This window comes from Aquarana catesbeiana, linkage group LG05, assembly GCF_042186555.1.
Source record: "Aquarana catesbeiana isolate 2022-GZ linkage group LG05, ASM4218655v1, whole genome shotgun sequence".
Taxonomy (NCBI): Eukaryota; Metazoa; Chordata; class Amphibia; order Anura; family Ranidae; genus Aquarana; species Aquarana catesbeiana.
Window position 1 is genome coordinate 48,009,408 of NC_133328.1, and position 72,089 is coordinate 48,081,496.

Consider the following 72,089-nt stretch of genomic DNA (forward strand, 5'->3'; position numbering starts at 1 on the left):
GTTACATTTTATTGCTTTAAATATTTTTCCCATTATGGGCGTGAGCCGCCTCTGTTTGTGAGGATCCCTACACATTTACTTGCTTGAATATTTGCTGGGATTAGGCACATCTGTGTCACACATTTCACAGAGCCTGCCTTCTGCACTACGGAGGTGCTAAAAGGAGGAGTTTCAGAAGGCGGAGTCAATAGAGAAATCACTGCTTGCAGGCAGCAAGGTACCATGGGATATGTAGTCCTTAGAAATGGATAGTAAACAGCAGAGGAGAAGCTGCAGAGCATGCAGGGAATACAGGAAGTTGTGGAAGGAGACACCCAGGAGGCAGAACTCAAAATCTAGAAGGTGATTTTTCAGGTAAGCTTATACTTGATTGCCAGAAAGAACTATTGTTTGTATTATTATTACCAGGCTGATGTTATAAAATGAAAGTGTATGCTGTGACCATAGAACTCCTTTAGGGCAAGAAAGGGGTCCTTTCTTTAGTTAAAATTGGGATTTGGGGGAGACTTGGAGGCCTTGCTCCGTGACGATACCTTAACTAAGGCTCTATCTAATATATACAAAGAATTGTGTACTGACACGGGTAAAATCCTTGCCCATTGTAGAAATCCCTGGGTGGCGTTGTTTCCTCAGCTCAACTGGGATGATCTCTGGGAGGTTACTTTTTCCACACTGGTGTCGACTAGAGCAGCCTTTTTCAAGCAGGGTGCCTTGAGGTTTGTTCAGGGGTGCCCTGGCAAAATGCCTAAAAATTGGGCAAAAATGTATACAAGCCAGAAGGTGGCTCAAGCCTTCCTTTTAGTTACACAAAGCCACATGTTTTTATTGTGCACCATTTCTACTTTCCAGCCAGTGGCGGCCCGTCCATAGGGGGGCGCACGGGCGCCGCCCCCCCATCCATGCGTTCAGTCCCTTGATCTACATACAGGGCACCAGACCATGGATTCCAGTGGGGGGGGAGTGTTTTTTTTAAGCAGGTTATTAGAGCCAGAGGCTCTAATAGGCTTCAAAAGAGGGTGGGTTCCGGGCACAGAGCACCCGAAGCCCACCCAGTTGTGTGAGATAGCAAATTAATATTCGCTATTTTCACACTAAATCTCCTCCCCGTCAATCAGGAAGCGGGTCTGAGACCTGTTTCCCGATTGGCCAAAACGTCAGGCGATCCTATTGGACGCCTAGTGCTTAGGAAGAAGGTGGTGGAGACGCACGGCGGAAGCCGCTGGAGGAGCGGACACCGAAGCCGCTGCTCGCACCTCGCCACCTGCCGTGCTGGAGGGGACACCAGAGCCGCTGCTCCTCCACCTCACCACCCGCCATGCTGGAGGGGACACCAGAGCCGCTGACCACACTTTGCCACCTAGATGGGGCCCGCCCGCCATGCTGGAGGGGACACTGGAGCAGCTACCTGCACCCCGCCACCTAGATGGGGTAAGGACCGACCGGCAGACAGCGGGGGGGGGGTTCGCTAGTGCTGTGCTGCCGGACGCCCCGAGGGGGGTGGTTGTTTGCCACCTCCCCACCAAAAAAAAAACCACCAGCTGCCACTGCTTCCAGGCATCGCCATCCTAACAACCCTTAGGCCCCTTTCACATTGGGGCGGTGGGGGCGTCGACGGTACAACAGCGCTATTTTTAGCGCTGCTGTACCGTCGTACTTGCAGCGGTATTCGGCCGCTAGCGGTTCGGTTTTAACCCCCGCTGGCGGCCGAAAAAGGGTTAAATCCGCTCGTACAGCGCGGCTATACCGCGGTATTACCGCGGTATAGCCGCGCTGTCCTATTGATTTCAATGGGCAGGAGCGGTTTAGGAGCGGTGAATACACCGCTCCTTCCCCACTCCAAAGAAGCGGCTCGCAGGACTTTTTTTACCGTCCTGCGAGCGCACCGCTTCAGTGTGAAAGCCCTCGGGCTTTCACACTGAACAAACAGCGGAGGCTGTTTAGGGGCGGTTTTCAGGCGGTATTTTTAGCGCAATAACGCCTGCAAACCGCCCCAGTGTGAAAGGGGCCTTAATGTCATCAGTGTTGATAAGAAGGGTGTTGATCGTCTACACAGCATCCTTGTTTGATCCTCCCCTGCCCCTCTCTGTCAACACTGGGGGTCACATTAGCTGAGTGATGGAGAGAAACTGAGGGAAAGGAGAAACGCTGGAATACTAATTGGTATCAGTGTGCAAAAGTGTATTTGCTTTGTAAGATTAAATCACCTCTAATGTTGAGTCTCCTACTTGTGTCAATTCTGCTACATTATGTAATACTATTAGAATAGTTTATTACATTTTAGAATGGGGTGTCTTGCGATTGTCCATAATTTTAGAGCCTTAAAGTGGATGTAAACCCAATTCATGAAATTTGAGCTGGGCACATATATCTGCAGTGTTTTCTTATCTCTCTTCAAAGTATTATGTCCCATAGCTGTCTCCTGCTCCTTTCTTCTGTTATCAGCTTGATAACTCCTGACAAGTTCTCCTTCACATATGATAAAAGCATCCTGAGTTTTGTGTTGGAGAGGATGCTATAAATAGATTTGCAGAGCTCTGAACTATTCAACAATCAGTTCTGAAAGTCTCTACCTATGAGGAGAGGGGGTGTGTGCCTTTCCTCCAATCAGCTGTCTTGGCTGTATGCCCAGACTTCACTGCAGTGCTAACCAGGAAGAGAAAATCTAACACAATGTGAACTTTCTAAACAGTATATAAAGCTGAAGAAAGCAGATATACATGTAAAACTTATGTAGGGAGATTTGTTTCATCTCTGTGTCTCATCTGAGGCTGTTCTGGGTATATGTGAGGGTTTACATCCACTTAACTGAAAAAAGGTTGAGAAACACTGGTCTAGAGACATCTCATACAATATAAATTCCTACACAGAATATACCTCACTTTAGCCAGGTTGGCTAGGATCTTTACCACTCAATTACGGAACTTCTGGTGGTGTACCTCCTCTAGAGCAGATTTTACCCATATTTTTTGGGAATGCACAGCCATATAGCAGTTCTGGTTAGGAGTTACACAATGCATTCAAGAGATTACCACAGTGGTGGGGCAGATGAGCAGGGGGTTACAGTGATGGGGCAGATGTGCAGAGGGTTACAGTGGTGGGGCAGATGTGCAGGGGATTACAGTGGTGGGGCAGATGTGCAGGGGATTACAGTGGTGGGGCAGATGTGCAGGGGATTACAGTGGTGGGGCAGATGTGCAGGGGATTACAGTGGTGGGGCAGATGTGCAGGGGATTACAGTGGTGGGGCAGATGAGCAGGGGATTACAGTGGTGGGGCAGATGAGCAGGGGATTACAGTGGTGGGGCAGATGTACAGGGGGGTACAGTGGTGGGGCAGATGTGCCGGGGATTACAGTGGTGGGGCAGATGTGCAGGGGGACAGTGATCTGAGGTGTGAAGGTGCATGAATTGGGGCTGATCTGAGGCATGAGAGAGCAGGATGTTAATTTCTCACTACTAAAAGTAGTTTACAGCATTTACCTAATAAAAAAATCCTTTTCGTGATTCAGAGTCTGAAGTTGACATTTTTTTATTATAAAATTGTCACGCTCAATTTCTTTGAAAACATTTTTCGGCACACTGTGCTCAAAAGGTTGCCTACCCCTGGTCTATGATAATCGGATTAAATGGTCTGGTCCAGACTCAACTGCAATTCACAAATATAAAGGGTGCAGAGCTTTGAACAATGAGTACAGATTGGTCATTACGGTATTTTATATGCGGGTTATATGTATGATTCCCAATTAGTATATGATTTCTCTTACGCATCTTGTGTCAGTCATAGTCAGAGATATAGGAGCCGGCAACTTAAAAATGTAATATTTTTGTTTTTTGACACACATGTATTGGTAGATTACTGTTTAAAGTATTCTGTTCTTACCTGAGAGTCTTACTGGTGACCTGGTGCTGATGTTTTGTATGTTTTATTGTTTGGTGTCACCTGGTTGTCAGGCGGTCACTCTGTGTTATTGGGATGTTCTTAGTGCAAATTCAATAAAAAAATTCTCAAAAAAAAAAAAAAAAGTGATTTGGTATTGCCTAGCTCGTATATGTAAATTTTAAGTACAAGTTCACTTTATTGGTTAATAATAACTCCAAACCCATACAAAATAAAAAGCTCCAACACGCAAGGCTATAAATACTGTATTTGTGGTCCATATTACATATGAGTGAGAACACAGTTCTTGTTCATCGGTTTATTAGTCTCCCAGCCACATCTGATCTTCTGGATCCTCTTGCTGAAACATGGCAGAAGAAAGATGGCTTTACAGAGAAGGACGAGGATGGGGAGGAACACCGCCAACATGAAGGAGGGGGGCGTGTACCAAATAAACTGTCCGCCATCTGCCCATTTATTCCAGGCAAACACCAAGGTGTGCGCCGTGCTCAGGAACAATGCCACGTAGCCCATCTTGCTCTGTGGAGGTCAACAGAAAGAACAATAAGTACATATCAAAGTGAACAGGATGTGTTAAAGGCCTAGTGACCCTACCGAGGGATCTCAAGGTATACTATGCACAGGATGTTTAATCTGTCTTATTAGCAGTATTGTAATTCGGCAAAAAGATGTTGCTACTAGATCTACCTAATTAGTGAAGTAGAACTAAAGGCAAAACTTTTTTCGTTTTGGATAGAACAAGGGAGGGTTATAACCCTTGTCGGCTTTTTTAAGCCATCTGTGTCCCATTGAGGAGATTTCCCTTCACTTCCTGTCCCGTAATCAAAACTAGAAGTGAGAGAAATCCCTGGTTGCCACGAGAATTAGTGTCCCTATAATTTCCCCTGTAATCCTGTTCTGGGGACAAATTTGGGATTTTCTTTTGCTTTCAGTGATAATGGTAAGTAGAGAGAGTGTGAATCTCCCTAACAGGGGCACAGACAGCAATAAAATCCTGAACGGTGTTCTTATCCCTCTCCACCACCAACCGCAGGGCGTGTATTTGCGTATCTGTCTTTGTGCTTGGGGCGTGCTCCCAGAACAGACACCGGGGTCTCACCGAGAACCCCGGGCCCCATACTAACAATCGGGACCCAGAACTCCAGATTCCACGTCACCTAATCACTGTAATAGGCTCTGATTGGCTATAATACTGATCAGTCACTGTAAAGCCCGCCCCCAGGTTCTCTCTCTCTGAATGGAGGAGAGATACATTGTATCTCTCTCTCACCTTGCAGAGAGGGTAAAAAAAAAAATACTACTGTGTAAAAAATAAAAAAAATAAAAAAAAAAAATAAAAAAATACCTAGATCAAGGTTTGATCTAGGTCAGTGCCAGGGGTTAGGGTCTGGGTCAAGGTCAGTGTTTTTTGTTTTGGGCAGGATTTTTTTCTTTTTTTTAATTTAATTAGTATCAATGGGTTTTAGGCAGGATTAAAAAAAAAAGCAAAACGCGCACTATTGTTTCTGGGCTGTATTACGGGTACAAACAACTAACATATACATACATGGTATCGCAGTCAGGAGCGGGAGCATTTAATATGGGTTGTTCTTTGGTGGAAGGTTATGGAAGTAGCAAGAAATATACAGTGAAATTTAAATATATATATATATATATATATATATATATATATATATATATATTTACCATTTTGGGCCAGTTTTGTTTATATATAAAAAAAAAAAAAAAAAAAAATCAGGAGATAACCATTACCATTTACCACCAAATGAAAGCCCAATTTGTTCTGGAAAAAACCAAGGTATTATCCACGTGGATGCACAAAGCAGTTGCGAGGACACCTACAGTTTTACCAACACATGTCAAAGTTGTAAAATTGTGCTTAGGCATTAACATTTGTTTTACCCTTAGGCGCGAAGGGGTTAAATGTGGTGGCTGCATTAGTTTTCCTTTAAGGCATTTTTGTGTCTCTACTCTAGGTGGAGGAGCAACGGAACCACCCTTGAACAGCAGCATTGCCAATCTGTGGAGAGGGTAGTGTTAGACTAGCATATTTAGATGGACAAATTAAAGCAGAAAGTGTTTGTGATCACTTTCTATTTTCTACTTGGACATTTTTTTTTTCCTGCAGTGTAAATATCTTTTATGCATTCTGAATCCTCCGCTTCCGCTGTACCCCACCGTGGTGAGGCACGTCATGTCCACCCGCCCATTGGCTCCTGGGATACGAGTGTAATCAATCCTAGGAGTCAATGCGCATTCGCCGCTTGCATCTTTGTACTTTATGTGCGAGATCAGGAGGTGCATGTTGGGTAGCCAGCAGTGCCGTATACCAGGAGGAGCGATGCCCACACTGAGGATGGCAGCACGCTCGCTGGGGACAGCAAAGTGAATTAAAAAAATAAATAAATAAAAAAGGGGGATTTAGAAAACCTACATTTCCTACTAATACCGTTTGGTAAAGCATTAGGTGCAAACATCATGGAGGGTTTAAAAAAATAAAAAGCTGGAACTGTATAAGCAGTAAACCGCAATATGATTTTTTGTTTTTGTTTTTAATACTGCTTTGTATTGATCACATGCTGGTGGTATACTTTGTACTAAAACGTATTGCCAGTGACACACAAAACCCCGAGGAATACATTGAGCACCAAGTTACCAGGTTCATACTCCTGGGCCTTGTAATTCTCCTCTCACCAGCAGCTTGTCTGGCAGTGCCCATTGCCTGTACAAGGCCAGTATACAGCCCTGTGTATAAATCATTTCTCATTCTGACCGTCCGGCTTTAGTGCGCCCAATTTTTCATATTGTTTTAATTGCAGCAGCTGCTGACTCACTGGATTAGTAGAACAATTCCAACTGCTGTCAGAAGGGATTTCAACAGCTTTACGAAAGTTTTGGCTCTGTCTGTGTTGATTTTCCCGAATTCTGATGATGTCACTAATATTCTGTGAAAAGCTCGGACAATTTCCCCAAATGAACATGAGTCTCCCCAGTTTTCCCGTTATCATGGGCCATGTTCCTTCAGTATTGGTTCTATTATTCATCAAAGACATAGGAGACAAAGTTCATTTTTACATGCCTCTAAAGTTTCCTAATACCAGGCAAACAGCTAAATACACAAATGACGTAACACGTGGGCTCTGTTTTACTTGTCAAAAGATTTGTATTTGTCCATCCAGTACTGGGATTTACGCAGCTCTGGCAAACAGCACAGTCATATTTGGCAGGGAAAGGGGTCTGATTTTTCTCTACTGCAGTTTCACTATTGCTTAAAGCTGAATTCCAGAAATTCAGCTCCTTTGTAAAAAAAGTGAAGGTACACTATAGGGTTGATTTACTAAACCATGGCTACCATACACAGCTGCACCATATTCTGAGTGCTCCAGTTTTAGTAAATCAACCCCTATGAGTTAAATCCAAGGAGGTGCATGCCATCTCTATTATTTACATCTGACAGTTTTATTGCACCCCCTGAGGATGGCTATATCAGTATTTCTGGGGCCTGATGCTCATACTTCAGGTGTAAGCATCTTCAACATTAGTGTTGGTGCAGCTGCTATGCCTGCTGATCCCTTCTTCCTGCCCAATCCAGAAGCCATTGTATTATGTGAACTCATTAAAAAAAAAGGCTTCTCTGAATGGGCAGGGGAGGGGCGGGCATAGCTGCTCTGTGTGCCTCTCTCTATTCTCTCACACCCCTGAGTATCAATCTATGATCCAGCAGAGCCATAAACCTGTCAGATATAAATAATAGAGATAGGGTCAGGAGATGTCATGTGCCTCCTTGGACTTAAAGCGTTTGTAAAGGCTGAAGGTTTTGTATCTTCACGGATTCTATGCATGAAGGTAAAAAACCTTCAGTGTCCAGCCCCCCAAACTTATACATACCTGAGCCCGATCTTCCTCCAGCGATGTGAAGGAGAGCCTCGGCTCTCGGGGGACTCTCCCTCCTCATTGGCTAAGACAGCAGCGGAAAACTATTACACAGAGCAGGTAGGGTTAACATGTTTTGTTTTGTTTTTTACTTTAATATTACTTTAACTCGTAGTGTACCTGCACATTTTACACAGTGGACAAATTGGAATTCATTTTTAAGGCTGGGTTCACACTGTCGTACGGAGCGGCTCGCACCAAGGGGTCCGGTGCGTCCCTGTTTACAGTTTCAGGTCCGATATCAGTCCGAATTTTTTGCTGAATTCGGACCTGAAAACGTACCATAAGTCGCACAGGACTCCTGTGCAATTCGCTCCGCAGCCGTCCCGGAGCTGTGCTCCATAGAGAGCCGGTCACAGTCTCCTGACATGCAGATTGGATGCGGAGAAATCCACATCCATTTTGCAATAGTGTGAACTCAGCCTAAATATCTTATTGACCAGATTTCCAGTTTGCATTTTGTAATTGGCCAGTGAAAGCAACTAAACCCATCCTTCCAGGGGCGTAACTACCACCATAGCGACCCATGCAGGCGAGTGGGGCCCAGTGAGGATGAGAGCACCGCCGGCACAGTCTCCCAGCCAGGGGAAGAGAGAGGAGAGGAAGAGGCAAGCTGTGACCTGTGCCCAATACAGCGTTGCCTGTGCCCAATACAGCCTGGTCTGCCTGTGCCCCATACAGCCTCACCTGTGCAGAGGAAGAGGCAAGCCACCTGGATCAGCAGAGAGCTGAATTGCCTGATGTAATAGCTTTCATTAGAACTTCCAGTGTTCCCGGGGCTCACGTCAGATAGCTCCACCTCTTGGCCCGGCGCCTTTGATAGAGAGAACGCCAATCCAATGCGGGACGTGTGACGTCATCAAAGGCGTCAGGCCAAGAGGTGGGGCTATGTGATGATGAGCCCCAGGAAGACAGGAAATTCAAATGAAAGCTATTACAGTGGGCAATCCCGCTCTCTGCTGATCTGGGTGGCTTGCCTCTTCCTCTGCACAGGTGAGGCTGTATGGGGCACAGGCAGACCAGGCTGTATTGGGCACAGGTCACGCTGTATGGGGCACAGGTCACGCTGTATGGGGCACAGGTCACGCTGCATGGGGCACAGGTCACGCTGCATGGGGCACAGGTCACGCTGCATGGGGCACAGGTCACGCTGCATGGGGCACAGGTCACGCTGCATGGGGCACAGGTCACATTGTATGGGGCACAGGTCACGCTGCATTGGGCACAGTTCACGCTGCATTGGGCACAGGTCACCCTGTATGGGGCAGAGGTCACGCTGCATCGGGCACAGGTCACGCTGCATCGGGCACAGGTCATGCTGCATCGGGCACAGGTCACGCTGTATGGGGCACAGGTCATGCTGTATGGGGCACAGGTCACGCTGCATTGGGCACAGGTCATGCTGCATTGGGCACAGGTCATGCTGCATTGGGCACAGGTCACGCTGCATTGGGCACATGTCACGCTGCATTGGGCACAGGTCACGCTGCATTGGGCACAGGTCACGCTGCATTGGGCACAGGTCACGCTGCATTGGGCACAGGTCATGCTGTATGGGGCACAGGTCACGCTGCATTGACACTAGGGCAGCTGTGGGGGGGGGGGGGGGCTGTTTGCAGGGGGGCCCCATACAACATTTTGCTATGGGGCCCTGCTATTTCTAGTTACGCCCCTGCATCCCTCAGTCATTCACTTTGCTCTCTCCTCCTGTCAGCATGTTATTTGCACCCCACCACAGCAGATTGGCTCCTTGTACTCCTTCTCCCTCCCACAGTCTGAAATTGCTGCACAAGGACCACAAGAGGCTGGTACCTCAAGGTCAAATTTGAGTGCTTGTATTGCTTCCATGTTAGACAACAATACATTTAACCACTTAAGGACTGCCCCAGATATACTGCAGCAGGGCAGCCCTCCTGCACAAAATCACGTACCTGTACATGATTTTGTTCACAGGGTCTGGGGCGCACACGTGTCCCGCTCTCGCTGTGATTGGACACAGCGGGAGCCAATCAGCAGGTCTGTCCAACGTGATGGTCATTGGGACCCGCTGATGGTTGACAGGAGAGGCAGAACGGCCGTCTGTAAACAAGGCAGACTGCCGTTCTGTCAGAGAGGAAGATTGAGATCTTGTGTTTCTGCTGAGAAACACAGATCTCTGTCTTCCTCCAGTTAAGCCATCCCCCACACAGTTAGAAAGCACTCTCTAGGAGCACACTTAACCCTTTCAGCGCCCCTGATGTTAACCCCTTCCCTGTCAATGTCATTAGTACAGTGAGTGCATTTTTTTTTAGCAATGATCACTGTATTGGTATCGCTGGTCCCCAAAAAGTGTCACTTTTGTCCGCCGCAATATCGCAGTCCCGCTTAAAATCGCTGATCACTGCCATTACTAGTAAAAAAAATAAAAGTTCCATAAATCCATCCCGTAGTTTGTAGACGCTATAACTTTTGCGCAAAAAACAATCAATATACGCTTATTGGGACTTTTTTTACCAAAAATATGTAGAATACATATTGGCCTAAACTGATGAATACATTTGATTTAAAAAAAAAAAAACAAAAAAAAACAACATTTATCGGGTATATTTTATAGCAGAAAGAAAGAAAAAAAAAAAAAAAAAAAAAAAAAGAGAGACAGAGAGAGATAATAAAAAAAGGGTCTGTTATTTTGTCTATAGCGCAAAAAATAAAAAAAACGCAGAGGTGATCAAATACCACCAAAAGAAAGTTCTATTTGTGGGGAAAAAAAGGACATCAATTTTATTTGGGTACAGTGTCGCACGACCGCGCAATTGTCAGTTAAATTAGCCGTATCGCAAAAAATTGCCTGGTCATAAACGGGGGTACACCTTCTGGGGCTGAAGTGGTTAATGATGTGTTAATGAATACACAGCTGCATTTGTCTTTTATATCAGTCTATAGATCCGCCTTAAACGTTTTTTTATTTTGAGGCAAGAATAATAAGTGCATTTAGAAATAAATGAATGGCAGTGCACCCTTCCGGCTATAGTACTCTGTGTTCACCTCGTTTGCATCACTGGAAAATAAGATAATAAAAGCCAGAACTCTCCATCAATAGACAGTGATCTGCACAACACATGTGACTTATGCTGATTCAGTCTTGAAGCACCTGGAAAAACCACTTCCAAAGAAATATCTGGCCAGAAAACCTACAATAGTAGGGGGTGTTCAGCTTCATGGCCACTAAAATAAGCCACTAAAAATAAAATTGTCTGGAAGACTACTTTAACACTTCCAAAAATATCAGTAGCCTGGCTGTCACCTTTCTTCTTAGTACTCCTGACTTTTCACTTACTGCATGCTAGTTCCAGTCAGTAGACTTTAGATTTTTTTCATAATAGGTTTACTTTAAAGGGAAACTATAATTTTTTTTTTTATTTTACTTTTTTTTTTTTTTTTTTTACTAAAATATGTCTTGTTTTATATCTTTTTTTTACTATATGCGTGGCTGAACTCTATGGACATTTGTCTTTTTTATGTATACAATCCATTACTTTAAAAAAAGAAAAAAAAAAACAATGAACTTCTTTGTCCTTTAATATACAACTGTACAATTAAAAGTGTTTTGTTAGATCTGTTTGGCAAGTGCAACTACCACAAAAAAAAAGCTGTTACTGATGTCAGAAGTGCAGATTTGTTATCAGCCCTGCCCAGGTTAACCCTGTGGACTACAAAACACCTCCCCAATTATGGTGATGAAGAAAAGGGGAGGGGGTTCCGTACTGTCCTAGGGTGACAACTCTTCTCCTCCATAGATACAGTACAGTAAGTCAGGGTTCTCACTCTAGGACAAGACGTGGGCTACTGGCAGGATCACCAGGTGAAAATAAAAGAAAAACGCCTATAAAATAAAAAAAAGCGAATGCAGCTGCCACATCTAAGTACTGATCATCTGCAATATATTATATTATTTTTCATGGATTTCATTACAATTTTATATGCAAAAAAGGGATTCCCAGAGGAGTATGGGTTAGCTAAACAGACAGCCCAGCAGTAATCTTCCTTTTTAAGCAGGGATTGGCTCTCACTTACTCCTTAGACTGAGCCATCTAATTAGGAAGGAGTCAAGGCTGACTCATTCACTTGTTTGATTCATTTTAAGCTTAAGCTATTGATTTCTATAAAAAACTGTGATTTTTTTTAACGAGGTTAACTAGATACAGATAAACCTGTAAAGATCCTTAAAGCGGTAGTAAACTGCTGCCGGCTGTTTTTTTAAACCTGCAAGGTAAAGCCATAATGGGCTAGTGTGCATCGCACACTAGCCCATTATGTGAAACTTACCCAAGAACGAAGCCCTCCAGATGTCACCGGTGAAGGCACTTCCATCTTTACCCGGTCTTCTTTCCAGGTTTGCAGACTCCGGCTGTGTGAGTGGCCAGAGCCGCGATCACGTCACTCCTGCGCGTGGGAGCCGCCCTTTACGGCGCAGGACTCTGAAGGAACGACCCATGCACAGTTTAGGAGATATTTACTGTAGATGCAGCCAGGGACGTGATATTTACAGTACCTATAGGTAAGATTCCTACATGGGAGTTTACTCCCACTTTAAGCACCATCTGTTGGATAAAGTGGAAGTTATAAAAAAATTTTTTAATCCCGACCATAAAAAAATTATGTAATATATAATAAATAAGGATGAGGCTTGCAGGTGGATTCTTTTATTTTCGTGCTGTGCAATATATCAGTGATTTATGGATTGGAGATTAAAAAAAAATAACCATACCTGTATGAACTGGTACTCTCGCCATGACAACGAATTGCTGACCGATGGAATTGATGCGATAGCCAATATGGCTAAAATAGCGAGCGATATAATGCCCAGACACACGTAGATCTCCATTCTCCACACATCATGCTCAACCCAGCTGCTTTCTTTCTGCTGCTTCACCTATTAAAAGAACAAAACATAGTAAGAACATGGCACGTTTAAACACTTCTATTCCACGGAGGAATGGAAATCAAAATGATTTGGTGGAAAGATCTTAATCAAGTCACTATTTGGTGTGACTACCCTTTGGCTTCAAACCAGCATCCGTTCTTACACTTGCCCAAAGTTAGAAATTTTAAAGGATTAGAGTCAGGTGTATGATTAACCAATTATACCAAGCGTGTGTTAATGATCATCAATTTCATATGTAGGTTGAACCACAGTCATTAACTGAAAAAAACAGCTGTGTAGGAGACTTAAAACTGGGTGAGGAACAGCCAAACTCTGCTACTAAGGTGAAGTTGTGGAGAACAGCTTCATGTCAGAGGTCATACACCTTGGCAAGACTGAGCACAGCAACAAGACATAAGGTAGTTATACTGCATCAGCAAGGTCTCTCCCAGGCAAAGCAGACTGGGGTTTCATGATGTGCTTTTCAAGCTTTTTTGAAGAAGCACAAAGAATCGGGCAAAGTTGAGGACCATAGACGCAGTGGTTGGCCAAGGAAACAATGCAGTAAGACACATCATGCTTCCTTTCCTTCAACATCAGAAGATGTCCAGCAGGGCCATCAACACAGAACTGGTGGGACCCAGGTACACCCATCTACTGTCCGGAGAAGCCTGGCCAGAAGTGGTCTTCATGGAAGAATTGCAGCCAAAAAGTCATATCTCCGATGTGGAAACAAGGCTAAGCGACTTAACATACACAAAAACATAGGAACTGGGATGCAGAAAAATGGCAGCAGGTACTCTGGACTGAGGAGTCAAAACTTGAAATATTTGGCTGTAGGAGGCAGCAGTTGGTTTGCCGAAGGGCTGGAGAGCGGTACAATAATGAGTGTCTGCAGGCAACTGTGAAGTATGGTGGAGGATCAGTGCAAGTTCAGGGCTGCATTTCTGCAAATAGAGTTGGAGATTTGGTCACGATTAATGGTGTCCTCAATGCTGAGAAATACAGGCAGATACTTATCCATCATGCCTTACCATCAAAGAGGCGTGTGATTGGCCCCAAATTTATTCTGCAGCAGGACAACAACCCCAAACATACACCCAATGTCATTAAGAACTATCTTCAGCGTAAGGAAGAACAAGGAGGAGTCCTGGAAGTGATGATTTGGCCGCCACAAAGCCATGATCCCAACATCAGTACGTAGCCCTGATATGGTACTCTATTTTTATTGCACCCCCTATGATATATGGTTTACAAAAAGTGGAATCATCTGCTTCTTATATCTGTATGTACCAAAGGCTTTTCTGAATCTAATGTTGCAGACTGGTGATTCATGGTTCACTACCCTTCGTTATATGTCCCCCCCCCCCCCTTTTTTTTGAAAACTGAAATAAAGATTATATATTAAAAAAAAAAAAAAAAAAAAGGAAACAAAGATTATATAAATAAAAGCTGCAAATTTAAAAATATTAAACTTTTGAAATGACAACAACATGTTTAAACTCAGGAGATTTTAGGGATACATTTTAAAATCTACTATAAGTAGCAGTGAAGAATAATTTACAGGCTTTATCACCTATTGAATCCTGTGATGTTGCTTGCAGCATGCTAATTAAAGCACAGTGATGCAAAGCACGATAGCTCATCTTTCAAACAGAAATAGGTACCAACACATTTACTGACATTGGCAAGATTATGCAAAGCGAATTAAAGCAGTTAGATCTTGATAAAGGCATAAAGTAGAATGATTTAAAAAAGGAAAAAAAAATCATTCAAAGGAGAACAGATCCATCATTCAAGCACATTAAAAAAAAACTGGAGTCTCACAAAGTGGGTAGGATTACAATAGTGTGCACTAGGGACAGTCTGAGCAAGCTTTTTGTCCTCTACTATACAATTAAGATACACTATATTACCAAATGAGACAAGAAGGCCTGGACGAGAAAGCCTGGCTCGCAATTTCCGCTCTAATTCATCCCAAAGGTGTTCTATCGGGTTGAGGTCAGGACTCTGTGCAGGCCAGTCAAGTTCCTCCACCCCGAACTCGCTCATCCATGTCTTTGTGTACCTTGTATGTGCACTGGCGTGTAGTCCTGTTGGAACAGGAAGGGGCTATCCCTAAACTGTTGCCACAAGGTTGGGAGCATGAAATTGTTCAAAATGTCTTCCCTTCACTGGAACTAAAGGGTCAAGCCCAACCCCTGAAAAACAACCCCACACCATAATCCCCCTCCACTAAATTATTTGGATCAGAGCACAAAGCAAGGTCCATAAGGACATGGATGAGCGAGTTTGGGGTGGAGGAACTTGACTGGCCTGTAAAGAGTCCAGACCTCAACCCGATAGAACACCTTTGGGATGAATTAGAGCAGAGACTGCGAGCCAGGCCTTCTCGTCCAACATCAGTGCCTGACCTCACAAATGTGCTTCTGGAAGAATGGTCAAACATTCCCATAGACACACTCCTAAACGTTGTGGACAGTCTTCCTAGAAGAGTTGAAGCTTTAATAGCTTCAAATGGTGGGCCAACTCAATATTGAACCCTATAGACTAAGACTGGGATGCCATTAAAGTTCATGTGCGTGTAAAGGCAGGCGTCCCAATACTTCTGGTAATATAGTGTATCTGCTTTTGCTGCAATGCTCAAGTTCCCTCCAGAGCTATCCCCCACACTAATTCTTTTCTGCCACAAGATGTTCTCAGTCTTTGGTGGAATGATGGGCAAAATAATTTAACCTTCTTCCTCTGAGCCCAGACCATCATGGATCTACCCCAGTCTGTGATTGGACAGTGAAGCAGAAACAGCCCAGTGATCAGCTTATCATTCTGTTACACTGATCGCTCATCCCATGCTTCTTGCCAGCACATGTACTAAATTGCTCATTGGACTGCTTCTTCATCTTCCAATCAGGCCTGCTGTAGACGACAAGCGGCTGTGCTTACCCTGCATGTATGCGCCATAACCGTACCTAATGTCTTCCATCAGTTTTCCTAAACCCCCCCCCCCCCCTCCGTGACACCCATATAAAATCTTACATAGGTGGACTAGTGGGATATGTCATGAGCCCCTGCTCCAAATCAGTGGCGGCCCTACATGCAGGACGCCAGATGCATGGATTTCAATGGGTTTTTTTTTTCTTTTGTGAAGCACATGATTAAAGTCTGAAGCTCTAATTGGCGCACCTGAGCCCACCCAGTTGTGTGACAATTGTGTGTTTAGGACTTCCTGTTCAGCCGGGAGGAGAAGCAACGGCCCAACTCTTTCTTCCCCCTGCTCCTAAGGTAAGGCCTCTAATCACTGCCTTCCCGTCCAACTCTCGTGCGCGCGTTTGGGAAGACGTCCGATTGCCGCATTCCTGTGGGGGTTCGATCACCACATTCCCTGTCCAACACCCGTGTTGGGGGTGGCAGGGGAGGTCGATTGCCGCATTCCCGCCCATCTCCCACGCAGGGGGAGTTTGGTGGCAATAGTTTGTTCCCCCGCCCCAATATTGAGCACCGGCCGCCTCTAGGGTGCCCACGTGTCCCGGATTGCCCAGGACATTCCCGCAATTGGCAGGTCTGTCCCGGGTCCCGGGCACCTTCATTCCGGGACAATACAGTGTCCCGGAATGGAATTGACAGAGCGAGCAAACCCCGCTATAGCGCTGGTGCTCGCTCTGCCTCCAGCTCCACCTGAGACTCTGGCCACTGGTTGCTATAGCCGCCTGGCGGCTAGCAACCAGTGACCCCACAGACTGCCCAGCATGCAAAGCGGAGGAGAAGTTAACTTTCTCCTCCGCGCCTAATGCTCTCCACCATGGACGAGGCTGTCAGCGGGGCAGCCTCAAAGACACTGATCCACTGGGCACTGTCTGTTACCTGGATGTCTCCCTGCCCTGTACCGCAGAGCAGACCGAAGCCGCCTCCCCCTCCTCGGCTATTTACAAGTATGCGGAGAGGGAAGAGGGACACCGCTGTGGATTCCTGGCGCTGATCTGAGGTCTGTTCTAAGCTTATATTATGCTTATGTAGATGGACAGATAAGTGGCATGGATAGTGATCAGGAAAAGGGTAAAAAGTGCCCCCCCAGCACGTTTCTGACACCCACCTCTCCACTAGCACAAGTGGAAGGGGGGGGTCTGTACTGTGGGGGGTTCTGTACTTAGGGGGGTCTATAATGAGGGAGGGGGGTCAGTACTGAAGGGGGGTCTATAATGAGGGAGGCGGGTCAGTACTGAAGGGGGGTCTATAATGAGGGAGGGGGGTCTATACTGATGGAGAAGGGGTCTGTATTTATTCAGTGGGGGGGTCTATACTGAGGAGGGGAAGTCTGTACTGATGGAGGGGAATTTATACTTGGAGGGGGGTCTTTACTGAGGGGGTATATACTTAGTGGAGAGGAGGGCCCGTACTGAGGGAGGGGGCCTATAGTTAGTGGAGGGGGGCCCATACTGAGGGAGGGGGCCTATAGTTAGTGGGGGGGAGGGTCTGTACTGAGGGAGGGGGCTTATACTTAGTGGAGAGGGGGCCATACTAAGGGAGGGGGTCTATAGTTAGTAGAGGGGGGATCTGTACTGAGGGAGGGGGTCTATAGTTAGTGGGGGGTCTGTACTGAGGGAGGGGGCCTATACCTAGTGGAGAGGTGTGTCCGTATTGAGGGAGGGGGGGTCTATAGTTAGTGTGGGGGGTCCGTACTGAGGGAGGGGGCCTATAGTTAGTGGGGGGGTCTGTACTGAGGGAGGAGGCTTATACTTAGTGGAGAGGGGGCCGGACTGAGGGAGGGGGCTATAGTTAGTAGAAGGGGGTCCCTACTGAGGGAGGGGGGTCTATACTGAGGGAAGGGGGTCTGTACTAAGGGAGGGGGGTCTATTATTACAATGTAACAATAGAAATACATTTCAAGCATGGTATTGGGATAATATAAGTGCTAAAACCAGCCATTCACCGGACAAATCACTCGTCGCCGAAATCTCGCCAACCCTTAAACTACATTCAACCCCCACCCCCGTCCAAAATTGTCCCTGAATGGCAGTTTGGAAATGTGGTCACCCTAGCCGCCACTGCTCCAAACGCAATTGACATGGTCTATATCAGGCGTGTCAAACTCAATTTCATCGTGGGCCGCATCAGAATTATGATTGTCCTCAAAAGGGCCGGTTGTATCTGTAATATTAGATGTCCAGCACATCCCCTCCCCTTACATTAGATGTCAAGAGCCACCCCACCATCAGAAGTTGAGTCCCCTACTCTCCCTAACATCACAGTGCACCCTCCTTCCTTATGCTGCTGCTGGGAAGAAGCTGGATGCATTGCTTGAAAGCAGAAAGTAGGGGTCTGGAGGAGGAACAGAGGAGGGCTGGAGCTCTCCTGCACCTGCAGGAGAGGTGCGAGGGCCACATGAGGGCCAAAGGGCCTTGATCTTCCATGCCGTTTATGCTCAAGACTGTTTAGCATCATTAAAAACCTGCATCTATAGGTGTCGACAGTATACATGAATGCAGCATCAGTTGGGTCTCTCTCATTCTTGGCAAGGGATAGGGGGGCTGTGATGTTAAGGAAAGTCCATTCAAAGCCCCCTCTTTGTCTTTTCCTTGAAAACAACTATTCAATTCTATGGAATGGAATGTCTACCCAACCGATGGTGATCTCCTGGAACATACGGAGACTGGGAGACCATGTTAAGAATCAAGCTGTACTTTCCACTTTGTTGTACTACAACCCAGCCATTGCTTGTCTGCAGGAGACACACATGGTAAGGAACGTTGTCATTTCCTTTCACAAAGCTATGTTCAAAACCCAGCACTACGCGACCTATTCCTCCTATGCGAGGGGGGGAGGGGCGAGTGTTTTGAGCTCTTCATCAGCAATGTTTCCTGCAGGCAAAGTCTGTTAGATCAGGAGGGTTGCTTTGTATTACTGGTGTGTATTCTTCACCATATGTGTTTCATTTTGGCTAATATTTATGTGCCGCCGTCTTATAGCTATGATGCTTTGAAGAAACTCTTGAGGTTTATGGCTCAGTACACAGTCGACCCCAGGCCTGGAGGTAGAGGATTTTAATAATGTTTTGAACCTTGTCGTGTATTGATCCACCACTACTAGCACTGCAGAAGTACAAACTGAAACAAGGATCTAAGAGTTGGGTAGTGGAGGTGGACAATATCAAAACTGGAGCAGCTGTGCATGGCAGCCAATCAGCTTCTATCTTCAGTTTGTTCAGTTAAGCTATGAAAATGAAAGATGGAAGCCGATTGGTTGCCATGCACTAGTTTTGATAAATTCCCTTCATGGTACTTGCAATTTCTGTACATGTTCTAGCACTATACCTGTTCATAGGCCCAGTTCAGGAGCTTGTACCTGTAAGACCTCCTCATAGGATAGGACAGACTGTAGATGGCATGCATTGCCCCAAAGAAGAAACTTAAGAGTCCAAACTGCTTGCGTCTCAGCATCCATGTGTTTAGCCATGACGGAAATCTCTTGTACTTTGTGCCACGGCGAAGCTGAATGATCGTGGCAAATATTCCAGGTAAATAGGCCATGGTTAGCAGAGTGATGGCAACGACTGGCAAAACTTTATTCACCACCAATACTGGAAGTCTATAGAATTCATTTTTACTCTTCGTAACATAGGGGTGTAATACTTCTCTGAGAAATGTATACGTAAACATGAATAGCGCCAGCCCAAATGCCATCTTCACTGGTAAGTGCCATTTGGGAAAAAGGGAAGTCCTGTGGGAGGAGCTGACAGAGTCCCAATCAAGCACATCATAGTAGGTTGCTCTATCCAGACGGTCAGGATCCGGGCTGTCAGAGTCCGGGCTGTCGGATCTTAATTGTACATCCACATTCTGCAGGAGATAAAAGAAGTTTATTACGTATGATACACACTAGGTGATGCAATTTATACATTAGTAACATTCATATACATTAGTAACAGCCACATAAAGCTGAACCTGAGACACAAAAACTAAAATATTCCCCCATAGCCATGAAGGGGCTGCCTAGGCCAGAATAGTGAAGTGGGGGGAAACACAAACCCCCCCCCCCACCCACAATTCTCTGTCTTCCTACCACCTGTTGTAAGCCTTATAACCACTTCATCTCTGGAAGATTTACCCCCCTTCCTGACCAGGCTATTTTTGCAATACAGCACTGCGTTATCTTATCTGACAATTGCAAGGTCGTGAGACTCTGTCCCCAAATAAAATTTATGTCCTTTTCTCCCACAAATAGAGCTTTCTTTTGGTGGTATTTGATCACCTCTGGTTTTTTTTTTTTTTTTTTTTTTTATAGCACAAAAAATTAAACAGTTTTGAAAAAAAAAAAATTAAATAAAATTTGTACTTTTTGTTCTAAAACCTATCCATTAAAAAAAAAAAAAAATCTAGTTTCTTCATCAATTTAGGCCATTATGTATCTGCTACATATTTTTGGTAAAAAAAAATCCCAATAAGCGTATATCGATTGGTTTGCAAAAAAAACGTAGTTATACAAACTATGAGATATACAGAATCTCACAAAAATGAGTACACCCCTCACATTTTTGTAAATATTTTATGATATCATGTGTATCATATTTATGTGACAATACTGAAGAAATGACACTTTGCTTCAATGTAAAGTAGTGAGTGTACAGCTTGTATAACAGTGTAAATTTGCTGTCCCCTCAAAATAACTCAACACAACACACAATGTCCAAATTGGGTGCAATTAGCCATTTTCCCTCCCCGGTGTCATGTGACTCGTTAGTGTTACAAGGTCTCAGGTGTATTAAATTTGGTGTTATCGCTCTCACTCTCTCATACTGGTCACTGGAAGTTCAACATGGCACCTCATGGCAAAGAATTCTCTGAGGATTGTTGCTCTATATAAAGATGACCTAGGCTATAAGAAGATTGCCAAGACCCTGAAACTGAGCTGCAGCACGTGCTCAGCGTCATATCCAGACGTTGTCTTTGGGAAATAGATGTATAAGTGCTGCCAGCATTGCTGCAGAGATTGAAGGGGTGGGGGGTCAGCCTGTCAGTGTTCAGACCATACGCCGCACACTGCATCAAATTGGTCTGCATGGCTGTTGTCCCAGAAGGAAGCCTCTTCTAAAGATGATACACAAGTAAGCCTGCAAACCATTTGCTGAAGACAATTAGACTAAGGACATGGATTACTGGAACCATGTCCTGTAGTCTGATGAGACCAAGATAAACTTATTTGGTTCAGATGGTGTCAAGCGTGTGTGGCGTCAACCAGGTGAGGAGTACAAAGACAAGTGTGTCTTGCCTACAGTCAAGCATGGTGGTGGGAGTGTCTTGGTCTGGGGCTGCATGAGTGCTGCCAGCCCTGGGGAGCTACAGATCATTGAGGGAACCATGAATGCCAACATGTACTGTGACATACTGAAGCAGAGCATGATCCCCTCCCTTCGGAGACTGGGCGGCAGGGCAGTATTCCAACATGATAACGACTCCAAACACACCTCTAAGACGACCACTACCGCCATGGTAAAGGAGCTGAGGGTAAAGGTGATGGACTGGCCAAGCATGTCTCCAGACCTAAACCCTATTGAGCATCTGTGGGGCATCCACAAACAGAAGGTGGAGGAGCACAAGGTCTCTAACATCCACCAGCTCCGTGATATTGTCATGGAGGAGGGGAAGAGGACTCCAGTGGCAATCTGTGAAGCTCTGGTGAACTCCATGCCCAAGAGGGTTAAGGCAGTGCTGGAAAATAATGGTGGCCACACAAAATATTGACACTTTGGGCCCAAGTTAGACATTTTCACTTAGGGGTGTACTCACTTTTGTTGCCAGCGGTTTAGACATTGATGGCTGTGTGTTGAGTTATTTTGAAGGGACAACAAATTTACACTGTTATACAAGCTGTACACTCACTACTTTACATTGTAGCAAAGTGTCATTTCTTCAGTGTTGTCACATGAAAAGATAGAATAAAATATTTACAAAAATGTGAGGGGTGTACTGACTTGTGAGATAATGTATTTATGGAATTTTTATGTACTAGTAATGGTGGCGATCAGCAACTTATAGTGGGACTGCGATATTGTGGCGGACAAATGCCACTTTTTTGGGGGCCAGTGACATTATTACAGTGATCAGTGCTAAAGATATGCACTGTCACTGTATTAATGACATTGGCTGGGAAGGTGTTAACATCAGGGGTGATCAAAGGGTTAAATGTGTGCCTACCTGGTCAGTGTAGTGGGGGGGGGGGTGCTTTTACTAGTGGAAGGCATGGATCTGTGTTTTTGCTTTACAGAAACACAGGATCCATGTCTTCTGTACTGACAGAATGGCAATCTGCCTGGTTTACATAGGAAGACTGGCATTCCACCTATGTACCGAATGATCAGCAAGTGCTGGCGGACATCGGGTCTGTGGGACCTGCTGATCACCTCCTACTTTGTAAAATCACAGAGGGAATGAGCCGCCAGTGGCGCACACTCGCGCCCAAAGCGTGGCAGTGCAGGATTTTGTAAATATACACACACACACACAATCCTATGCAGCGCAGCCGCCCTGAAGCTGTAAATGTGCTATAGGGCAGTCGGCAAGTGGTTAACAGAATTTAACAGGTCAAGATAAAATTTGCACATACAACTAAATGAAAAAGAGCAGGGACTCATCCCTTATCAGACACCTCCATTGATGGCTTTATTTAGGCAAACCTCATAACAGGGAGTTACTGCTGTGCTGTCTCTTTAGATAACTTATAGTACTCTGGGAATCCTTTGTAATGTAATAAGTGTGTATTTTTGAACAAGGAACATTTTAAAATGAAAAAACAAAACAAAAACAAAAAAAAAAAAACAAAAAACCACACACCACAAAATAAAAATCCAAAAGAAGATCATCTAAAAGCAGGGGTGTCCAACCTGCGGCCCAAGATGGCTATAAATATGGCCAAACACAAAATCATAAACCTACTTCAAAATTTTGATTTTTTTTTTGGCAATTTTTAGTAAAAATGCATTTATACTTAGCAAAAACATGCAGCCGAAGAAACATTAGGCAGGGTCTTTCTACTGGACTTTTATAAGTTTTATCTTCCTAAAGAAAATTCTCCCACTCTTCACAATCACGCCTTATTCATGTCATCCATTTGTAGCAGCACCTATATTTGTGAGCAACTACATCAAAGACAGTGGCGGTTGATATTTTTTTTCTTTTGGGGGGGGGAGGGGGGTAGCAGACAGACCCCCCCCCCCGAAGGACAGTAAAGCCCCGCACTTACCCCATCTAGAAAGAGTGTCGGCTTTCTTCCTCCTCCTGTGGTGTGGATCACGGCAGATACCGCCGTGCATCCCCCTCCTCCTAGGTGTCCAATAGGATCGCCTGAGCTTTCAGCCAATCGGGAAATGGGCATCAGACCCACGCTTCCTGATTGGCGGAGAGGCTATTCAGTGTTAGAAAAGCAAATATTAATATCTGCTTTTCTAACACACCTGGGTGGGCTCCGAGTGCAATGCTCTGTGACACAAGTCCACCCCATTTAAAAAAAAAAAAAAAAAAAAAACCCCGCCACTGTAATTCATGCGCCCGATGTCCTGAAAGGGGCCGGACGCATGAATGGGGGTGTGCACGGCGGCCATGGATAGATTCATGCTATACATGAATCTATCTATTAATCATATAGGGGGTGGCGTGGATCGAGGGGGCGCCACCCATGTGCACTTAATGGATGGGCCACCCCTGATCAAGGATGAAGAATATGAAGGGCAAAGTTAGAACCAAAATATCTGATGGAGCAACAGTTTGATGGTGCTTTACAAAATAAAGGGAGACAGTACAGTTACAATACTATTTAATACAAGATTGTTAGGAGGGCCTTGCCCCTGAGAGCTTACAATCTAAAAGGGATTTAAATTTAAAGTGGTTCTAAAGGCAGAAGGTTTTTTTTTTTATCTTAAAATGGATGTAAACCCGAAATTTTTTTTTTTTTATGTCATAATGTAGTGTATAAGATTTCCTATCATTTGAGTCCAGTCTTGCCACTAAGAGTTAATCCAGCTCTGAGCAATCCTCTTTTATTGTTCAGTGAGATAAATCTTGACAAACTGAGAAAAACTTTGTCAAATCCTCCCCCTTGCTGTGAGTGACAGGTGATTTACATATCTTGTGCACTAGCCTAAGACATGCATTATTTTTTAATTCCCTCCCCCACTCCTTTCTTCAGCAGCTCTGCAAGGATTGGCTGTTCCACACCTCAGCATGATTGGGCATGCTGAAGTCATGTGGTTACTTTCCTGTCTTTTCACTGGATGTTAGAGATCATAGCAGAAGTTCAGTGTAAGAAATACACAGGAGAAACTGCATATTGACAAGGGGAGTGTAGAGGTGGGCGGAGTGTCTACTGACATCACGACTCCACCCACCGAGCTCCAGACAACAGACCCGCCCACAGAATCTGCAGTTTTTCGGGTCTAATAACAGACAGAGGGGAGACATTTGACAGGTAAAGATACATGCAGGAGGCGTGTATATCCTTATAGATAACCCCTATGGCAGTAGTTTAGAAAGGATGACATTGGGTTTACATCTACTTTAATGCAGTCTATGCATTAAGATAAAAAACCTTCTGTGTACAGCAGCCCCACTAATACTTACCTGAGCCCCATCTTCATCCAGCCATGTTGCAGGAGAGCTTCGGCTGACTGGGACTCTACCCCTTAATTGGCTGAGACACAGCAGTGGGCGCCATTGGCTCCCGCTGCTGTCAATCAAAAGTCAGTGAGCTAATGACTCAGAGGCCAGGTAGCATTCTGCTTTCTTTGCCGACGCAGTCCGAAAGAGCATCGCTTCATCCTCATTGCTGCAAACCGTGACTGTACCCGGCTGGGCACTTTCCCCCTGCCACTCAGGTTCTGTTGTGAACCGTTTTAGCATTCTTCAATACAAGTTCTTTATTGTACCCATCTGTGTGAATTATTGTCATCGCACCACGCTGCACACCACCTACTGGTATACATATTGATGTGCAGAAAGAGAAAAATAACCACCAAAAGTGTTTGCAGACAGATGAAGTCAATCCATCAGCCAGGCTGAGGACTAGAAGACTACATATTCAAATCCTATGTACACAAATTATGGTGAGCCAAAGAAAATAGAATATTTCTCCACTCTGGTGTCATTATGTGGTCCTTTGCTTGGGTTGTATTGGCTGACTTTTAGAAAACAAGCAGAGAGGAGGAGAAGCCCATTGATGGTGTACTATCCGGACATACTGATAAACCGGAGGTTGTGTTCTGTCCCTTGTAATAGTTCAAAGCAAAATCACAACATTTTGTAGACACAGCTGGTTCAGGGTACTCTCTAGTCTGCAAATAAATCAAAGCTGCAAGAATTGTCATGGGGTAAATTATTAACAACTTGTAAGATCAGCAAATACCGGCTCTCTATAGACAGTTGGGTTAATAGTAAATGTATTGATTTAGCTATTTGAAGTGAACAATTCACTGAGAAGAAGAATCAGCACCAGGGACACATTCGTTTTGTCCACTGTGCTGATACTGTATATCTGATTTTTGTTGTAGCTACACTTACTACTAAAACTTGAGAGTGCTTCTAACTTCAGCTTGTTCAATTAAGCTTTGACAAAAAAACAAAAAAAAACCTGGAAGCCGATTGGTTTCTATGCAGAGCTGCACCAGATTTTGCACTCTCCGGTTTTAGTAATAGTAGTTTAGTAACCCCTAAAGCCTCGTACACACGGTACGATTGTTGGCCAACCGAGCGTCTGATTTTTGTGAAAAGGGCGTGTGCCAGAATCTTATCTTGCATACTAACGTTACACAATTGTCATGCCACAAACACGAACGTAGTGACGTACTAAGAGGAATTTAAGCTCTTGAGCGCCACCCTTTGGGCCCCTTCTGCTAATTTTGTGTTTGGTGAGCACCAATTCCGAGCATGCGTGTTTGTACTTTTGACTTGTGTGACGGATTTGGGTACTGACCATACGAAAATCAAACCGTTGTCCGCCAAAAATTTACTAGCCTGCGATCCAACATTTGTTGGCCGAAAGTTGGACAACATTTGTCAAAAGGAGCGTACTAACGGTCAGATTTTAGGACAAGAGTCTTCAGACAATCCCCTGCCAACAATCGTATCGTGTGTACGAGGCTTAAGGCTTTAACCGCTTGCCGACCAGCCGTCATCATTATACTGCAGCAGGTCGGCACAATCCCGCAAACCGTCGTAGCTGTACGTCGGTACCTTTAAGCGGGATAGCAAGTGCATGTGCCCGCTGCACTGTGGGGGTGCCATGCACGATCGCAGGCACGAGAACCAGAACAGGGACGTGTGTGTTAACACAGAAATCCCTGTTCGGAGAGGAGAGACAGATCGTGTGTTCCTACTAGCTAGGAACAACAATCTGTCACTCCCATCCCCCCTACAGTTAGAGCACATACCAGGGAACACAGTAAACCCCTAGATCGCCCCCCTAGTGTTAACCCCGTCCCTGCCAGTGACATTTACACAGTAATCAGTGCATTTTTTTAACACTGATCGCTGTATGATTGTCAATGGTCCCAAAAATGTGTCAAAAGTGTCCAATCTGTCCGCCGTAATGTCACAGTCCCTATAAAAATCACTGATCAGTGCCATTACTAGTAAAAAAAAAAAAAAAAAAAAAAAAAAAAAGCCATAAATCTTTCCTTTATTTTGTAGACAATATAACTTTTGCGCAAACCAATCAATATACGCTTATTGTGATTTTTATTATCAAAAATATGTAGAATACATATTGGCCTAAACTGAGGAAAAAAATTCGCTTTTTTTAAAAAAAAAAAAAAACAGGGGATATTTATTATAGGAAAAAATACAAAATATTGTGTTTTTTTTTTTTTAATTTACGATCTTTTTTTGTTTATAGCGCAAAAAATAAAAAAAATAAAAAAAAAAACGCAGAGATGATAAAATACCACCAAAAGCTCTATTTGTGGGGAATAAAAGGACATCAATTTTGTTTGGGTACAGCGTCGAACGACCGCGCAATTGTCAGTTAAAGCGACGCAGTGCCGTATTGCAAAAAATGACCTGGTCATTGAGCAGCCAAATCTTCCGGGGCTGAAGTGTTAATATTGATAATAATTCATAACAGATGAACATGAAAGAGGCAATATGTTTTGGGGGGGGGGGGGGAGGTGGTAGATTGACGGACTTTTCACGGTACAGTTTGCTGACTAAAACATACAGCCCATACAATAATTAATCCTGTTACTGAGCCAATCTTGGGTCTTCTGAGCTATTTAATACCCAAGACCTGAAAAAAGGGGGAGTTTGAGTCCTACCAAACACATTGGATGTGTTTTAATCTTCTGTTATAGAAGATTATCAATATTAAAGGATTTTGGACTCTTCGACCGTTCGCTTGGCGCTCTTAGTAGACTTTGTTTAGCAATGAAAACCTAACAGGGGTTTTGCACGTCTATGCTAAAATCCTATACTATATATAAAAATAAAAATGGCCAAACTATTTTATAAAAAATATATTGCAGGAGATAACTCCTGGTTTAAGGTCCCTGTTGCAGTAAAAGCAGATAAAAAAAAACAAGGCAGATTACCGTTCCGTCAAAAAGGGAAGGTTTCGATTCTGTGTCTGTGGAACATGGATCCATGCCTTTCCCCTAGTCCAGGGATATGAAATTAGCGGACCTCCAGATGTTGCAAAACTACAAGTCCCATCATGCTCTGCCTCTGGGTGTCATGCTTGTGGCTGTCAGAGTCTTGCAGTTCTACAACAGCTGGAGGTCCGCTAATTGCTTATCCCTGCCCTAGTCAAAGCAATTCCCACACAGTGAGAAAGCACAGGCTAGGTACACAGTTAACCCTTTGTTCACCCCTGTCAACACTTCCCTGCCGGTGTCATTAGTACAGTGACAGTGCATATTTAGCACTGGTCACTGTATTAGTGTCACTGGTCCCCAAAAAGTGTCAGCAAGGTGTCTAATTTGTCTCCTGCAATATTGCAGTCCCGCTATAAGCCGCTGATCGCCACTATTACTAGTAAAAAAAAAAAAATAAATATCCTATAGTTTCTAGATGCTATAACTTTTGCGCAAACCAATCAATATACGCTTAATGGGATTTTTGTTTACCAAAAATATATGTAGCAGAATACATATTGATCTAAATTGATGGAGATTAGATTTTTTAAATTTTTTATTGGGTACGTTTTATAGCAGAAAGTAAAAATATTGTTTTTTTTTTTTAATTGTTGGTCTTTTTTTGCTTATAGCAAAAAAAAAAAAAAAAAAAAAAAAAAAAAAAACACTGAGGTGATCAAATACCACCAAAAGAAAGCTCCATTTGTGGGAAAAAAGGACATCAATTTTATTTGGGTGCAACGTCGCACAACTGTCAGTTAAAATAAACCAGTGCCATGTCACAAAAAATGTCCTGGTCATGAAGAGGGTTAAATCTTCCGGAGATCAAGTGGTTAAATGTTTGTTTTAGCTGGAGATCTGCTTGTAAGATCAGTTACAGTATCCCTCAAATGTCTAAGACCCCTTTCACACTGGGGCGGTTTGCAGGCGGTATTGCGCTAAAAATACCGCCTGCAAACTGCCCCTAAACAGCCTCCGCTGTTTGTTCAGTGTGAAAGCCCGAGGGCTTTCACACTGAAGCGGTGCGCTGACAGGACGGTGAAAAAAGTCCTGCAAACCACTTTTTTGGAGCGGTGAAGGAGCGGTGTATTCACCGCTCCTTCACCGCTCCTGCCCATTGAAATCAATGGGACTGCGCGGCTATACCGCGGCAATACCGCGGCTATAGCCGCGCTGTACGAGGGATTTTAACCCTTTTTCGGCCGCCAGCGGGGGTTAAAACCGCACCGCTAGCGGCCGAATACCGCTGCAAGAACGACGGTACAGCAGCGCTAAAAATAGCGATGTTGTACCGCCGACGCCCCCACCGCCCCAGTGTGAAAGGGGCCTAACAGAACATCATAGAATGGCTTCCAATCACTCTACAGAATGGAATATTCCGAAATGTTACCAGTTTCTTTTCGCACTCCATATCCTGTAATTTCTTCTTAGGTGCCCACTGCCAGACATCTCCATTTCTTGGGCTGTTATAATTTATCTCATCATCGGTTGTTGATGACTACAGTGGGGGAAAAAAAAAATAAAAAATCTGTATTAGAGATTGTAATTAGATGAACACAAACCACGAAAGGCACATCCACTGCCCACTTCTAGAACTATGAATTCAAATGTTATTTTCTAGTCTCTCTGTGTCATCTATATAAACCTTGTAACACTGACAGCTTAAATAATCATCTCCACCCCGTTTGATGAGCATGTTATAACAAAATCTTTTTATTAGCTGCACAGGGTAAATGGCAGTGTTAAAAAACAAAACAAACAAAAAAAAAAAAAACCATTGTCAAGCTGGAAAGTTGATGATCAAACAGCGCACAAGATTATCAGTGAATTAGTGGAAGTACCGGGTAAATCACATCAAGCTCTTAATAACAGACCATGACGTGGCAAAATACGTGTTCTAACAGCCATGGCACACGAGTATCTGTCTATGCGACATCGCCAGGTAAATGCTTAAATATATTAGAAGGTCTGCAGTCTGACTGAACACGTTCCAACAGATTCCACGAACTCTAATGCCCCGTACACACGGTCGGATTTTCCGACTAAAAATGTGTGATAAGACCTTGTTGTCGGAAATTCCGACCGTGTGTAGGCTCCATCACACATTTTCCATCGGATTTTCCGACACACAAAGTTTGAGAGCAGGATATAAAATTTTCCGACAACAAAATCCGTTGTCGGAAATTCCGATCGTGTGTACACAAATCCGACGGACAAAGTGCCACGCATGCTCAGAATAAATAAAGAGATGAAAGCTATTGGCCACTGCCCCGTTTATAGTCCCGACGTACATGTTTTACATCACCGCGTTTAGAACGATCGGATTTTCCGACAACTTTGTGTGACCGTGTGTATGCAAGACAAGTTTGAGCCAACACCCGTTGGAAAAAATCCTAGGATTTTGTTGTCGGAATGTCCGAACAAAGTCCGACCGTGTGTACGGGGCATAAAAGTGCTTTGGTCTGCATATAAGGACTATCTGCAGACTAAATGAGACAGTTTTAGGGCTCATGCATATGAGCCTAACATACACTACAGGGGTGGCCCGTCCATTAGGGACGCAGGGGCACCGCCCCCCCTATTCATACGTCCGGCCCCTTTCAGGACACCAGTGCATGGATTCCAATAGGGCAAGGCTGTTTTTTTGAAGCACTGATTAGAGCCAGAGGCTCTAATCGGGTGGGCTCGGGTCGCAGAGAGTGCGCTCCAAGCCCACCCAGGTGTGTTACAACAGCGAATCAATATTCGCTGTTGTAACACTGATCCTCCTCCCGGGCAAACAGGAAGCGGGTTTTGACACCAGTCACCCGATTGGCTGAAAGGACAGACGATCCTATTGGATGCCTAGGAGGAGGATGGAGGAGCCGCCATGGATGCAGAGAGGACACAGGAGCCGCTGCCTGCCGCTCATAGGAGACCGCAACCCACCCATAGGAGCACCTAAACCAGCCGCTGCCCGCCTGCAACCGGGGTGAGTGCCGGGGTGGGGGTGTGCCACCGACCGACTGACCAACCAGGGGGGAGGGCAGTCAGATCCCTTCTGGCCAGTCACGTGACCTCTGGCCGCTCTCGTGACCTCCGGCCGCTCTCGTCCCCACTTAAGGGCTACAGCGGGAGGGGCTGAGCCGCCAGACCATCAGTCACGGGACCTTCATGAGACTGACATCAGAGAAGGATCTTGTCTCCCCCCCCCCCCCCGCTGTAGCCCTAAGATCGGAGGAGGAGATTGGCCGGAGGTCACGTGACTGGCCAAAAGAGATCTGAGATAAGGTAATTACACAGGCATCGTTTTACACAAATATGTACACAGTGTGTTATGGCTTGATAAAACAGCAGGGCTAGCAGTGAATTTTTTTTTATTTAGTAGCCACTTTAATAACATTACGAATGAATATGTATTAATTTGGACTATTTTGTTTTATTTGATGAGAGCAGCACGGTAATCTGACTCTTGGATAACCAATTTTTTTTTTTTTTTTTGCATTAACATTTTTCATTATTATAAAAAATGAAATGATAAAATATGAAGTGGAAACATTCTGCAATACAGTAAGGTATGAACGCAAAATAAGTATAAGTAATCTGTATATCTGAATGTAAACAATAACATTTTTCTATTAAATAAAGAATTAAAAAAAAAAAAAAAAAAAAAGAAAGTTAAATGGTGAAAGACGGTAAAGGAAAGGAATGGACAGGTCACTGGAGTTCCCTGCGGCTTTCTCTATCCTTGTACCGGCTTCCTCCAGTGATTCAGCGATCAGAGCAACGTGGATCGGGACAATGCTGACAGCGGACTTCACAGACTGTGATATGCCGACCGCTCTGACATGTGTGAGTGCAATGCAGATTGTTGATTTCTAAACGTTTAAAGGAAAAATTCCTGCACCAGTGGCTACATGGCGCTACTCTCTCTCCCAGTTCGTCTCCGCTGTAATTGTCCCCCGCACCGCCGCTCTGATCCCCCTGCTGTCCAGGTCCCCCTGTGTGCTTGGACCCCCTACAGGAGGCCTGGTGGTGCCCCCTGTCAGCAGCCCTGGAGTCCGGGTCTGAGGCAGAGGGAAATCCGGGCACAGCATTCAAATCCCGGACTGTCTGGGTCAAAACTGGACAGGTGGCAACCCTATTTCCACCCACCCTCCCATCTTATTTTCCCGAATTTCGCCATCGTGCCTATTTGGTGGCGGATTAGTCGTCCAGTTTATCTGAATGGACTTTGTGACTAATTTTGTTTGTTGTTGATGGTTTAGCCAAAGTTGGCTATATATTGGATAAATAAATCGGTTTATTGATTGGTTTAATTAAGGTTACCCCATAAATAGCACCGTGGCCAAAATAATTCCAATAAAGTGTGTACAATTCATTTACTACGGTGTGCTGTGTATTATTTGCTATAACTCCTTTGTGTTATCACATGACCTCCACCTTCATTCATGATTGGCTAAAGGCCAAGGTCATTCCGCACCTGCGCCGGTGCCTACGCGTTGTAAATGTTTACATGTCACCCTGGTCCTGAATGAGTCATTCACTAGGCAACGGAGGTGGAGTCTGTCATTCTAAATGACTGCGAAGGCCAAAGTCATTCTGCATCTGCACCACAGCCTAATGACTCATTTGAGTCCTCAATGGCTGGAGAAGATGTATACTACAAAGTGCACCCGTACAGTACGTGTGTCCTTATAAGTTGGGATGTACTACAGGATCTTACTGACCGCTTTCTGCCAGCAAGGTCCTGCATAAAGGTCCTTTCACCAGTGTTAATTTAGTTGACTAATGCCGTGTACACAGGACCGGTTTTGCCGTCGGAATAAACTCCGAAGGGTTCCCTGACGGAACGCAACAGAATTCCGCTCAAGCTGTCTTGCACACACATGGTCACACCAAAGTCCGAACCATCCAAAACGCGGTGACGTACAACACATACGACGGGACTAGAAAAAGGAAGTTCAATAGCCAGTAGCCAATAGCTTCCGTCTCGTACTTGCTTCAGAGCATGCATCGTTTTTGGTCCATCGGAACAGCATACAGACGAGCGGTTTTCCTGATAGGAATTGGTTCCATTGGAAATATTTAGAACATATTCTATTTCTAGGTCCGTCAGAATTTTCGAAAAAAAAAGAGTCCGATGAGGCACACACACGATCGGAATAGACAATGAAAAGCTTCCGTCTGACTTTTTCTGTTGGACATTCCGCTCGTGTGTATGCGGCTTTAAACATTTTAGTCGACTAAATGAATATTATATTATTTTAGTTGACTAAAAATATGACTAAAACAACTGAGATGACTAAAATACAACTAAAACTAAAATGGCATTTTAGTCAAAAGACTAAGACTAAAACTAAATTGAAATTTGACTTCAAAATTAACACGGGTCTGTAGTGCATGTTCATACCTCAATACCATAATAAATAACATATTAGATTTTTCACTCCAGCAGTATATAATGAGCTTGGAAATTGTAGAGAAATGTTAACTAATGCATTACAATTTAATTACACCCATTAGATTTTAGACGACTAAAATGAGTTTTAGTTGATTAAAATGTACTGGAGATTTTAGTCGACTAGAACTTAGGACATTTTAGTCGACTAAATCTAAAAAACAATTGCAGAAGACTAAAATGGGACTAAAACTAAAATGCCATTTTAGTCCTAAGACTAAAACTAAATTGAAATTTGCTGCCAAAATTAACAGTGCCTTTCACATGAGCTTTCCATTTGTTTCATCAGTTCAGTCCTAATTTTCAAAGAAAAAAACAAAATAAGTTTACTTCAGTTTCTCAGTCTTTTTTACATCCACTATCAATGCAAAATGGACAGTTTGTGCGTTTACATCCCTTTTTTGTCCATTACGTTTTTTTTAAAACGGAAGAAAAATAGGGCTTTGACCAGTTCCAAAACACGAATGTTGACAGAAGCGGATGTAAATGGATGATCATTCGTTTTTCCATAGAGATGCATTGATGTCTGTTTTTCATTCGTTACCGGATGGATGAAAAAACGAACAAACGGAAGGCCCGTATGAAAGGGGCCTAACTTCACACGCCCATTTTAGACTTTAATGACTCAAATAGGACATTCCCTTATGACAGGAGCTATGTCCCATTCAAGTATTTAGGAATTGAGCATTCAGGTGTCATCAGCCCAGCACTGTATCTTTACCAGATGGCTGTAGACAATGCAGGAGTCCACAATTATCAGAGGAGGTAGGTACTAACAAACATGTACCACTCACCTGTATACCAGTCTCATTTTCCTCCATGTTATCCTTGCTCGAGGACTTCCTATGGAGACATCATTCAGGACTGTGCTCAGTGTCGGCACTGTGAAGACAGAGAGGTCAGATAAATGAGGGCTCTGGCTCTGGTTTCTATGGGAATCTACACTTCTTTTCCAGCTGGGTTTTGGTGAATGGAATCAGATTAGTGTAAATAATCTAATAACGGATCAACATTGTGTCCACTTTTTTCTCATGCCAAAAACAGCTAAACTACCAGTACAAGCTTCAGTCATATCCCAAAATGACTCAAAAGCTTTGCCCTTCTGTACACCTTGACTACTATACACACACATTCCTCTGTGGCCCTCCACTAAACAGAGTGTGGGACCCCTATCAGGAATTCTGCAGCTCTGGACTTAGAGTTATTGGTGTAGCATCGTGGGCATTTGGTGTACAGAATACAGACCTAGGGGTGATAACCTAACCATAAAATTTAAGCTGGCTTGGTAAGTGTTAGTTATAGTGGACCTGTACTGTGGACGTTGTGCCTTAAAAAGGCAAGCAGAGGACAAAGAACCAGTCACCAGTATTACCTGTGATCTCCCTGCAGCTGATCCTTCCCCCATTACTGACCTAATATGCTTTGTTCTGCACTGGTCTATGTGGAGGTGGCCATCTTGGTTGAGGCAAGGTTTTGCTTCCTCATGTCAGAGCCTCCAGCAAGGAGAACCTTGAGCAGCACAACAACAGCAGCACCAAATCTCACTCTAAAATTTTGTCTGTAGACATACTTTCAGTCTTATAAAACATTTTCTGCTTTCCACCCAGATGACCATCTCATTCACATCTCCAGGACTCAATGCAAAATGCCACCAGAGAAACCCCATCCTGCCATGTCACCTTCTAGACCCGTTTTACCTTTTTATTTCATATCCCTGATCTAAATATCTCTACGCTACAACGGGATTTTCCTGAAAAGCTTTCCAAAAATTGTTTCTACAAATGCTAGAACTGTTGGCAAGTACAGCTTGTATTTCTTCATTCTTTTAGACTGTGTTCTACAAACACAGATGGAGAAAACCTCCTGGGGCAATCCTTGCACCCTCTATTTGCCACGTACTGAGCTGTCATTAGCCGGCAGAGCCAGTAGATTGTGATTTCTGTGATAGCCAGATCATTGTTGATCCCTCTCCTTCTTACAATGGTGAAAGGAGTGGATTATTAGTAAGTTTTGAATGGGAAATGAGTGAATGGATCTGCAGCATAGATCTTTTAGTTTCTCAAAATCCCTTTCAAAGCAAGAACACAGTTTTGTCAAATCAACAGGTAGAATGCTGACAAGGGAGACAGAGAGAGTCAGCAGTGTGGTGATGCTCCTTTATTGTCCAGTCCTCATGTTAAGGGTGGGATCAAGGTGTGTTGTGCAAGTGTAGTAGAAAATAAATAAATAAATAGGTCACTGACCTGGCAATGGAGTGTGGTGGTGGTGGTCGATGGATTACTAGGCTGAATAGAAGTACCAACCTCAGTAAGGTAAGACAGTCAACAGTTTACATACAGTGTATATACTTCCACTTGTGCATTTAGCAATTTCTGTTTTCTGGAGTTCAGGTTCTCCCCTTACCCCCCATCTTTCTGCTGGGCTTCCGGGACAGATCAGAGCGATTCTCGGTCAGCACTGGCATAGAACATTGCTCTGATCTGTTCCGGAAACCCTGCAGAAGCAAGGGGGAGAAAAGCAGAGGTTTCAACTACAGGTACTTATTTAGCATTGTCAATTTACTCAGTACTTTACATATAGAGTATATTGTACATTCACATCAGTCCCTGCCCTTAAGGAGTTTACAATCTAAGGTCCCCAACTCACATTCATGCATACACCTATACTAGGGCCAATTTAGACAGGAGCCAATTAAGCCTACCTTTTGGAGTGGTGGTGGTCTTTGGGGTGTGGGAGGAAGCCGGAGTATCCAGAGGAAGCCCATCCAGGCACAGGAAGAGCATGCTAACTCTGTGCAGGTAGTTTCGTGGTTGGGATTTGAACCAATGACCTTAGTGCTGCTAGGTAGGAGTGCTAAATATTTAGCCACTGTGCTGCCCAGCACTGAGGCAATTATAGTGAGGACTGGCAGTGTGTATGGTGTTAGTTCAACTTTTACATTTTTTCTGAAAAGAGTATTGGAATTGTGTTTTCATGATAGAAAGGGTGCTGATGGCACTTTTTGACATACAGAGGGAGAATCTATAAAGCTTTACTATTAAAATTCTTTATGAAAATTAGACACAGCAACCATATAAAAAGTAAACGGTAAAGCAGAAATCCAGCAAAAAAAAAAAAAAAAGGATAAAAAAAAATAACATAAGTAGCTTTTGCTGCAATGGGTATCTTAAATCCAGAGATTACCTCTGCAGTCCTTTTTCTGCCATTACCTACATCATTCCACCCACTTCCTTGTCCTGACCCGCCCCAACCTATGATTGGACAGTGAAAGGAGAAGGAGCATAATAATGAACTCTTCGCTCTGTCACTCTGCTCTTTGCTCCTTTCAGCATGCTTTTTGTCAGCACATGAACTGATTGGCTCTTGGTACTTCCTCTCACACTCCAGCTAATGTTGTACAAAGACTGCAATGAGCTGATACCAAGTCAAATTCAGGAGTTTACACTGCTTGCATTTAAAAATATTTAGCGATGTATTAATGATTACTAGGGTTGCACCGATACTAGTATCGGTGCCGATACCGAGTATTTGCACAACTATCGGTACTCATGCAAATGCACCGATACCTGAAACCGATACTTTCAGGTTCGGTTCTTTGAGCTGTCAGTGGGGTCTCCCCTGTTGACAGCTCAGCTAAAGTGTTAAAGAAGTCCAGTAATTGGAGCTGTGAAAAAAAAAAAAAAAGAGGAAACATTGTTTCTTTTTGTATCTTTCTGTTTCTTCATCTACAGATCAAAGGGATGAACACATTTTCCTCTGTTTAACCCCTTAATTTACTCTAATCAGCCTTAATTAACTCCCTATTCTCCTCCATTTATTATTTTACTGCTTTTTTTGCTCATGTCTATTTTATAAACGATAAACAATTAAAACTTTTGTTTGCTTTGTTAGTGATTTTTTTTTTTGCACATATATATTAACATATATTTACACATTTCACATTGAAAAAGCGCAAAATTAAAAACAAAAATCTATTTAATTTGTAAATAACTTTTCAATGCTTTGTACAGTACCATTGCTGACAGCTGAAGTGAACACAAAACAGTTGCGATAGGTATCGGTAATTGGTATCGGCGAGTACTAGAAAAAAAAAAAGTATCGGTACTTGTACTCGTAAAAAAAAAAAAAAAATGGTATCGGTGCATCACTAATGATTACAGAGCTGCATTCATTTGTGTCTGTTAGATCTGTCTAAAGTTCAGCCTTTAGTAGAATGAGCCTGCGGTAAAATAACTTCTTGCTAAAAATGAATAAATGGCATTATCCCTTTAAATGGGAGTACACAGAATGGAGCCAATCTGTCCCATATCCTGTGGTCAGAGCAACAAATAGCAAACCACTGAATCAGTGCCCTCCAATGAATGCCGCCATTATCCTCCAATAGTAAAAACTATTCTTAGTAAATAAACCCACAGAGGCTGTTCTGTGTCGCTCTCCGCAGATTCTGCCAGGTCTATGTCAAAGTGTCTGGGAAATATCTGGAGGAGTTTATGGACAATTGTGTTTATTTTGCAAATCAAGACCTTCGCCACTGGAAGGTAAAAAAAGACTAAAAAAAAAAAAAAAAAAATTATACAACATCATTCAGATTCTGATATTTTTACAACAGTTAAAGTGTACCTCTATCAGTATAACAATACAATGTTCACCACAATCATCATTTTGTAAGTCCTCATGCACATGGACTAGAGGCTACAAATATGCCATGTGTAAAATTTTGGGGCGTTTTTCTGAAAATCAAATCTAAAAAGCTAAACTTGCTGACCCAAAAGGAGAACACGGAGTATTAAAATGAAATATTTCTTATTTACCAAACAATAAAAAAAAAAAAAAAAAGGAAATTGTGACATATTTATTACATTGAGGACTATAAAATAAATATGTATTTTAGTTCTCACTGTAATAATTAAATAGTATGTAAAAGCCACTATACATTTCTGTTAAAGCTAAACTCCAAGACAACAAGAACAAAAAAAAAAACAAAAAACAAGAACAAAACAAAAAACAGAGGCGAGTTCATCAGTCTGCTGCTTCTCCTTTTACTGTCCAGTCACAGGCCGGTGGAGGAACAAAGAGCTGTTTAAAGTAATTGTTACCCCAACATTTCATATTTCTGATATTGTCTGCTGTACTATGTACATTGTGTGAAATACTGGGTGATTCTGCTAGTCCCCCCCGCTATCCTATTTCAAACTCACCACCCAAGACATGGAAGCGCATTCAGTGTGGTGAGTTTTCTAGCTGTGTTGGGAGCATCCTGTGTGGAGGTCTCACCTTTCAGTTGTTCTATAGAGGTTCTCCTCTTGTTCATGTGCGGTTTTTCATATACCCACCCAAGCCCTATTTCCGATTCCCCTTTTCTTAGATGATTTTACGCTGTTTATAATAAAATGTATATTTTTTATATATAGGTTTGCCCATGTGGTTTACTTGTCCGTGTTGCCGATAAAAGTCCTGAACCTTGGAGGGTCTGTCCTTGTTCATGAGACCTGGAAGGATCACTATGGTACATGGAAGGCAGAAAGCATCACTATGGCAAATGGAAGGCAGGAAGGAAGGATCACTATGGTACATGGAAGGCAGGAAGGAAGGATCACTATGGTAAATGTAAGGATCACTATATTATGTGGAAGGAAGGAAGACAGAGAGGGGCGAGTTCAGTCACAGGCTGCGTCCACTCACCCGAGGCTGGCACCTCTTCAGAGCACTACACCCACAACCCCTTCACAGGCACTGATTGGCTGCACGCTGGGGGTTGTGAGTGGACACTGGGGGAGGAGATGGAATATACCTAGCCTACCTCCTCTCCCATTCTGCAGGCTTGTGGAACGGGTGTGTGGGCGAGTGGACTGAATGTGCTGCTGAGTACTGAGCGAGTCTCAGCCTCAGCACGGCATGGTACGCACCTGACAGAGGGATCAGTGGAGTAAAGTGCCGGAACTTGTTCCAGCACTTGGCTCTGCTGCGGGATTCAGCCCAGATTTGCGGGACACTGGAATTTACTTAAAATCTCGGGACAGTCCCAGTGAATCCGGGTTGGTTGGGAGGTATGGCTATACTGTGTGGCAGAGGTGTGTAAATCTTGGATGGACAGAAATGTTAATATTTTGACAGATAACCTTTTATGTACAGTATGTCATATGTGGATTCTTAGTTAGCCTATAAAATGCACATGTTCTTTAACCACTTCAGCCCCGGAAGATTTTCCCCCCTTAAAGCGGAGTTCCACACTAATTTTTAAGTTTCACTTTAAATCATTCTTGCAGCATAAGCATTGTCAAATGGCCAAAAATTCTTTTTTGTTGTCAATGGTTACCTGGATATTCCATTTTTAGATGCAGCTTCCTGTCCTTGCCACCCACGGATATGCCCGTAATATCCGGTGGCGCACTGTCTCCTGGGAGCCATTTGCCATTATCCCTAGGAGTCAGTGTGGATGGCTGCCATTAGTTATCGCGATAGTTTCTCTTCGTTGCCATCACAACGGGACGGGCACTTCCAACGACGCCCATTGTGATGGCAATGTCAGAAGTGTATAGCGCTGCGAGCCGTACATACTGCGCATGCGTGAGAACGGAGCAGTGCATTTAGACATTAATGGCTGTGTGTTGAGTTATTTTAAGGGGACAGCAAATTTACACTGTTATACAAGCTGTACACTCACTACTTTACATTGTAGCAAAGTGTCATTTCTTCAGTGTTGTCACATGAAAAGATAGAATAAAATATTTACAAAAATATGAGGGGTGTACTTATTTTTGTGAAATACTGTAAATGGATTGTATTAGGAACATCTCTGTATCCTCCTGGGGACTTACATCCAATTTTACTTCAAGCTCCCCTAGTGCATTTTTGCACGGCTCCATATGGACCATTGAGCAGATACGGTCTATGGGCTCTTTGTTGCCCTCCCATGCTTACTGCAGTGCGACTATTTATCACTGACTTATTGGCTTTTTCCTTGTTGGGACTGAACCCCGAAATTGGTTGTAAATGGAAACAGTTGGTGGTTATCCACATCTATTGCTAAGACCTTGACGTCTATACATGAATGAATTTGAACTACTGTTCTTGAGCTTGTGAAAGCCTCTGTACAAGTGAAACCCCCTTGTGTATTAACTGAAACCTGAATGTGTCCTGAAGAAGTTCTATACGAAACGCGTAGACACATCTGGGCTTGTATCATGTATATTTCTAGATGATTTTTTATTACTTTTTGTCAATGTCTTTGTACTGTATGTATTTATATTTCTCAGGTTTGTTGTGCCTCTAAAGTCCGCCCAGGGTGTCCTTGTTGACCCCCTTTTTTGCTTTTTATGATTATATTAGAAAGGTATGATCCAACACCGCCTCCACACTTGCTTGTCAACGCGTTTCACAATTTAGTAGCTTTCTCGGGACATACTGGGTAGGTGCAGATGGGCCTTGAAGTATAGGGGGACACCACACATCACAGACTACAACTCTAAAGCAATCCTGTCAGGGACCAGGTTCAGAAGTTAAAGATGATCAATATACATGTATATGTGACCCCTCCATATAGGGAGGTGGACAGGAAGGCGTGTGCAACCTCCACAAAAACCACAATCACAAATAAGTCAGGTAGGCATTGATTATATAAACTGCATATAGCATATAACCAAAATAAATTTATATAAATTTTGCCTCATGATGTGCCTACAAAGTCTGCTTTTTCTTTGAGAGATGTTCTCAATAGTTTCAATGCTTGTTCTGTCTGGGGAAGCCGACTATAGCAGTCAAAAGGTCATTGAGTCATAAACAGGCCCAAGTCCTGGCGAGTACAAAGAAGGGCAACAAAGCTAATAAAGGATCTGGAGGATATTAGTTATGAGGAAAGGTTGCGAGCACTGAACTTATTCTCTCTGGAGAAGAGACGCTTGAGAGGGGATATGATTTCAATTTACAAATACCATACTGGTGACCCCACAATAGGGATAAAACTGTTTCGGGGAGTTTAATAAGACTCGTAGCCACTCATTAAAATTAGAAGAAAAGAGGTTTAACCTTAAACTACGTAGAGGGTTCTTTACTGTAAGAGCGGCAAGGATGTGGAATTCCCTTCCACAGGCGGTGGTCTCAGCGGGGAGCATCAATAGTTTAAAAAAACTATTAGATAAGCACCTGAACAACCGCAACATACAGGGATATACAATGTAATACTGACATATAATCACACACATAGGTTGGACTTGTGTCTTTTTTCAACCTCACCTACTATGCAACTATGTTTATTTTTCATTTACCCCCTTTTTTTATCTATTTGTTAACCCTTGTGGTGCACGGCCAGGGTCCTAGTTATTCTGTATGCAACTTACCTATTCCTTACAACACTGTCATGTCGCCAGAGTAAGAAATAGGTACATCATGAGAGACGCTATCCTATCCTACCATAAGTGTATTCTATCTACATGTCTGTAAGATTCCTGAAACCCAAGGCTGCAAGTTGCACGCTTTCTCATTCACAAGAGTTATTTGTCGTGTTGTTTTTTTGTATACTTTATGTGCAATACATGCACTTCTACCTCTTCTGACCAAATAAGATGAGTTATGCTGCATTAATGTAAAGCAGAGTTCCACCCAGAAATGGAACTTTCGCAGATCGGATTCCTCCCTCTCTCTGGTGCCACATTTGGCACCTTTCAGGTCAGGGGGGAGCGGATAACTGTCAAATCCAGGTATCTGCTCCCACTTCCAGGCAAAGATCACTGCAACATTGTGTGGCAAACTATGCAATGTCCGTCCCCCCCACTGCCATCTTGCAGACACAGGTCCCAGAAGACAGCAGGGGCCATTCAGATAGTGCAGCGCGACTCGCACATGCGCAGTAGGAAACAGGCTGTGAAGCCATAAGGCTTCAGTTTCTGTTTCCCTTAGTAATGATGCCGGTGCCTGCACCCAGAGCCGAGGGACAGGTCGGCTTCGGGTGCCGACATTGCGGGTTCCCTGGATAGGCAAGTGTCCTTATAGTAAAAGTCAGCAGCTGCAGTATTTGTAGCTGCGGACTTTAAATTTTTTTACCCAGTCGGAACTCCGCTTTAAGTTATTTACCTTCATTGTGCTGAATGTCGGACACCTGTAGGCTGTATTTTGCATTCTTTTGTACAAACAAAACACACACACATATATATATATATATATATATATATATATATATATATATATATATATACACACATATATAATAATGGCCCTAGAAATATCGCTGTCACTGTGGCGTGCCCGGCAATACCGCAATGCTGTCCCCTCAAAATATGTGCATGTATATGACAGCGAATTGGTCTCTAAAAAAAAAAAAACTCTTTAAAGCGGAGGTCCACCCTAAAATAAAAAAAATGACATTAACATTCTGCAAAAAATATATAAAAAAAATTTTTACTTACCAGAAATGCCTGTTGCTAGGCAGTCTACCTAATCTGCCTCTTCTTATTCCACGGCGCTGTTCCTTCACTTCCTCCTCTTCAGCAACCTACCCCGTTGTCTTCTGGGACATGTGTGTGTCCCAGAAAACAACAGGGCCATTCACAAAGCACCGCGCAACTCGCGCATGCACAGTAGGAAACGGCCAGTGAAGCCGCAAGGTTCACTGCCTGTTTCCCTTAGTTAGGATGGCGGCGCCAGGACCCAATGGACGGATTGGCCTCGGGGGGCCGACATCACGGGCTCCCTGGACAGGTAAGTGCCCTTATTAAAAGTCAGCAGCTACAGTGTTTGTAGTTGCTGACTAAAAAAAAAAAAAAAAAAAAAAGGGGGCTAGAACACCACTTTAAAATGTCTTTTATTAAAACTTTAACCTTTTTATTATTTAGTTTTTTACTTAACCTTATAGCTATCAAATGAGAGCGTGCATCTGCTATGATGTTCCCAGGCACCCGGGAGGGACAAGTGAGCCCAGGGCACGTGGATGGGTCAGGCAGCACGTTACCATATCTCCCAGCTGTCCCTGATTTAGAGGGACTGTCCCTGATTTGGAACAGAGTCCCTCTGTTCCTCTTTCCTCCTCATTTGTCCCTCATTTTGGTCTGATCTATATAGTTGTATATAAAATGCACTTTTTGTCTTTCAAAAAGCATTTCTCAGTGCTAAACCTTTCATCTGATTTCTAAATTGCTGCATTTGTAAATTTTAAAAGCCAATATAAATGAATAGTAGTGGTAAAAAAAAGCAATTGTGGTTTTAACTAAATCATTTTTTATCTATTGTTATCTATGGAATTGAAAGGGTACATAGCAGCTTAGCCATGTTCCTTGTAATATGTTTTACTGTACTTGGAGTTTTGCTAGTATGCGTTTACCTGTATCCATGTATTTACATCCGACCCATGTAGCCTTTCTGCAGATCAATAACTTGTCAGAGCCAATGACATGCAATAAATGGACTTTAATGTGGAAATTTGGCAATTCGCCATAACCTGCGTTCTGGACATCCATCCCTGAATTCATAGGGCCCTAAAGGCGAATATCACTTTGTACCGCGTTCAGCCCCATCGAGCCACAGCCTGTCACAGACTTTGAGAGACTGCAGGGCTGGATGATGGACTTGTGCCTCCTGGGCTTACTAAAATGCCAGGATGTATGGACCCCCGTGTGCAAGGAGCCTAGATGAGATTGCCAATGCAACGCAATGAGCAGTGATGTATTGGCAATAGACATTTCAAACCTGGAAGTCTGAGGATATCTTGTGGTGAAGAAGAGATATTGCATGGGACAGCTCTGGATTTCAGGCAAGTATTACACTCAGATCTGACTTTTTCTCATGCTGGGGACCTTTTCGAGCAATAAACATACTGTATAGCCCCTAGTTAGGCCTAGGCCTAATGATATTTTCTTTTATACTCAGGAGAGACAATTTAAGAGCCACAACAGATTTTTTCATTGGTGTGTGTTGCGGGCATTACCACTATGCACGTTGTTGTGTTTTAGCAAGGTAACATTCATTTTGCAGTGCACCCGATGCACTGGGGCAACCCAACCCAATGCACTGCATCACGACATGTGTAACGAACTACAAGGTGTTATTGTGCATTCTGTTGCCAAAAATGATGCGTGACTGTTTTGGACATTTTAGTGTCTACCCAGACCATTCATTTAAAATGATCTGCCCCTATGCCAGGGTTTACTAAATGGCAGACCGCAGTTTGGACCCAGAGTGAGTGACAGTCCCATCTGGACAGGCCGTGCCACTTACCATCCTGGATGTTCTCTCTGCTCTCCCACCTGGGCCACCGGCATCATCCTCACAGTGGACTGGGCGGGAGGTGCCCATTTGCCTTTCCATTTTTTTCTGAAAAGGTGAACTTACACTTTAAGGGCTGATTCACACCATGAATCGAATCAGCTCTGTTTTTCTGTGCGATTCAAATGCGATCCAGGTGCAATGCGATTTCAACCCATTCATTTGAATGGGCTGAAATCGCACCAGACCACAGCAAGATTAGTACATACACTACTTAAAAAAAAAAAAACACACACACAAACAATTGGATCCTGTGGTACTACTGCACCATGTGATTCAGTGCAGACGAACACACTGCATTTGTGACACCAGGATTTAGGATGAAGTTAAGTTAACATTGACAACTGCTGAAGATCGCAACTGCGGTGCATTTTGAACCTGGTACTGGAAACATGCACGGAATTCAGGTTTCCCACACAGCGTTCTGGTGTGAACTGGCCCTAAACACTCTGTTAGGCTGGGGTCACACATGCTGCGGACGCGGCTCACAGCAGGGGGTTGGGCGCGTCCCTGTTCTCCATTTCAGGTGCAAATCGGGTCCAAATTTTTGCCTGAATTTGGACCTGAAAACGGAGCCAAAGATGCACCGAACCCTTTTGCTGAGTGGACCACGGCTGTCCCGGAGGTGTGTGAACCGGCTCCATTGAGGGACAGTCGCACTCTCCTGTCATGCGAATTGGATGCGGGGAAACCCACATCCAATTTACAATAGTGTGAACCCAGCCTAAGCCTAGATTCACACTGACAGCGGGATTAAAATGTCAGTCCGACTTCGGGGGCAATTTAGAGACATCTGCGCAGGAACCCGCACAGATATCTATACAAATCGCACTCTGAAGTCGCCAAAAGTAGTACAAAAACTACTTTTGGGAATCGGTGCCAGAAAAGTCAGCGTCGCACCAATTCGGACAGTGCCATTGCCGGCAATAGCCGCCGATTCGGAACCTAGGCTAAAGGTCATAAGATCACAGAAGTGAATGGAAGTGGTTGCAAAGCGTCAACACATGTGGAACTCTGCAAGTGGCATTATATTTGTGTTGCTGCCACAAGCGCAACGCTAATCCTGCCGTGTGTACACCTCCATCCGCTCCTTATTTTAACAAATGTGATTGGCAATGATAGCTGGTCAGGAAGCGATAAAAACGACAAACCAACCACCTATTTTCAATGCCTGTGTGAACGAGACCTTTACACACACACACACACACACACACAATGAGTTAATCACAAACGTTTGTAGCTGATCACAGCAGCGTGGCTGAAAATCCTGTTTGTAGACGCACCTTTGGTTGCGAAATGGTTAAAGTTATTTCCTGTAATAAATGGCTCAGAGGAGGAAAAAAAAATGTAATTTTCTTATATAAAGAGTTTCCAAACCTTTATCCCGGGTCTGAGATACTTCTAAGAAGATTCGCTCCGCGGTGGATACGTTCTCTGTTTCTTTTGCCTGTTAATAGGAGAAAGTAAAGCGTTGTACTCACCGAAGTTTGCTAACAGTCAGGGTGACAGTGTTGTTATGCTCTGAGCCGGCAGATGTGAATCCTGTTCATTAGTCTGCCTCCAGGAGGACACTCCCTTTAAGTCCTCCCACTCCCCTTCCCAAACAAAGCGTGACCCAGTCTGCACTACAACACCCAGCGTCACACCACGTCACTGCTCCCCGACCGCACAAAGGACACATCACCTCCGACCCATTTTATAACCTCCGATGGGTCACAAGGGATACAAGATTTTAATCCCAAACTGCTGACTGATATATTCTCTTGTTGCAAGCAAATCATAACTATGAAACATGAGATCTCATAGCAAAATTTTCATAGAACCCTTCCCAGGATAACTCTTTGTAGCAGCTGACAGTGCCGACCTTAAGAATATGTGTCATTGATCTTATCATAGGGTCTGTCTTAACCAAGGACAGGCAGCAAGAGAGCGGTCAGCATGGTCCGGGCACTGCCAGGGAGCAGTGCTGGGGAAAAGTGATAGCTGCAATCACATTTTGAGATGGGAATGAGGGACACCTACTGGCAAATATATGTAGGCATAGGACACGCCCTCTGCCACACCCCCTTAAAGGAGAATCAAAAAAAAAGTTAATTAAATCTACAAGGGCATTTTTTTTTACCACTACTATTCCTTTTAAAATGTACAAATGCAGCAATTTAGAATTTGGATGAAAGGTTTAGCGCTGGAAACACTTTTTGAAAGATAAAAAGTGCATTTTATATAAAACTATATAGATCAGACCAAAATGAGGGACAAACGAGGAGGAAAGAGGGACAGAGGGACTTTAATTAAATATTCAAAATGGAGAACACTAGGTCTAGTGTGTTTTTTTTTTTTTCCTATTTCTACATGCACAGTTTTAATTTCTGAGGCTGGTATGTTGGCATAGGAGATACAGAGGAGTGGGAATGTTACATCTGCAACCCCAACCCCAGGGACAGTTGGGAGCTATGGAAATCATAATGTCCATAATGATATTTTATATTGATATATATTTTATATGATATTTTATATTATAACAAAATTGATACATATATAATTAAAGAACAAAATACAATTAAATGATATAAAAGTGATATTAACCACTTAAAGACCGAGACCCTTTTGACACTTGTTTAAAAGTTAAAATAATTTTTTTTTGCTAGAAATCTACTTAGAACCCGCAAACATTAAATATATATATTTTTTCAGACACCCTAGAGAAATGGCAGTCATTGCAATACTTTGTCACACCGTATTTGCGCAGCGGTCTTAATTTTTTGGGAAAATATAACTTTGACTTTAAAAAAAATTTAAAAAATTAAGCAAAGTTAGCCCAATGTTTTTTTTTTTTATATTGTGGAAGATAATGTTATGCCGAGTAAATTGATACACAACATGTCATGCTTTGAAATTGCTTCGAAATTGCGCCCGCTCGTGGAATGGTGACAAACTTTGACCCTTAAAAATCTCCATAAGCAACGTTTAAAAATCTCTAGAGGTTACCAGTTTTGAGTTACAGAGGAGGTCTAGTGCTAGAATGATTTCTCTCACTCTAATGTACAGTTTTCATATGCGGGCACACTACAAAAAAACACTAGGCCATGTGTTACATACTCCTGATCCCTGCACTCTGTAAGCACCTATTAATTGCTAGAGGTTACTGCACATCATCAGTGCTCACCCATTGGTTGGTGGAGGTTACTGCACATCCTTACTGCTCCCTCTCACTGATTGGCTGCTAGAGGTCACTGCACATCATTACCACATGCTGATTGGTTGCTAGAGCTTACTGCACATCATAATTGCTCACACATTGGTTGCTAGAGGTTTCTGCAAATCCTTAATGTTCCCAATCACTGATTGGTTGCTAGATGTTACTGCACACCATTACCACTAACTGGTTGGTTCCAAAAGATTACTGCACATCATTACCACTCACTGATTGGTTGCTAGTGGTTACAGCAAATCCTTACTGCTCCTGCTCACTGACTGGTTACTAGAGGTTACTGTACATGAATACCGCTCACTACTTTGATTGCTAGAGGTTACTGCACATACTTACTGCTTACCCATTGGTTGCTAGAGGTTACTGTACATAATACTGCTCATTGGTTGCTAGAGGTTACTACACATAGTTACCACTCACTGATTGGTTGCTGGAGATTACTGCACATCATTAATGTTAACTGATTGCTTTCTAGATTATGCTATAAACTCACACAGCAGTCCCTTTGCCAGAGTAGAAGTGTTGTCTTGCATTGCAGCAGAATTTAATATGTGGCAGAAAAGATGGGGTTAATGAAGCAGACCAGGATTACATTCAAAACAGTACTGTCAATGAGCATAGCAAGCAGAGAGGCAGAGATAAGTGACTTTAGCAGCTGGAAGAAGTGAAAGTTCAACTCACCAGAACAAACTCATTCAGATTGCTAATCACAAAACATACTGACCAGTGTATGTACAGGCATTCCTAGTAATGTTAGTAGCAAGCAAACATAAGCTCAGCCAAGCACATGTTCTATTTCAGATTTTAACTTTCGCACTACTTTTAAGTGGCGTTCCACCCAAAATTGGAAGCTCCTCTTCTCTGCCCCCCTCTGGTGCCACATTTGTTTTTTGACAGGTACCCGTGCCCACTTCAGAGTGATCTTGCCACGGCGAGATCTCTCAGAATTTCGGCCCCCCCTCCTCCTTCCCCCACCGCCGGGCCATTCAGAAAGCAAAGCACGCATGCGCAGTCAAGGCTTCCCTGCCTGTTTCCCTTACAGGCAATGGTGGCAGCAGCACCCAAGATCCGATGGAAACATCAGCTGGGGTACCATCATCTCTGGATTCCAGGACAGTTAAGTGTTCTATTATCAAGTCAGCAGGTACAGTATATGTAGCTGCTGACTTTAAATTTTTTGTTGGGGGGGGGGGGGGTTGCCAGAACTCCACTTTAACATCCTCCCTAATGAGGCCTTCTCCTACCTAGCTGCTGCCTGATCTGCTTTGGCTATTGTTACACCACTGGTTGCACATTGGTTTTTTGATCAATTGCCATCAAGAAGTGAAAATAAACCCCCAAAAAACTCACCTCCACTTTCCAGTGATGTGTCGGTTACAGCCCTTGCCATCTGCTGTCATCCTCTTCCTGTCTATTTTAGGGTGCCAAGTTCTCAGCCTCTTGATTGGCCAGTGAGGGGAATGACATCATACCATGCATGTGCAGTGTACATTTAGTAGAAGACTGTGAAGAAGCAGGTAAGTGTGTGCTATTGCAGAAGAAGAGACATAGGCAGTAAAAAGCTGCCTGCTGGCTGTTTTTAAGTTAAGTTTATTTCTGCTTTAATCATTTCAATACAGGGCACTTATACCCTCTTCCTGCCTCAGACCAATTTTCAGCTTTCAGCGCTGTAGCACTTTGAATTTCAATTACTCAGTCACGCAACACTGTACCCAAACAAAGATTTTTATCATTTCTTTCACACAAATCGAGCTTTCTTTTGGTGGTATTTAATCACCAATGGGTTTTTTATTTTTTGCGATAAGAAAAAAAAAAAAAAGAAAAAGAAAAAAGAAAAAAAATCCAATTATAAAATTTCTATTATAAAATTTTGCAAAAAAGTTATTTTTGTTCATAAATTTGGGCCACAATTTCTACTGCTAAATATCTTTGGTAAAAATAACCCAAATTAGTGTATATTTCACTGTGTGAAAGTTAGAGTCTACAAGCTATGGTGCAAATCATTAAAAATGTATCACAACTGATGTACTGACGTCTCATTTCTTGAGGCCCTGAAATGTCAGGACAGTACAAATACCCCCCAAATGACCCCTTTTTTGAAAGAAGACATGCCAATTTCTTCATTTTCCCACAATTCTTGGGAAAATTAAGAATTTTTTTTTTTTTTAACACAAAATTGTCATAACAAGTTATTTCTCAAACACAGCATAAGCATTCTTGCAATTACACTCCAAAATACATTCTGCTATTTCTGAGTATGGCGATAGCACATATGTCAGATTTTTTTACGGCCTGGCCACATACAGAGGCCCAACATGCAGGGAGCACCGTCAGGCGTTCTAGGAGCCTAAATTACACATCTAATTTCATTCCTACCTATCACACTTTTGAAGGTCCTGGAGCACCAGGACAATGGAATTACCCCATTTTGGAAAGCAAACACCCCAAGGTATAATCTATGAGGCATTATGACTCTTTTGAACATGTCATTTTTTTTCCACAAATTTTTGCAAAATGTGGAAAGAAAATGAAAATGTATTTTTTCTTACAAAGTTGTCAATTTATATGATTTTTCTAACACATAGCACGTACATAGCACAAATTACACCCCAAAATACATTCTGCTACTCCTCCTGAGTATGCCAATACCACATGTGTGAGACTTTTTCACATCCTGGCCACATAGAGGCCCAACATGCAGGGAGCACCATCAGGCGTTCTAGCAGCATAAATTACACATTCAGTTTCCTGACTACCTATCACACTTTTGAAGGTCCTGGAGCACCAGGACAATGGAAACACCCACAAAATGCCCCATTTTGAAAAGCAAACACCCCAACGTATATTCAATGAGGCATGGGCTGGTGACAGGTACTCTGATTAGCTGATGACAGGTACTCTGGTACTCTGATGGGCTGGTGACAGGTACTCTTTATTTGTGGGGCACTCAGGGCACATCACTGTACTGCAGCACATTTTTCTTCTAGGTCTCCTCCTTACACACTGAGGAGAACCCTAAAACAGCACTACAGCCGTTTGTTAACATTTGTGACCTGCCGTGATTGGACACAGCCAGTCATGTGGTAAAGAGCCAATTTCATTGGCTCTTTGCCATGATCGGGGAGGGGCTTTGTCTGAGGGACACGTCTCATCCCCCATCGCTGCACTGCGTGCCACAGGGGACCCGCAGGGGCGGCAAGAACCAGAGGACATCATATGACGTCCACCCGGAGGGAGGAGATGTTCCTGCTGGCTTCATATTACTATGGCCTGGTAAATAATTGGAGATTTTGGCAAAATGCACTGGAGTCAATAAGGAAGGTGAAATTGTGGTTTTTGGATGCTTTTGAGCCTACTGTAGGTTCACATTGCTGCGGGACTGAAATCAGCTGAACTCGCACAATTTCATACCCACACCCACAGAGGTCTATCGAAATTGCACCTGAAGTCACCAAAAGTAGTACAGAAACTACTTTTGGGAATCGGTGCCATTGCCGGCAATAGCCGCCAATTTGGCATGCGATTTGACATGTCAAATCGCATCAATGTGAACCTAGTCTAAGGGTGCAAAGGGCTTTACTTGGCTCATGAGAGTTATAAAAGCTCCTCTCCATTATGCTGAATCTGTTTTTATGCCAAAAAACGTTTCCTCTTGAGGCCTGGTTCACACTAGTTCAATGCGATTTTGATGCGATTTCAGGTGTGATTATGTAGTACGAGTTGTATGCAATTTGTGTTCATATTTGCCAGCACACCATGGATCAATGTTGTCCAAAAAGCTTTTTTTATTGAAGAATAGTCACATCACAAAAAAGGTGCCACGTTTCAGAGCCGCACAGGACCCCTTCGCCAGCCTTGTGACGAAGGGGTCCTGCACGGCTCCACAACATTGCATCTTTTTTTTCTTTTTGTGATGTGATCATTCTTTTTCGGACAACATTGATGATCTGTGTTGTGCTGGCAAATATGAAGAATAATTGCATACAACTCATACTACATAATCAAACCTGAAATCGCATCAAAATCGCACTGCACTAGTGTTAACCAGGCCTCATGAGGAAACGTTTTTGGGCATAAAAACAGATCCAGCATAATGGAGAAGAGTTTTTATAACTCTCATGAGCCAATTAAAGCACTTTCCACTCTTAGCCTAGGTTCACATTGATGCGATTTGGCATGTTGATCTGTGATGGTTCCAGTTTTCAGCTGGACGTTGCTACAGCATCCGCTGCGTCTGAGCCTGATCCAGGATTGTGTGCGAGGGGAATATTAACATTAACTTGTTTGCGATTTTAATGTAATTTTTTGCCTTTGGTGCTGCTCACTGCTGCAGCTACTCTTTTTGAGGAACCAAGGATTTGCCTGGGAGGTGAACCTTTTTTCTGAAATTGCTCTGTACTGAGTTTCATCTATGTAAATGGGCACCGTTCAAAACAATGATTTCTATTGTCATGTGATTCAAGTCGCAGCAGAAGTCGCACTAGTGTGAACCAGGCCTGAGGCTGGGTTCACACTGCCACGACTTTGAATCCGACATGCCTGCATGCCTTCATCGTGGCTTGCATACGACTTCTTTAACAGAAGTCAATGCAAGTCGTACTGAAGTCGCACCAAATGTAGTGCAGGAACCTTTTGAGTTGCACCGATTAGAACAGATCCAATGCTGTTCATGGAGCGCAGACTTGTCATGCGACTTTGAACTCTCAAATCGCATGATTAGTTGCACCAGTGTGAACCACGGCTTAGTCTCATTATTTTGTTTTCACTGGAAGAATAAGAGAGTAAAATAGAAAATGTAAGCGCCAGTATACAAATATTAATAACGTGCACATAAAGTGAAATTAAATAAACACTCAATACACCCCAAAACTCCACACTTAGGGTTGCCACCTGTCCGGTTTTCTCCCAGACAGTCCGGTTTTTGAATGATGTGTTCGGGTTTTCACCAGCCCCAGACCTGGACACATCATTCACATGGACGACACTGAGAGTGACATCTGATGTCTCCCCTCCCCCGACGGCATTCTGGTTCAGCATAGCAGAGTGTCAGGGAATCAAAGCTCCTCCCTCCTCCTTCTCCACTCTGTACACACACACACACACACACACACACACACGAGGAGGAGGAGGAGGAGGAGGAGGAGGAGGAGGAGGAGGAGGAGGGGGGAGCAGGGACACGCTGATTGATGTCTGTACAAAGTTTTCTATACTGTGTAGATGGACAGGAGAGGGGAGAGAGCTGCTGGAAAGGAGGACAACTTAGAAAATATGTGGAGTGATCAAGGGTTTAGGAGGATACGTGCTGGGGGTGGGGGGGGGGGGCTTTGGCAGGGGGAAGACATGCTAGAAGTAGGAGTTGGATTTGAAATCGGACAACCCCTCCTAGCACTAGCCCCCTCCCTTCCCAAAACACCCTCAGCACATATCTAACCCCTATCCCCCTTGCACTAGCCCTCTCCCCTCTCAAAGCACCCCCCCAGGACATATCCAACCCCTACAAGCGTCCCCCAGCACATATCCGAACCCCCTACCCACCCTTGACCTAGCCCTCTCCACTCACAAATCACCCCCCCAGTAAATATCCAACCCCCCCCCCTTGTACTAGCTCTCCCCTCACAAAGCGCCCCCCCCAGGACATATCCGACCACCAAATGCTTCCCAGCACATATCCAACCCCACTACCCCCCTTGCACTAGCCCTCTCCCCTCACAAATTGCCCCCAGTACATATCTGACCCCCCCAAGCACCCCCCAGCACATATCCGACCCCCCACCTTGCACTAGCCCTCTTCTCTCCCAAAGCGCCCCTCCAGCACATATCTGACCCCCCTTGCTAGCTCTCTCCCCTCCCAAAGCATCCCCCTAGCACATATCTAACCCCCCCGCTAGCAGAAGTCCTCTCCCCTCCTGAAGTGCCCCCCAGCACATATCCAAGCCCCCCCCCCCTGCTAGCTCTCTCCTAGCACCTCCCAGCACATATCTGCCCCCCCTCTCCCAAGTCCTCTCCCCTCCCAATGTGCTCCCCCCAGCACATATACGAGCCCCCCTTGCTAGCTCTAGCCCTCTCCCCTCCCAAAGCGTCCCCCAGCACAAATCCAACCCCTCCTGTAAGCATTAGCCCTCTCCCCTCCCAAAGACTCCCCCCAGCACATGTCTTACTCCCCGACCCCCCTGCTAGCACTAGCCCCCTCCCCAGGACATATCTGACCCCTGTATATCGTGCATTACTCACAATTCAGCCTGTTTGTGGTGGCGGGCGCCCTATGCGCCATATTACTACTCTTTCAGGCCACCAAAAGTGTCCCAGGTCATTTACAATACTATAGCGTATATTGCAGAAAAAAAAGACGCTGCTAACGTTTTTGGGTTTGGCTTGAAGAAAAGGTGGCAACCCTAACCACACTCTCCAAATAAAGAATAAAAGTTGATCTTTTTCCCGAGCAAATTTTGCCAAGGATCTGTGAGTCTACTCATCTGTAGTTGTGAGAGAAGTTTAGAGGCTTCCTTCGCTCTTTTCCATCTGAAGATTATAGTCCATTGGGTGTCATGATGACTTTCTGAGTCACTGACCTGGAACAAGTATGCATATCAGGAGTTATATAAATCATAGAATCAGGGTGGCGCAACTCAAATATTCTGTAAATATCACTAACTAGTTCTTTGTTTTTTTTTCTCCTTGTGGGTGGGGTGGGGGGTATTCTCTCTCCTGGTGTACTAGTGTGAACCATGCATGTGCAATGCTATACTGTGTTAAAAAAAAAAAAAAGTTTTTGTATTGCGATGCATTAATTTATTTTTGTTTGTTTTTCCTTTATACACCTAAGGTTATGCACAATTTGCTGCTTTTAACATTTATTAATTGAATGCCTCCGTCCTTTTCCTGATGAAGCCGTTCCGGCAAAACATGTTGAAACTTCAGGACGTAGGAACTTATGAGATCTATCTATCTATCTATCTATCTATCTATCTATCTATCTATCTATCTATCTATCTATCTATCTATCTATCTATCTATCTATCTATCTAACTTCAGTTCTCTCATTAGGTCAGGGTTGAGATAGGTGTGCATACCCAGGACCATGAATATAACTGTAGTCATATTTTTATCATTTGTGTGATTTTTGAATAAGTGATGTATATATTTTTATACTAATCAATTGCCTTGTCTTAGATATGCAGTACCCTTAAAGTCCCATTCTTAATACATTTCTTGCTCATTAATTTTAGGGATGTTGGTACATTTGTATATTATGTTTTTTCTTTGGTGCTGACCTCTTTCCACAAATCTCCAGATCACTACTAAGTATGTAATTGCAAAATATATATAATAAACACACACAAATATACAATGTTTATATACACAGTGGGAAAATCAATTTTTTGATCCCTTGCAGATTTTGAAATTTGCCCACTTTCCACAATAAATGAAGGGTCTAATTTTTAGCATAGGTGTATTTTAAATGATAGACGGAATATCAACCAAAAATCCAGAAAAAAAAAACACGATACAAATGTTGTTATAAATTGAGTTGTAGTTCAGTGAGTAATATAAGTATTTGATCCCCAAGCAAAACATGACTTGGTACTCGGTGGAGAAACCCTTTTTGGCAAACATAGAGGTCAGACATTTCTCATAGTGGATTACCAGGTTTGCACACATCTCGGGAAAGATTTTGGTCCACTCTTCTTTACAGCTCCTTCTCTAAATTCTTGGCTGTCGCTCCCTCCATACATTTTTTTTACAGGATTAAGGTCTGGAGACTGGCTAGGCCACTCCATAACCTTAATTTGCTTCTTTTTGAGGCACTCCTTTGTTGCCCTGGTGGTTTGTTTTGGGTCATTGTCATGCTGGAAGACCCATCTTCAATGTTCTGGATGAGGGAAGAAGGTTCTCACCCAAAATGTTACAATACATGATCCCATCCATTGGCCCCTCAATGTGGCAAAGTTGGCCTGTACCTTTAGCAGAGAAACAGCCCTAAAGCATAATGTTTCCACCTCTGTGCTTGACTGTATTGATGGTGTTCTTAGCGTCAGTCAGTATTTTTCTTCCTCCAAACACGGAGAGTCGAGTTAAATGCCAAAGAGCTACATTTTGGTCACATCTGACCACATCACTTTCTCCCAATCCTTCTCTGAATCATTTAGATGTTCATTGACAAACTTCAGACGGGCCTGTACATGTGCCTTCTTGAGGAGAGGGACCGTGCAGGAGCTGCAGGTTTCAATCCATAGTGGCGTATTGTTTTACCAATGTTTTTTTGGTGACTGTGGTCCCAACTGCCTTGAGAGCAGTCACAAGTTTCTCATGTGTATGTCTGGGCTGATCCCTCACTTTTCTCATGATCATTTCCTACCCCATTGGGGCGAAATCTTGCATGGAGCTCCAGACTAATGGCGATTGATGGGTTTTTTTTGCATTTCTTCCATTTGTACATAATTGCCCCAATAGTTTTCTTCTCACCAAGCTTCTTGCTGATGGTCTTGTAGCCCATTACAGCCTTGTACAGGTCTACAATCTTTCTACACACCCTGAGGAGATATAGGTATTAGCAGCTCTAAACTCTTGTATCAATCCCAGAAAGATATTCAATTTTAAACACATAATATATAAATCCAGCACAATGAGCTTGGGATCCAGTAGCAATCTATTGGAGCTAAAGAGGTAGTCCGTACCATGATCCGATGACCAGAGGAGGAAGTCCGCTTAATTGGGGAATTTCAGGCTGATTTTCACCTGAGTGTAAAATCTTAAGGGAGCGGTGTCCCACGTGGTGTGGTGAAGGGATGAAGATTCTGAGGAATTAATTATAATTTACAATTTTTTCAACACTCCCCCACACACTGTTGGTTATTTTGTTACAGCTGATTACTCTACAGAGAGTTTTTTATTCTTGTTTAAAAAATGAGGACATTGTGCTGGATTTATATATTATGTGTTTAAAATGAATATCTTTCTTGGATTGATACAAGAGTTTAGGGCTGATAATGTCTATATCTCCTTATGCCCCGTACACACGGTCGGATTTTCCGACGGAAGATGTGTGATAGGACCTTGTTGTCGGAAATTCCGACCGTGTGTAGGCTCCATCACACATTTTCCATCGGATTTTCCGACACACAGAGTTTGAGAGCAGGATATAAAATTTTCCGACAACAAAATCCGTTGGCGGAAATTCCGATCGTGTGTACACAAATCCGACGCACAAAGTGCCACGCATGTTCAGAACAAATAAAGAGATGAAAGCTATTGGCCACTGCCCCGTTTATAGTCCCGACGTACGTGTTTTACGTCACCGCGTTCAGAATGATCGGATTTTCCGACAACTTTGTGTGACCGTGTGTATGCAAGACAAGTTTGAGCCAACATCCGTCGGAAAAAATCCTAGGATTTTGTTGTCGGAATGTCCGAACAAAGTCCGACCGTGTGTACGGGGCATTAGGGTGTGTAGACATATTTTACTTCCTGATTCACTTAATAGCAGCAGCTGGTGGGTCTGTGACCTGTTTATTTTAACAGATTCATGTTTTGGATATAGGTCTACAATCTTGTCCCTGACTTTGAGGGCTCTTTGGTCTTGCCCATGATGGTGAGGTTTGAATGAAAGAAAGATTCTGTGGATAGGTGTTTTTTCATACACATGACAAGTTGGATTTTTGGCTAATATTCTGTCTCTACCATTTAAAATACACCTATGATAACATTTATAGACCCTTCATTTCTTTGTAGGTGGGCAAACTTACAAAATCTGCAGTGGATCAAATAATTTTTCCCAATGTATGTAGGGCCCCCCCTGACCTCCAGAGGCATGGTGGCAACCCCAAGAGACAGGGAAGGTTGACATTTCACCTCAGGGTGCAGGTTACTTGGCATAGTGGGTGGTGTACAAGGTAGAAAAGATGGGCGCCAGTCACTTATGCTGAACAAAGGTGAGTTTATTGTTCACAAAAACAATGCAGGAGGAGAGGGGTAGGGCACAGGACACCCTTAAGCCTCGTACACGCGGTCCGATTATTGACAGGGGATTGTCTGTTGACAGACTGTTGTCCTAAAATCTTACCATTAGCACGCTCCTTTTGACAATTGTTGTCTAACTTTTGGCCAACAGATGTTGGATGACAGGCTAGTAAATTTTCGGCGGCCAGGATCATGTATAAATTCCGCACTTCCGGGTTTTGGGCGCGATTGCACGCCACTGGCGGCTCGCTTCCGCTGTGATTTTACACAGCGAGAGTTGATCAGCAGGTCCCAGGGACCCGATCTCCGCCAGCACCCGCTGATCGTTCAGTAAACTGACAGAATGCCAGTCTACCTATGTAAACAAGGCAGATTGCCATTCTGCACATACAGAAGACTTGGATCCTGTGTTCCTGTAAAGCAGAAACACAGATCCATGCCTTCCTGCTATTAAAAGCGCACTGTAACATTAGCTAGGCACACAGTTAACCCTTTGATCACCCCTTCCCTGCCAACGTCATTAATACAGTGACAGTGCTAAAAATATGCACTGACCACTGTGGTAGTATCAACTGGTCCCCAAAAAGTGTCAGTTAGGTGTCCGATTTGTCCGCCGCATTATCGCAGTCCCGCTATAAGTTGCTTATTGCCACCATTGCTAGGAAAAAAATAAATAAATAAAAAATTTATACAAATGTCCCATAGTTTGTAGACGCTATAACTTTTGCGCAAACCAATCAATATAAGCTTATTGCTTATTGGAACTTGTGGGGGGTAAAAAAAAAAAGGGGGACATAAATTTTATTTGTGTACAGCGTTGCACGACCGCGCAATTGTCAGTTAATGTAATGCAGTGCTGTATCGCTAAAAATGGCCTGGTCATGAAGGGGGAGGGTAAATCTTCCAGAGGGCAAGTGGTTAAGCTGTAACCAGCAATCTGTACTTTTGTAGCAACAGCTGTCTCCTATAGCAACTGAAAAAGAACTCACAGAAAGGAAGGCAGGAATTCACTGGACAATTTTGTCTTGACGTTTTCCCAGGCTCTCCACAGTTCCCTGGTCCATGGCAGAGTCACTTTTGGTACTTCATCTCAGGTCTCCATCCTTTCCTTCATGCCTTCAGGTAGTGAGCAGGCTCTCCCTTGCAGAGCCTCAAGCACATGGCCAGGCGCTAGGCCTCAGGCCCAACACAGCTGATCGGAGGACCCTGATCACTTAACCTCCCCAAATATTTATACCTTTTCCCAACATGCTCAGCGGCCAAGAAACTCTTACTGATTGGCTGGGAAAAGTAAGCATATTCATAACCTAGCTTCTCTGTAGCTCATCATTAGGGATGAGCTTCGTGTTCGAGTCGAACCCATGTTCGACTCGAACATCGGCTGTTCGATCGTTCGCCGAATTGCGAACGTTATGGGCCGTTCGCGCTAAATTCGTGTGGCGCGTCACGGCCCATAATTCACTGCGGCATCGCAGTGCATTGCTGGCTGATGATTGGCCAAGCATGCACTATGACCCGCATGCTTGGCCAATCACAGCGCCGTCAGTAGAGAGAGCTGTAATTGGCCAAAGCCAGGGTGGCTTTGGCCAATTATGGCTCAGGGGATTTAGTACACACCCCACACTATATAAGGCCGCCTGCACGGCGGCCCTGTGTAGTGTGTGTTCCGGTGTGCTGAGAGATAGAGAGAGAGAGAGACAGTGTCATTTGATTTGAGTTAGATAGATTAGGCAGAACAGTCAGTCAGTTAGCTGCACTTACAGTGTATTGTGTATATATATGCATCCCAGGTGTTGCATATATATATATACACTGTATTCAGTTTAGCTAGATCCGTTCCTGTTATCTTCTATCTAGACTATTTACATTTAATGCAGTGCGTCCTGCTCACAGTGTTCAGCTAGATCCGTTCCTGCTATTTACATTTAGTGCAGTGCGTCCTGCTCACAGTGTTCAGCTAGATCCGTTCCTGTTATCTTCTAGACTATTTACATTTAGTGCAGTGCGTCCTGCTCACAGTGTTCAGCTAGATCCGTTCCTGCAATTTACATTTAGTGCAGTGCGTCCTGCTCACAGTGTTCAGCTAGATCCGTTCCTGCTATTTACATTTAGTGCAGTGCGTCCTGCTCACAGTGTTCAGCTAGATCCGTTCCTGTTATTTACATTTAGTGCAGTGCGTCCTGCTCACAGTGTTCAGCTAGATCCGTTCCTGCTATTTACATTTAGTGCAGTGCGTCCTGCTCACAGTGTTCAGCTAGATCCGTTCCTGCTATTTACATTTAGTGCAGTGCGTCCTGCTCACAGTGTTCAGCTAGATCCGTTCCTGCTATTTACATTTAGTGCAGTGCGTCCTGCTCACAGTGTTCAGCTAGATCCGTTCCTGTTATCTTCCTACTGACAGGCAGGCTTGTCTGGTTACAGTATATAAAGCTACCTGAAGAAAATTACAGGTGTTCTATTTGATCCTATTAGTACCACGGTCAGGCAGCTAGACTATTTACATTTAGTACAGTGCGTCCTGCTCACAGTGTTCAGCTAGATCCGTTCCTGTTATCTTCCTACTGACAGGCAGGCTTGTCTGGTTACAGTATATAAAGCTACCTGAAGAAAATTACAGGTGTTCTATTTGATCCTATTAGTACCACGGTCAGGCAGCTAGACTATTTACATTTAGTACAGTGCGTCCTGCTCACAGTGTACAGCTAGATCCGTTCCTGTTATCTTCCTACTGACAGGCAGGCTTGTCTGGTTACAGTATATAAAGCTACCTGAAGAAAATTACAGGTGTTCTATTTGATCCTATTAGTACCACGGTCAGGCAGCTAGACTATTTACATTTAGTACAGTGCGTCCTGCTCACAGTGTTCAGCTAGATCCGTTCCTGTTATCTTCCTACTGACAGGCAGGCTTGTCTGGTTACAGTATATAAAGCTACTTGAAGAAAATTACAGGTGTTCTATCCCAGCTTAGTGCAGCTACAGGCCATTAGTATGTCTGGAAGGCCAAGAAGGAGAGGCAGACAGTCACAAGCCAATAAGAGAGGGCAAGCAGGCTCTGTGTCTAGTGCTGGTCGTGGAGACGGTGCATCCTCATCAGCACGTGGCCATGGGACACGCTTGGCCTTTTTTTCGGCAGCTGGCCGTGTTGAGCCGCAACATGCGGAAGACTTGGTCGAGTGGATGACCAAGCCGTCCTCATCCTCCTCATCCTCTCTCACCCATGCCCAGGGTGCTTTGTCTGGCAAAGCAGCGGCCTCTTCCCTCAGCTCAATGTCATCAGTGACTCCTTCCCTAGCTCCACCATGTCCTCATGAGGATTCCCTCGAACTGTTTGACCACAGTGTTGGGTACATGCTCCAGGAGGATGCCCAGCGTTTGGAAGGCTCTGATGACGATACTGAGCTCGATGAAGGCAGTAACATGAGCACGGACAGAGGGGGTGCCCAAGAAGGACAGCAATCTGGCAGTCATGCTCCCCCTGCTGCAGCATACTGCCAGGTTTGCTCCAGTGATGAGGAGGGAGGGGATGATGAGGTCACTGACTCAACGTGGGTGCCTGATAGGAGAGAGGAGGAGGAGGAGGAGGAGGAGGAGGAGGAGGCGGCGGCACATCACCAACGAGGCAGGATGCCCTCCAGGGGCCAGCCTAAGGGCAGCACATTGACTGCATCACACCCCAAAGCTCCACATGTGCAGGGCGCTGCAGTCTCTGCGCGTTATTCAAAAAGTTCTTTGGTGTGGGCCTTTTTTGAGACGAGTGCATCAGATCGCACCGCTGCTATTTGCAACATATGTCTCAAGCGTATCTCGCGTGGCCAAAACATCTCCCGCTTGGGTACCACATGCTTGACCAGACATATGTTGACCTGCCATGCAGTTCGTTGGCAAGCGTATCTAAAAGACCCACACCAAAGAACAAAGAGGATCTCTCCTTGCTCCTCATCAGCTGAGATTTCCAACCCCACTAGACCTTCAGTCCTCTCTGAGACCTGCAGTGAGAGGAATGAAGGTGTAGAATTAGGTGTGTCACAGCCAAGTACTTGTGGGCAATCTGCTTTTGGTACACCGACGTCAGATTGTACCAGGCAAATTTCCCTGCCCCAGCTGCTGCACCGCCGAAAGAAGTTTGCTCCCAGCCATCCACATGCCCAGCGGTTGAATGCTAGCTTGGCAAAATTGCTAGCACTTCAACTGCTGCCTTTTCAGTTGGTAGACTCTGCCCCCTTCCGTGAGTTTGTGGAATGTGCGGTTCCTCAGTGGCAGGTACCCAAACGCCACTTTTTCTCACGGAAGGCGATTCCGGCTCTCTACCGGCATGTGGAAGGCAATGTCCATGCCTCGCTGGACAGGGCGGTCAGCGGTAAGGTGCATATTACCGCTGACTCATGGTCCAGCAGGCATGGACAGGGACGTTACCTAAGTTTCACGGCGCATTGGGTGACTCTGCTGGCAGCTGGGAAGGATGCAGGACAAGGTGCAGTAGTGTTGGAGGTTGTTCCGCCACCACGCCTCCAAAATGCTGATTGTGACACACCTCTCTCCTCCACCCCCTCCTCTTCTTCTTCCTCTATGGCCTCTTCCTCGGAACCAGCGGTGCTCCGTAGGCGTTCAAGGGGCTACGCAAGTACGCAGGCCAAAAGATGCCATGCGGTGCTTGAGCTGGTGTGCTTGGGGGACAGGAGCCACACTGGGGCAGAGGTTTTGTCAGCTCTGCAGGGGCAGGTTCAGAGGTGGTTGACGCCACGCCAACTTAAGGCAGGAATGGTGGTTTGCGACAATGGCACCAACCTCCTCTCTGCCCTCCGACAGGGACAAATGACCCATGTGCCCTGTTTGGCTCACGTCCTTAACTTGGTGGTGCAGCGGTTCTTGGGCAGGTACCCGGGCTTACAGGATGTCCTGAGGCAGGCCAGGAAAGTCTGTGTGCATTTCCGCCGGTCATATAATGCCAGTGCTCGGCTGACGGACCTCCAAAAGGAGTTTAACCTGCCCAAGAACCGCCTAATCTGTGACATGCCCACCAGGTGGAACTCAACGTTGGCCATGCTGCAGCGGCTGCACACGCAGCAGAGGGCCATCAATGAGTACCTGTGCGACTATGGCACCAGGACAGGGTCAGGGGAGCTTGGTTTTTTTTCCCCACGCCAGTGGGCCATGATCAGGGATGCATGCACTGTCCTGTCACCATTCGAGGAGGCCACGAGGATGGTGAGCAGTGACAGTGCATGCATCAGTGACACTGTCCCCCTTGTCCACCTGTTGGAGCACACGCTGCGTGGAATAATGGACAGGGCACTTGAGGCAGAACAGAGGCAGGAAGAGGAGGACTTCCTTAGCTCTCAAGGCCCCCTTTATCCAGACAGTGTTCCTGCGTGCCCGCCGATCACACAGGAAGAGGACGAGGAGGAAGAGGAGGAGGAGGAAGATTGTGTCAGTATGGAGGTGGAGCCTGGCACTCAGCATCAGCAGCAGTCTTTAAGGGATCAGTCCCAAGAAACACATGGACTTGTACGTGGCTGGGAGGAGGTGGCTGCGGACCATGTCGTTCTTAGTGACCCAGAGGACTCCGAACCGAATGCCTCAGCAAACCTACGCTGCATGGCCTCCCTGATCCTGCAAAGCCTGCGTAAGGATCCTCGTATTCGTGGTATCAAGGAGAAGGACCAATACTGGCTGGCAACCCTCCTTGATCCACGTTACAAGGGTAAGGTTGCGGACCCTATCTTGCCATCGCAGAGGGAGCAGAGGATGAAACATCTTCGGGAGGCCTTGCAGAAAGGTCTGTGCAACGCGTTCCCAGAGACTGGGAGGTTACAAACTCCTGTTTCTGGACAACGTGTTGCTGAGGCTTCGGTCAGTCAAAGAAGGAGCGGTGGAGAAGGTGGCCGTCTGACCGATGCGTTCAGACAATTTTTTGGTCCGCAGCCCCAAGGTATGATCGGTTCCAGCAACCATCGCCAGCGTCTGTTTTATATGGTGCAGGAATACCTAGGGGCAAGATCAGACTTGGACACCTTTCCCACCGAAAATCCTCTGGGTTACTGGGTCTTGAGGATGGATCACTGGCCAGAGCTTGCACAGTATGCAATTGAGCTACTGGCCTGTCCTGCATCCAGCGTTCTTTCGGAACGCACATTCAGTGCTGCTGGAGGCGTGGTAACCGATCACAGGGTGCGTCTGTCCACCGACTCGGTCGATCGGCTGACCTTCATAAAAATGAATGAGTCTTGGATCACCACCAGCTACCAAGCACCTGATGCTGATGTAACCGAATAATTTTTTTTGAAATCTCAGATCCCTTCAAAGACTGCCTATGCTGATGCTGAGTGACTATCCCTGAGTAATTATCCTCTTCCTCCTCAATCATCACGCTGATAGCTTGTAAGAACATTTTTGGTTCTGGGCGCCACCACCAGTGCCTAAGGCCCAATTTTTCAGCCCCTGTTTAACAGGGGCGTGTAATTACAATTTTTGATGTAATACTTTGCAGCAGGGCTCGTTCCTGCATTCCAACTAGAGTGTCTGTGAGGGGTTGCAGTGTTGTGGCACCAGCACCAGTGCCTAAGGCCCAATTTTTCTGCCCCTGTCTAACAGGGGCGTGTAATTACAATTTTTGATGCAATACTTTGCAGCAGGGCTCGTTCCTGCGTTCCAACTAGAGTGTCTGTGAGGGGTTGCAGTGTTGTGGCACCAGCACCAGTGCCTAAGGCCCAATTTTTCTGCCCCTGTCTAACAGGGGCGTGTAATTACAATTTTTGAAGCAATACTTTGCAGCAGGGCTCGTTCCTGCGTTCCAACTAGAGTGTCTGTGAGGGGTTGCAGTGTTGTGGCACCAGCACCAGTGCCTAAGGCCCAATTTTTCTGCCCCTGTCTAACAGGGGCGTGTAATTACAATTTTTGAAGCAATACTTTGCAGCAGGGCTCATTCCTGCGTTCCAACTAGAGTGTCTGTGAGGGGTTGCAGTGTTGTGGCACCAGCACCAGTGCCTAAGGCCTAATTTTTCAGCTCCTGTTCAACAGGGGCATGTAATTACAATTCTTGATCTAATATTTCACAGCAGGGCCCTGTGAGGGCTTACAGTGTTGTGGCCACAGCAATACCTAAGGCCCAAATTTCTGCTGAGTATATAGGGCAGGACCCTACTTTCAAACATCTAACTTACAAATGACTCCTACTTGCAAACGGAAGGAGACAACAGGAAGTGAGATGAAATCTACCCCTAGGAAGGGAAATTCTCTCCTGTAAGAGTTAATATGGGAAAACAATTTCTCCTTTCCACTGATGCTTTCCAATCCTTGTTCCACAAAAAAACCCAAATTTTCAAAAAACATTTTTCATTGGGACAAAAAAGTGAGGTGAAATCTTCTGAAGAGGAGGAAAGACAGCAAAACAAATGTCACAGGGGTGATAACCCTTCCCTATGTTTTCCAAAAAGCTTAGAAAAGATTTTTTGGCTGGAGCTAAACACGTTAAAAATGTTCAAAATTACAAACAGATTCTACTTAACAACAAACCTACAGTCCCTGTCTTGTTTGCACTGCTGTTCAGAGTATATAGGGCCTGGTGGCCCCACACCTTTCCTTATTTTAATTTGGGTGCGGGGTTCCCCTTAATATCCATACAAGACCCAAAGGGCCTGGTAATGGACTGGGGGGTACCCATGCCGTTTGTCTCACTGATTTTCATCCATATTGCCATGACCCGACATGACATTAAACCCGCAAGCAGTTTTAAATGAGATTTTTTCCTTTAAAAATGACATTTGGTGCAGGGACTGTTCTAAACATGGGAAACACGCGTCACTTTACAGGCATACTATAGACACCCCCCAGGTACGATATTTAAAGGAATATTTCACTTTTTTTTTTTACTTTAAGCATCATTAAAATCACTGCTCCCGAAAAAACGGCCGTTTTTAAAAGTTTTTTTTGCATTGATACATGTCCCCTGGGGTAGGACCCGGGTCCCCAAACCCTTTTTAGGACAATACCATGCAAATTAGCCTTTAAAATGAGCACTTTTGATTTCGAACGTTCGAGTCCCATAGACGTCAATGGGGTTCTAACGTTCGTGCGAACTTTCGGTCCGTTCGCGGGTTCTGGTGCGAACCGAACCGGGGGGTGTTCGGCTCATCCCTACTCATCATACTAATGCCAAAGGTATCAGTGCCACCTACTGACAGAAGGGAGGAACCACAGCTAAACCAGGCTTAGGGGAAAACCCAAATGCTCATAAAGACTACAAATCAGCCAGGCTAGTTACCAACTAGCAAAGCTAAATTTACTGGTAGAGTGTCCAATATATGATCCTCTCAACTAGTTTTAGATCAACACCAGGAAAACGTCAAAACATTTTCAAAAAAAAATCAGCATGAAAAAAACAGCTGTGGATATTCCAAAGTGTCTCGTGCCAAAAACACCTGTGCTCACTAGCCGCTCACCTTACAGTTATGACCCCTGCATCACCAGGAAGGTCATAACAAGCTGTTGTTCCCTTAGGGAAATAGGGTTGCAGATGTAACATTCCCACTCCTCTGTATCTTCTATGCCAACATACTGGCCTCAGAAAAGAAAACTGTGCATGTAAAAATAGGAGAAAAACACACTAGACCTAGTGTTCTTCATTTTGAATATTTAACGTGCGAAATAGCTGTCCCTGATTTCGAGGGACTGTCCCTGATTTGGTACAAAGTCCCTCTGTCCCTCTTTCCTCCTCATTTGTCCCTCCTTTTGGTCTGATCTATATAATTGTATATAAAATGCACTTTTTATCATTTAAAAAGTGTTTCCCAGCGCTAAACCTTTCATTCAATTTCTAAATTTCTGCATTTGTAAAATTCAAAAGCCAGTATAAAGGAAAATTAGTGGGTTCAACTAATCATTTTTTTTTATTCTCCCTTATGGGGGCGTGGCAGGGGGTGTGTCCTATGCCTTCACTTACTTTTGCTAATAGGTATCCCTTGTTCCCATCTCAAAAAGTCGGTAAACAGTACCACACCCCCCCCAGGTCGGGCGGGCGGTCCGTGGTCAGTTGGGTCTGGTGCACTTACGCCATCTATGGTGGGCAGCACTTCTCCCAGGCTTCACCGGCGGCTACCCTTGCTCGGCGGCGGCAGCTTTCCCTGCCCCTGCTCTCCACTGGCATCGCGGTGGCTTCCGTTTCTTCCCTCCTCCTCGGCGGCCAATTGGGACTCTTCTCTTTTCGGCCAATCGGAAAACGGGTCTCAGTCCTGCTTCTGATTGGCCGGATTGAGGATCAGTGTTTTAATAGCGAATATTAATTTGCTGTTGTAACACCTGGGTGGGCTCCTGGCACAATGCTCTGCGCCACAAGCCCATCCTATTTTGAAGCCTATTAGAGCCTCCGGCTCTAATCAGGTGCTTAAAAAAAACATTCCAGCCGATGTAATTCACGGCTTCCTGAAAGGGGCCGGATGCATGAATAGGGGGTGGTGGTGTAATATAGTGTATCTTTCACAGGCAAAAAAAATGTCAGAATAGAGGCCTTGGACAAAGCATGGGACGCTCCGGCGCCCCTAATGCACGGGCCGCCACTGGAGGTATGCTTACAATACTAGTAACTTAACCAGCGCTAGCTTGAAACACATGTACCGGCGTGCAGCCGCTATCCAAGATTACTGCGGGATGACGTCATGCGTCACTCATTCAGAGTCCTCTGTGAATGGAAAACTACAAGTTCCGACATCCTTTGCGGCTGTCAGCTTGTAGTTTTCAATGAACTACTCAGCCAAATGATGTACAGGCACACAGATACACTGGTAGGTCTGCAGGAGACCTGCATGGCTCCCACGATCTGCTGATTGCTGGTGCAATGCTTTACAGGCTCCAGAAACAAAAAATAAAAAATGCACATTTTTTTTTTTTTACCTGCAAAAAAATGTGCATTTATTATTTTTTGTTAAAAGGTTAACGTATCCTTTAATGCAGCCAAAACTTTTTTTTTCCTGTAGGCTTTTACTGTTATCCAGGACTCCGTTAGAAAGAGTTCATCTCACTTCCTGTTTTCCTGTTTTGCTGACAACAGTTTTACCATTCAGGAATTTAGGGGATGATCTGAAACAGGAACACAGACAACAAAGAAAATGTTATTGGGTTCCATTGGGGGTTTAAATGACTTCCTGTCTCATGAAACCATTGTCATCAGAGCAGAAAATGAAGAGAAATCTCTCTAATAGAGCCCCAAGTAGCAGTAAAATCTGACAGATGCACTAACTTCTCTCCACTCTATCCAAAAAAAAAAAATAAAAAAATTTGGGCTAAACATACATTTTTATTGCCTGTGAATAATACACTATATTACCAAAAGTATTGGGACACCTGCCTTTACACGCACATGAACTTTAATGGCCTCCCAGTCTTAGTTCGTAGGGTTCAATATTGAGTTGGCCCACCCTGCCTACCAGTGTCCATAGTGCCACCTATCAGTGCCCATCAGTGCCATCTATGAGTGGTACCTATTAGTAACACCTATCAGTGCCATCTTATCATTGGCCATCAGTCCGCCTTATCTGTGCCCATCAGTGCCGCCTTATCTGTGCCTACCTGTGCAGCCTATCAGTGCCCACCAGTGCCACCTCATCAGCGCATATCAATAAAGGAAAAAAATTACATGTTTGCAAAATTTTATAACAAAATATGAAACATGATTTTTTTTTGTGTGTGAAAAAAATGATAAAAATGTCATCTGGGTACAGTGTTGCATGACCGCGCAATTGTCATTCAAAGTGCGTCAGCGCTGAAAGCTGAAAATTGGTCTGGGTAGGAGGGGGGTTTAAGTGCCCAGTAAGCAAGAGGTTAAACTGCGTAGAGGGTTCTTTACTGTAATGCCCCGTACACACGGTCGGATTTTCAGACGAAAAATGTGTGATAGGACCTTGTTGTTGGAAATTCCGACCGTGTGTAGGCTCCATCACACATTTTCCATCGGAATTTCCGACACACAAAGTTTGAGAGCTTCCTTTAAAATTTTCTGACAACAAAAGCCGTTGTCGGAAATTCCGATCGTTCAGAATGATCGGATTTTCCGACAACTTTGTGTGACCGTGTGTATGCAAGACAAGTTTGAGCCAACATCCGTCGGACAAAATCCTAGGATTTTGTTGTCGGAATGTCCGATCAATGTCCGACCGTGTGTACAGGGCATTAGAGTGGCAAGGATGTGGAATTCCCTTCCACAGGCGGTGGTTTTAGCAAGGAGCATCAATAATTTCAAAACTATTAGAGAACGACCGCAACATACAGGGATATACAATGTAATACTGACATATAATCACACACATAGGTTGGACTTGATGGACTTTTGTCTTTTTTCAACCTCATTAACTATGTAACCTAGCTAAAACCTTGATCTAGGTATTTTTTTTTATTTTTTAATTACCAATATTTTCCATTAATATTTTTTCTTTCTACACACACACAATACACACACTTTTTTTCCTGTCTCTGCAAGGATAGAGAGTGATACATTGTATCTCTCTTGTCCATTCACAGAGACAGAAAACACGGGGGCGGGCTTCACAGTGACTGATCACTGTGATAGCCAATCAGAGGCTACCACAGCGATCCGGTGACCTAGAATCGGACTTTCAAGGTCCCGATCGTTAGTCTTGATGAGACCCCAAACTCTATGCTGGGAGTGCGCTGTGGGGCGCGTTCCCAACATAAGGGGAGGTAACCAAATATGCAGCCCCATGGGAAAAAGCCCAGTCCAATGGGGTTGCATACGGTCGGAGTGAAGGGGTTAATGATAAAAATTTGAGATGTTTTTGTAATTTTGTTTGATATTTGATATGTGGGGAATTAATGCAGACTAGTGATGGGCCTGAAAAAATCACTTTATTAAAGGCTTCTTGCACTGTGAAATGTTTATTACCTAAAGCAAGACTTCACTCTATTAATCAACATTGACTATTTTTAATCATTTTGTTGCTAGCCCAAGTAAATAGATAGGAAAATAAATCATATTTACTTGTTTTCCCTTTTTTTTAACATTTCTTCAGTTACTTGTTTCTAGGCCTAAGCAAATGATGTCCTACATCCTGGGAGTCTTCAGGACGGGAGGTTTTCTCAGTTAAGCACACCTGTAGGCAGGTACCGTTTATCCTCCCCTCCGTAGGTGGCGCTATGTCGCTGATCACTGTGCAGAGGGAATGGAGGATGAGAAGAACATTATTCCTCTGTAGCCTCCGTAGGTATCAGCAGGAGAGCAGTGGTCTGATTGGAAGCTGCAACACTAGATGACCTCAGCGGCCATCTTTAGTGAGGGCAATACTAATAAATAGCAGTCTCCAGCTGCACTTGGTGTGCAGTTGCAAAGTGGTTAGGGTATGGACAGGACACAAGGTGGATACGGACAGTAGATTTAGCCCTATGGAGAGGTTCCTGATGAGAAAGGACGGAATAGGGATATCTCTGCCAGCTCTTCAAATCCCTGGACTCCTGAACTCAGAACCCACCTCTGTCTTCAAATTACTGTTAGCACCACTACTCTGCCTACAGCCACCCCTCCACTTAGATGCTCTACTGGTAATGTAAAGTGAAAACCCTTTAATTGCTGGAACTTTGCCAATGTGCCGCTAACATTGCTGAGAGCTCCCACACCTGTGTTCTTGTGTACCGTGTTGCACATTTCACATTTCTTGGGACTGTTAAGCTAAGTACCTTGCTGCTGGCACTTCACTTGTTGTCTGTTTATCTACCACATTTGGTACCATTGGCCCTGCCAACACACCCTCCTGTCTCCATGCCTGAGCCAAGGGCAGATGGATTCCAAGAAGTAAATGCTACATGAATCATCTGCCTTTACTTAAGATATGCATGGCCAGAAATGCGGGGATGGTGTTACTCAAAGTGATTTCTTATGTCATCACAATGTCAACAAAGCTGTTATGAATCTTTGCTAGTGAACTGTGGCCCACGACTACCACATGGTACCTGGGCCAATAACAGCACCCGTACCATGTGATTAGCTGTAGCCAATCACAGATCACTAGTATTCACAGCTGTCATGACCTTAACTCATTCACGACAGTTGAAAACATGGCTGGTACAATCTATATTTTACCAGCAATCAAAAAAAAAAATCAATGATCGACCAACCCCCCCCCCCCCCCCCCGGGCTAGTACAATGAAGAGGTTTAAATGAGAATCAATAATAACTGATTGTACCATTATGTACCATGCTGACTGTACTATCTGTATTAGCTTACAGGGCTGTTATCGCTCAGCCTTGAGGTGAGAGGCTGGGGGGACCACATCTTTTTATACACTTTTGATTTATCACTGGCTACTCCTGGAGGAACCTTTTTTCACATGTTTGCTATTGAAATTGTCACGATTTGGATTTAATTGTCTATGGGACACTTTTTATTGAGGACACTGTGTTTTTTTTTTTATATGCACTAATTTTGGAATGTATTCAAGCTATTAATTTCAAATACACTTTTGTGGAGTGCTGCATGTCAGAAAATGTTTTATACTTAATAATGTCAAATTGATGCTGCACTGATTGTTTATTTGCACTTTATATACACAATTACCTTTTAGTGTATTGATTTTTATCGTCATTTTTTACACTTTTATGCTGCACTTATTTAGTCGCACATTGGTTTTAGTCATTTATGCACTTTATTATTGTGCCTTGTATGAACCAATTGATTTTTAGTGATTATTATTTCACTTATTATTGGAAGAATTTCTTTCCTCCTCCTGGATATATCACTACAGTTTATCCTTTGCTACGCTCTATTATTAGCCAATCTGGAAGTGGGTTTAATTGTGATTCATTTTTTGATGCAACAAATGTTTTTTAACCTTTGGTTACACAATGTAATAGAAGATTAATTTTAAGACACAATTATTACTTGGATTTTCCGTTATCAATCTCCTGATATAGTTGGTTGTTTTACATAATTGATATTATTTTATTTTTTTCTACATTTTAGTAAGCGCCGCATATTTTATTACTTTCCAATTTTAAATGAGAATCCATTTCCTTCTATTAAATGAGTCTATATGAGAGAGATCCACTGGAGAAAACACACTCTGGCCTATCTGTGGAATGCAATTGGCTCCTTTCGTGCCCGGAGGGGCCCATGATATACTATAAGTAATATCTATTGGAAAAGTATAGGTCTAGCACATTATCAATTGAGTGAGTGAGAAGCAGAATATACATCCAAGGCGGTGGTTGTCTAGTCCTAATTAGCTGGCAATTAGCAGTGCGAATGTAAAAAAAAAAAAGGCAAAAGAGATTTGTTTTATAGATTTTGTAAGTTCTAAAACATATAATGATTTAACTTTACAAATTATTCAAACACAAAATAAAAGCTGTGCAACTAGATGCACCAGAAAGGGTGGCAAATTAGTCATGGATTTAGAAATGACTAACCAAAGTAACACGAAACTAGCAGTAAACCAATATCATATTCATATCAAGAACACCGGGATATAGCAATAATACTATTTACATTGGCAAATACATAGATTTGTAATTTGCTGTAACTTAAACCTGCAATAAACCTGTCTAACCTGTAGTTAGTTCATCTGTTAAATCCCATCTTTCTATTTATCTATCTGTCTACAGTGCCTTGAAAAAGTATTCACACCCCTTGAAATTTCCCACATTTTGTCATTTAACAACCCAAAACGTAAATGTATTTTATTGGGATTTTATGAGATAGACCAACACAAAGTGGCACATAATTATAAAGTGGAAGGAAAATGATAAATGGTTTTCATTTTTCTTTTATAAATAACTATCTGAAAAGTGTGGTGTGCATTTGTATTCAGCCCCCCTTTACTCTGATACCCCTAACTAAAATCTATTGAACCAATTGCCTTCAGAAGTCATCTAATTAGTAAATAGAG

The 72,089-nt window shown here is 44.0% G+C and overlaps 1 protein-coding gene across 3 annotated transcripts; it reads right to left on the minus strand.

Moving 5' to 3' along the window:
* Positions 1-4,125: 4,125 nt before the first annotated feature.
* Positions 4,126-46,048, minus strand: STEAP1 (STEAP family member 1). Of its 3 annotated transcripts, XM_073629705.1 has the most exons (7): positions 45,515-46,048; positions 36,794-36,860; positions 33,575-33,662; positions 28,731-28,838; positions 19,041-19,565; positions 12,577-12,741; positions 4,126-4,415 (listed from the first exon to the last, which is right to left on the minus strand). In XM_073629705.1, exons 3-7 carry the CDS (start codon positions 33,599-33,601, stop codon positions 4,158-4,160), a joined length of 1,083 nt encoding a protein of 360 aa, XP_073485806.1. In that variant the 5' UTR covers positions 33,602-33,662; positions 36,794-36,860; positions 45,515-46,048; the 3' UTR covers positions 4,126-4,157. The 3 variants fall into 3 exon arrangements, with proteins under 3 accessions (XP_073485806.1, XP_073485805.1, XP_073485808.1); XM_073629704.1 differs by lacking the exon at positions 36,794-36,860 and having other exon boundaries at positions 45,515-46,047; XM_073629707.1 differs by lacking the exons at positions 36,794-36,860; positions 45,515-46,048 and adding an exon at positions 45,411-45,432.
* Between the last annotated feature and the right edge of the window lie 26,041 nt (positions 46,049-72,089).

What these genes read in the sequence shown, in the direction of transcription:
- STEAP1 (XM_073629705.1), bottom strand. Translation starts at nt 33,601, where the DNA reads ATGGAGGAAAATGAGACTGGTATACAG. An exon ending in AAAATGAGACTGGTATACAG is followed by an intron (nt 28,839 to 33,574) that starts GTGAGTGGTACA and finishes CCCCCACTGTAG; the next exon opens with TCATCAACAACCGATGATGA. An exon ending in GAGAGTACCAGTTCATACAG is followed by an intron (nt 4,416 to 12,576) that starts GTATGGTTATTT and finishes TGACCTCCACAG; the next exon opens with AGCAAGATGGGCTACGTGGC.